The sequence below is a fragment of the Aythya fuligula genome, chromosome 2 (assembly GCF_009819795.1).
Source record: "Aythya fuligula isolate bAytFul2 chromosome 2, bAytFul2.pri, whole genome shotgun sequence".
Taxonomy (NCBI): Eukaryota; Metazoa; Chordata; class Aves; order Anseriformes; family Anatidae; genus Aythya; species Aythya fuligula.
The window spans coordinates 112871236-112943324 of record NC_045560.1 but is presented as its reverse complement, the minus strand read 5'-3'; positions in this window follow the sequence as shown (position 1 = coordinate 112943324).

The window sequence follows — 72089 nt, the reverse complement described above, 5'->3', positions numbered from 1 at the left end:
AATGCATGACACAAGTAACAAACAAGAAAGTTTTAAAGTGCTGATTTCACCACCTCTTCAAGGACCTTGACAGCGATTTCAGAAGAGGTTGTATCATTTTATTTAATCCCCAGCCATACCTACTTCAGGAATTATTTCGACACAATAGGAGTGGATCAATAGATGGAAGCAGCTGGAGATATGCTTTTTGCTTTTGTGGGTGAAAGCTAAAAGCCAAGCTTTTAGAGTATGTTTCCCACTCCGTAGTTTACTTGTTTCAGATAACGTGAGCACATACAAACCATTGCTAAGAAAACTAAATGAGAAGGAAAAAGGTTATATTGTGGTATTGCAATAGCATAAAAATGTTGGACAGTTTGAAATCTTGGACCCTAACCACATGCTTCATCACAGTTCTTTTGAAAATGAAACTTAATGAAAAGACTTAAATATCTGAAATCTTGATATATTTAAAGGCCTTACTCATTACAACAAACTATTTGTATGAAATAGTACTTGCACTCATTTTTATTTTTTTTTAATTTCATTTTAAAATGATTTTCAATCACCTTTTGATTACAAATGTTCTGTATTTGTCTCTCTGTGTGTAAATCACATTATAAATATTATTATCTGCATTTCAAAATTAGTGCTAATTTTTAAGGAAGATTTTGCAATCTATAACAGGTTCTTAAATGAAACTATTTTAGATGTAATCTGTCTCTCCAAGAACCTCTAAACTGCAACTTTTACTGCCTCATAATAGTGCAGAAATAAAAAGGATGTTACTAGGGATAAAATACATAATGTGATAAGTTGTTTTGAATGGGTATTTTCCCGTTATGTTTTAACCAGGTTAATTTAATTCTGCTGTGACTCCGGTTAAGCCCCACTGTATGTTTAAATTCAGGTGAAGTCTAGAATTACTATTGAATCACACCAACAGAATGTTTTGGGAGCTAGAGTATCTCCTCATGAGAGTAGCAGATCAAGTGAAGTCTTGAGTGTAAAAGGCAACGCAAACATACATGGTATGTGGTAATTCCTTCTTATTGTCACAATAAAATATCACCTGCAAAAAATGCAATCAGTTTTAAAACAAACAAACAAACAAACAATTGTTCTCTTTTTGTGCTTTCCAGAAACAATTTTTTCATAAGTGAAGCATTAGTTGTTTTGTATTTCTGTCTTCATTGAAAAAGAATGACAGGCTGAAATGCATTAAGAAAACAGATTGTTACTTTCCGTCCTTATTTTTCCTGGCTGTCATAATTATTGTCCTTCATTAATCTTCTGTCAGTATTGGTTAATGTATTTAGAGAGGGAGGTATTTGTTCTCTCTGTATCTGCTAACTTGCTGTGAATGCAACAGGATTGTTATCTGGAGGGGGCAGCTCCATGATGTGAGTGCTTTCTAAACACCCACGCTGTATTACTGCAGTGCTCCACCGACCAAGCAGCTCTGCTTGAGAGTTCCAAGTTAAATTTGTGCAGACCTCAACTTTCCCATCTAAGGGCTGAGTTTTATTCTGCATTTTGCAACATAGCATTTGACATTAATCTCGAAAGACGTCAGCTGCTAGGTATTATATTACATAAGCCTTTATAGCTAATTCTGAATATGGTTGTCTTTTCACTTCTTCTTGGACATTAAAGCATCCACAGCTTTTATTATATATTTTAAAGGAATGCATGCCATGAGTACAATTTATTGTCCCAAACATTTTTCAGCTAGAACAGGACTATTTCAATATCAATCAAATACTACATCCTCTATATATTTAGCTTCCTCACTCTCACAGCATTTATTTTAGCTCCCAAACAGGAAAGTCATTTGAGATTTATTCAAACCAAAGGTAATTCTTCTTCAATGTCACCTAATGCTGAAGTTCACTGGGATGAAAGTGCTTTTTGTAATAAATACATGGAAATTCTTTGGTGGTGGATATGAAGTTAAAAATAAAAAGGTTACAAAATGGACTGTTGTGGTAGTCATTCCCACCTACTTAAAATCCTAATTATAAACATAAATAAGGATCACTAGGCTCAGAGATATTTATGTTTATGCCAATGCTCACTCACTCTCTTTAGTTACTCTCTGAAATAATTAAAAATAATAAAAATAATAAAAAAAATACCTTTCTGTACCTAAGCAGCAACAACACAGAAACTATGTAGAAAGGTCATTCAGGGCATTCAGAAATTCCTATATTATCCTAGATTGGGTCGACCCATCTCCAGGACATCCATCTTTTAATCTCTGGAAGAAAAAAATAAAGGAAAAGTTAAAGTTAAAGTTAGGAAAAGGAAAAGGAGGGAAAAAATGAAAAGGAATTAAATATTTCAGGAAATAATCAAGGACATACTAGAAGTTCAGACAGATCAGGCACTGCCCGGTATCTTTTATGTTGTATCAACTCTCAGATAAGGAAACTGGATTGAGAGTCCACAGCCTTGCTATAAAACAGCAGATGGAACTGCAGCAAAGTCTTTTACCTCAAATAAACCTTGTCTTTTTGGCAGAAAAATAATATCACTGAAACAAGTTGATGGTTGTGTGATGGCTAGTGGGAGTTTTGTTTAACAGCTTTTTTATGGGCTACTCTCTGAAGGAAATACTTGTTTGATTCCCCTCAGATTTTATACACATGTTGCATTAATGTGGATTAAGTCCTTACAGGGAACACAGTGATGTGCTATAGCCAGGCAAAAACTCCTTGAGAAGTACCTCAGGTGTGTACTCAACTTAAAATTTTAAGAATTTAAGAATTTCGCTGGAAACATCTCTTCCTTCCTTCCTTCCTTCCTCCCTCCCTCCCTCCCTCCCTCCCTCCGTCCCTTCCTTCCTTCCTCCCTCCCTCCGTCCCTTCCTTCCTTCCTTCCTTCCTTCCTTCCTTCCTTCCTTCCTTCCTTCCTTCCTTCCTTCCTTCCTTCCTTCCTTCCTTCCTTCCTTCCTTTCTTTCTCTCTTTCTCTTTCTCTTTCTCTCTTTCTCTCTTTCTCTCTTTCTCTCTTTCTCTCTCTCTCTCTCTCTCTTTCTCTCTCTCTCTCTTTCTCTCTCTCTCTTTCTCTGTTTCTCTCTTTCTTTCTCTCTTTCTCTTTCTCTCTCTCCTTTTTTTTTTTTTTTTTTTTTTTTTTTTTTTTTTTTAATCTGCATTATTTCAGTAAAAGGACAGATAAAAAACATGTCAAAATATTCTGACTGACAATTGTTACAAAGAATGAGTTGCATTTAACATTAACTTTCAATGTCAGAGAGAGAAACCATTTTCCTAATCTCTAAGAAAGCAACAATAACCTCTATAGTTATGTACACATGGGGACCTGATTCTTCCTTCCTTTCAGCAGTGGCAGTGAACTAGAGCCACAAAATAAGCAGACTGAGAGGAGGTAAGCAGGATAAATAAACTGAGCTCTCACTGACTGCCACATGTTTTCAGGAAGAAAATCTGGAGGATCACTTGGGTTCCAGACAACATGAGAAGCATTTCTTGTCACGGGTGTAGTGAAGGAGGTTGCTGACCATTTTACAGTAAAGATTCAGGTACTTTTTTTTTTTTTTTTTAAACCCTACAAATGCTCCAGCTATAGGAACTGAAAATTCTAGAGTTGAAACTCTTGATTAAATGGATAAAAAGAGAATGATGCTCTTATTTTTTAACTCCTGAAAATTGCTCCCTGAAACCTAGCAACATATACTATTGCAATTTTGATATGCATTTAATTTAAAATAATGCAGTTCATCATCTGCAGTTACTTCCAATCTACATCACTTACAATATGAAACATGACTATGCAGCTTAAGGCAGAATATATGTAAGGACATATTTTTAGCAGGATTTCAGCTACTTTGGCATCCATTTAGTTGATAACAGGGATGTACTTTCAGAACGAACAAATAAAGGATACGTCATGGTATCTTTTCAGGGTTAAAAAGAGTATTCAGGCAAATGTAAAGTTCAGTTAATAAACCTTACTTTCATTTCCCACGTGCAAAGGAGTGACCTAGAAAGAGCACCACTTGCATTTGGCTGCTGAAATACTGTACTACAAATACAGCATGAGTATTTCATCTCATGTAGCTCCTTATTTCCAAGAAATTTGAGTGCCTCTGGTATTACCTAAGTCACCCAGGACACTGGAGCTGAAGTTATTGTGCTGAGGCTTGCTTAGCACTGTTCTATAATTAGTGGGCAAGTCAATTCAACATTTATTTCAAGTGCATGAAGCAGAAGCAGATTCATGAATTGATAATAGAGAATACATACGTTGTCTGAATGCATTAGTTTAAAAATGGTCTTAAAATACTGTTTTATTTAAAACATGCATTTGGAGATCTTAGAGTATTCCATCTGCAAGTCCACACATTATGTGCATTACATTTGTATCAGATTACTATGTGTCTCAGCTAAATAAAGACCCTCATCTCTGATGCTTCACATTTATGAGCCTCCTATGGTAATGCATGTAAAGGCACATGTGAGAGAAGCAGAGAAAGAATTCTTTGTACTTTCAGCATTTATTGAACAGTGCAGTTTTTGGGTCACCACAAAGTGTAGGCACAATTTAAGCAGTAAAAGCAAAAACAAAATCTCGCTTTTAAGACTGTCCTTTTCAGAATTACCAGGATTTCCTTTAGCATTGTCTAATGTCTTTCTGACATAGCATGAAATAGGAACACAGAATTCTAAAGTTGTGGGGCTGTGTGGGGCTGTTTCATGAGTTGTAAATGAAAAATTAAGAAATATCAACATGCACACTCAGTATTTAAAGAAATAGAAAGCCAGAAAGGTTTGAGAAAGGACATATAGAAACACAGAATGTGGAATATAAACCCCCTGACTTCAGCTTGCTTCTTCCTCCTTCAGTTTTCTGAAAAAAATGAAATGACCATTTGTTATCAGATTGATTTCTACCATGTCATAACTATTCTGCTTCTGCGAACCATGCCCCTGGCTGAACAGGAATGGGAATACTTAACATCAGTGATTTGTAACACACAGCATATAGTAGTGAGAATCTAAAACCTAACACCTATAAGCACAAGACTTTTCTTTCAAGAAAAAGTAGAATGTTATTGCAAAGCCTGTATTAATATAAGGGCAAAGTAACAACATTCTGCCTTATCAAATGGAAAGATTACTATTTCTGAAACCATGTTTGCAATTCTATAAACACGTATATTATAATGCCCATTAAATATTAAACTACATATTTATTGAACTACAACCCCTCCCACAAAATTAGTATTACTATTTTATTTTATGCAACATAGTGTTTAGCATTTCCACATAAACTTTTATTTGCATATACTAACATCTCTGTCTGTAATCTTAAAACTGTATTAGCATGGTTTCTTTTATTTTATATAAAAAGGGTAATGCTGCATATATTTCATAAAGCAATCTATTTCATTTCCTAGTTCCTTGTCTTTACTCTCATATCAAACCACCAAAGCACTACTAATGATGTCTTTACCTAATTAGTGGGGCCTGTACTAGAATAAGTTTATAATCAAGGATGCTGTGTAATGGTGCTTGCATTTCTGCAGGGAAAATAGCTTCTGAACATACAAAATTCTTATAAAGCAGTTTTCTTTTTCCTAGCAGCTTGACTCGTTTTTGTAAAAAGAAGAATTTTCATGTATATTATTTGCATGTACATAAAAACTTGAATTTAGGAATGGTCATACTTTGTGCATTTAAAAATGTTTTTATTATTAAAACCTAACAGTAATAATATTAAAAGTATTAATCATGATAGTCGTAATAATTCTTATGCAAGTATTAAAATGTTGTTTACTTTAAGCTGAGCTTCAGACTGCAATAAAATTTTACCTTGTCCAACTTCCAGTGTGGTTTATCTATCAGGCACTATAGTTTTGGTAGTGGATGCTACTAAGCTGGCTGAAAATATACAAAACATATGTTCTGTTTTCCAGATCATGCAATATATTAACATGTCCTCATTTACTGGGTGAAGTTGCCTAGCCTGTATTGTGGAAAATGTTCTCATAAACCCACTAGATTTAGTATCATGAATCTGAGTTCATACTTTTTTTTTTTTTTTTTTTTTTTTTTTTTTTTCGCACTAAAGGCATGTTGCTTTAGTTTTTAACGATTAATCAAGTGAAATGATGCATAGATTATGTCTTCCTTCTTTTCTGTCTGAATTTCTCTCTCATTCTCTTTTGGCTTGGGATCCTTCAATGAGTTATTTGATCCCTCAGTAAATTGAGAAAAATGGCCAAGTCCAGAAGTATTCCCAATACTTCTCATGACTATTTGCTAAAACATTCACTGAACACTGCATTAAAATCTGCAATGCCACCTGCAAAAGTAGTAACAGTCTTAATTTGTTATTACTAGAAAAACTGCTATCTATTCCAAAATCACTAATATCAACCATGCTGACCCAAAATGTTCTTCAGTTCTTTTGTCTATTGATAATAGTTTGTGTCTAAAAAAAACCATGATAAACCTCAATTAACAAAGCTTTGTCTTGTGGACATCTTGTTCTTTACTCAAGATTGGATCTTATTTCTACTAAAATAATGATGATGATGTTGATCATAATAACAATAGTAAACCCTTACCTCTGTACTATAAGAGAAGCATATTTCAGAAAAGGCAAGTTGTTTTGGTGTGGTCATAGATTAAAGCAGAATTTTAAAATTTCCATGGCTTAAAGATACATTGATTCTTGAACATACATGTATGATTGGCCTTTACATATACCATAGAAAAATATGCTTTCTTCTCATATAGTCAACATATTTAGGACAATTCACCAAAAATGAAAATCGGTGAGGTTGCAGAGGCACTGAACGCTGCTAGAAGTCTCGTATAACAGGATTTTATTTTCTTAGTGTATCTAGGAATGACGAGTTTCATCTGCTGGGTCTATTGCTGTTCCAAAGTAGGAAGAGGATCAACAGGTAAAATGACTGAGTAGAACAGCAGTCCCTGGGATACACGCTTCAGTATAGTGTGTGAGTGAGTATTTATTTTTAGTGCCATAATGTGTCATTATGTTTATCTTTTTTATGTATAAGCTTTATCCTTTTACTATTAGAATGAAAGTGATGTGGAAATGGGTATTTTGTTTTCAGAGTCCTTGGCATTCCTTACATAGCTTTCTGAGTGTGTGTGCTTACAAATGCTACAGAAATGACTAATCTGTATGAAAATACATTTTTTTTTTTAGCAGCCAACGTGCCAGTTTCAAACACTGCAGGTTTTATAAATGGAAGTGAGAACAGTAGAAAATTTAAATAACTTTCCAATGATAAGCCATCTCCATCCTAAAAGGATTCAAAAACACATTTTACCCTAGAATAAATGATTCTGTTTGTTGATTTTCTATGAAGTGAAATTAAATATGACTTCTTCAACAGAGACCAGAGGGGATAAATACAGAGTTGCAGAATATTGCCATCCAAGCAAAATTTTGGTAAATAAACAGAAAAACAAACAGAATGGCTTGTAAGTTATTAGTTATGGTGACTGATTTACATTGTTTAACATATGATAGGTATCAACAATGTGCTCAGAGCTGTGCAAAATGTGACTGCTGTCTACTGCTTAATTTTAGGAGTCAGACAGAATAGATGGTTCCAGTAACCAATATATACATATATATATACACCAATATGAAACGCTTGGAATTATTTTTAATAACTGATTTTGGTATTGATTCAGTGAAAAAATGCAACATGACCTTTTAATAAATAAAGGTGTTTAATAACCTTTTCGAAAGATGACATTTCCAATAACTTCATATCCTTACTTGCCTTGATGAGCTAAATAATGTGGTTTTCAGATAGCCATCTAAACTTGTGCAGCTCTCCATTTTACATTTCTACTCAGTATGCGATTTATAAATCACAGTTTCTAATTGCTTTTTCATGGTTCAGAATATAAATACCTAATTTATTCCTTCATGTTTGTACATGAGTACAAAACTCCAAATTTTTGAAATCCAACCCAAAAGGTCATTGAGCCCATGGTCCACAACATCAAGGTCCATGGTCCTTGATGCTGCTGGAAAAGAAAAACATAAAAAAGAGAAAGGTATCTTTTCTTAATGCCCTGTTGTTAGAATTCATACTAGTGTATGCTAGATTAGGCTTCAGTTTGGATCAACTAAAGGGATCTGTGAAGATTAAAGTAAGACTATGTCATTCAGAAAATCTGCAATAGTTGACTCCTCCCTCTCTCTTCCTCTCTCCCCCCCCCCCAAAAAAAAAAAAAAAAAGAAAAAAAAGTGCCACCTTAATTTAGAGTCTCTGAGAAAAAAGGCATGAGACTAGTGAATCTAAATGATCAACATACCCAATGTCCATATTTTTACCTTTCTATGTTTTCAGGAGCTGCTGCAGTTTGTTTTCTAGGATCTTCGTATAGGTAAGGTAATTTTTGCATCTACCATTCTCTTACTCTAGGTGAAAACATTTGTGAAGTCTGGTCTCACTGAAGTGTCATCCAAAAGTGCATGAGCAATTTTTTGCTCAGAGTTTAGGTAAGCACTCTTAATTTCAGGAATGCAAATCAAATTACTTTTGAGTCAGCCAAGTCTTCTAACTCATGCCTTATGATAGCAGATTATTTTTTCCCAGATTTTTTCAATGTAGCAACCACAAATATTTCCACAAAATTAACTTCTATCATCTTTAAGAATTTAATAGTCAATTTTGCAAAAGTCACTCACCAAGGGATAAACTGAAAGTCAAAGAACAACAACAAAATTACCTAAATCATAATTCACATAGGTGAGGGAAAAAGAAAAAGGAAAAAAGAAAAGACTGAAAGGCTTCATCTTTTCTATGTGATTTTCAAATACTCGTGTATACAGTCACACAAATTGAAGCACATATTTTAGCTGGTGGCTTTGGACAGCTCTTACTATTGCATACCAAAAACAAAAAAAAAATGTTTTTGCCAAACATTGGCTCAAAGCATGGTTAAATGAATGCACCCTGCCTTTCTCTGTTGATTTTATAGGGAACCTAAGGAGATCAATTTTATAACTGGAGACACTGGAGACACTGAAAACAGTGCCCAAGGTCTGAGTAGGAGCAAACTACCTGTGCACAGCATAGAAACATGGAATCATAGAATCGTTAAGGTTGGAAAAGACCTCCAAGAACATCTGGTCCAACCATCCCCCTACCATCAACATCATCCACTAATCCATGTCCCTAAGCACCACGTCCAACCTCTCCTTGAACACCCCGAGGGACAGTGACTCTACCACCTCTCCCTGGGCAGTCCATTCCAATTCCCGACTGCTCTTTGTGAAAAGAAATTCCTCCTAATTTCCAACCTAAACCTCCCCTGGCCAAAAATATAACTTTTTTTTTTTTTCTCTAACATGGATTTTATAGATTTTGAGATATATAACAAAATCTCTTTGAGATCCATGGGCTCAACGTTAAAAAACAAATGCACCTAGGGTGAAGGAAATCAGCTTCATCCTGTCTGTATGTGCTCAGCCCAGATCCACCTCCAGGCTCCTTCTATTTCAAATCTGTACCACATAAGATCTGTAGAATTGTATTTTCTCATGTGCGGAAGGTGGGATATGGGAATGTGTGTGAAGCAGTTATGACAGGGATATAGGCAAGGCCATATCCACAGAGCTGGTGACAGCCATGTTCTTGTGTTGGTGCACAGTATCGCACAGCAGAGACTGCTATCTTCCAGCCCTTCCAACCTCTCTCCTCTCTCCCAGACTCCTGACCAGGAGACTGACTCCCATCAGAGTTGTTGTGGCAGGCCACAGGTTCATGTTAAACAAGATGTCATGTTTTAAGGGATACTGAACAAAACAGACTTTGCTGGAGCTCAGTGGTTGTGAGTGAATTCCATATAACATAGCAAAGGAGACCAAGCTGATAGCAGAAGAATAGCTTCAAGTAAGCTGAAATACATTGGCAATGTAACAAAATGGAGAAGGAATAAGCAGCCTCTCTTTGTATGTGCAAGAAATAGTTGTCATAAAAAAATAGAAAATCATAGGCAGCCTTTTCAGATCACACTTTGAAGCTTTTGTGGTCTTAACAGATACTCAGAGTGGAAGAGAGTGACCTTGAAAATCTATTACATTTATGGGATCAGTGATTAAATACATAACATAAAAGATACTGTGTTTAATAATACTAAGAAAATATCCACCTCTTGTTCCCTTGGTTAAAAACTGGGCTTGTCATCGAGAGCACTCAGAGCAACCAAATCATCCAAGAAAGCATTTGAGGCTATTTTCTAAGGATAAGGAAGCCCTTCATACAGAAGCACAGGTATGTGAAGGCTCTTTCAGTCATTTCCCTGAAATCATTTTCCATTTCCAAAATCAGCATTTTCAAGAGGAGTAAGATTTCTTGCCCAGTATATTGTTTAACTGAGAAAAATATGAGTGTCAGTAGTCACTGAACAAAGAAAAAACAGTGAAGCACCAGACCTAGGACGACCTGAAACAGGCATTAGCCCTGGCAGATTATGACAACAAGCTGCAGCACATGAATTTAAGAAGTACGCAGTGCTGCTGATGTGCCTTGGGGAATAGGTAAAGAACCTCTGAGTAGTTCAGGACACCTAAGAGATTATCTGAACGCAGTTAGGAAATACAATATTCATATGAACTTTCTAAAGTTGTGATGGTCCAGTCTGAGCTCAAGGGAGAAAGTGGAATTGTGCAGCTGTGACATTAAAATATGACCATGGAAACAGGTACTTCACAGGCCTATGCCAAGGAGAAAGCCAACTACTGTGACAAATCCATGCCTGTTGCTAAGTTCCCTCTCAATTAAATTAGTAAGATTTTGCTCTTCTACAAGGCAATGCCATGTGTCAAGCAACTGCATTTGCAGCAGTTCTGTACTGCCATGACACACTGGAACCAAGAATTCATTTGGTGTTGCTGTACAGCTTCATGAGAATTAACTGCATACAGAAGATTGTCATCAGTTTGCAGGAGCAGCTTCTGTTGACTTGGGTAAATGTTTTTATCCATGCACAATCTGACACTGCTGCAGTAATGACACTTTGGAACACTCCACCCAGAATGTTAATCGCATGCAAACTGTGCTAGACACAACAGGCATTGCCTCAGGGGAATTTCTACAACCATTTGAAATTAACACCTGGAAGGCTCCTGTAACCATCAGTCAAATACTTAGATGTGAAGGTTCGCTAACTTTTCAAGCTGGTTCATTGCCTCTAGCTGATCCATTATCTCACCTGTGCAGATGACTACCTGGGAAGTTCCTGAAGCACTCCAGGAATTAATGTGCTGAATGGACTGAGCATGTATACAGGCACAGCACCTATACCCTGATACACCACAGTAATAACATGAGAACAAACTTCATTTCCTTTCATATAACCTACTTCCAACCTAAGTGCCACAGCCACAGTTTGAGAATTCAGAGACAATATTACTAAAATATATGATAAATATTCTGTATATAGGTGTAGTAAAATTTCTCTTTGATTTTTATTGTATACCTTTCTATAAGCTAGACAAAGAAAAGGAAGCTAAAAGAATAGTTTCTCCTGAAAAGCATGGTAGGTGGAAAGACTGTTAATTGGAAAAGACAAAGATTTATGTGCTGATAGTTCTTGTTTCAATTAATGGTAAATTAGTGGGAGAAATTAACAACAACAACAAAATATAAATGATAAAAAGTGAGAATATTCCTGTGGAAGGAATATTCCTTGTGGAAGATAACAAGATCAGGAAAAGAAAAAAAGAAGTCAGCAAAAATAAAAAAAATAAGTGGGAGGTGAACAACAGAAAATAATGGCTTTATTTCAAGAGTATCTTATGACATAAGAAATATGAGCCTTTATGGTAATCCACAGATGGCTGCTGGAAATTAACAGCTTGCTTATACATATAAGACGATTACAAAGGGTGATACTCATAAAGTGTGGGAAACAGCCCTGGCAAGGAGGCAACCAAGGAGGCAAACAACTTCCACTTTTTTACTTTATGCAAACCAGCGACCTCCAGTAAAAAGGAATTTACTGTGGACAGTAACAGCATTTCATTAATATTTGCATAGATTTATTTTTGGATGAAAAGGTTTAAGTTGTTCAAACCCAGTGAACATGAAAGCATATCAACTGTTCCTTAACTGCAAAGCAGCTCCTCAGGGAAACTTACTCAAGAATTAGAGAGATACAAATGTTACAGATGTAGAACAGCTGGCTTCTAGGATATGGCTTGATGATAGCGTAGATCTGGACAATGTCTGAACCGAAGTACAAATCACATCAACTTATTTATGCAGACTAATCTACTGTTGGCTCCTGCATCCCTTCTTTCGGACAGCAGAAAGCAGTATTGTTTTATCAGAAACATTTATAGTAACATTTGTATATATTATTGATTTTATATATATATACACATGTATATTACATACATATATATACACATACATATATATGTACGTATGTATATATATACTATACATATATATATATGTATATATATATATGTATAGTATATATACATATAGTATATATATATATATATGTATAGTATATATATGTATAGTATATATATTATTATAGTAACAATTTTTGAACACTGTAGAGTTTTACTAAAAATATAAATACTAAATTTTTCAGAAATTGTAGTTTTCTTATGCCTCCTGAAATCAAATTCTTGACAGATTTTAAAAGTATAGTTTGTCTTAGTAATTCATATTTTACTTGACTGAAATTCCAGTAATGATGAATCTGACTAATACTAGTCCCTGGTTAACTTGTTTTAGATTTGAAGCTACTTTCTCTCCTGAATGTAAACCTTAACACTAAGAGCTTGAAAGATGTGTAGAGATGTGTAGACCTGTGCTGTGCCTGTTAAAAGCAACATTCTTGTCCTTTGCTCTCATGCATGATGGAAGAGCCTGATAAGAATGAGGCATCCTTTAGGTCTGATAGCAAAAACTTAGGTTCAGTATTTTTAAACTGGCTATACTTGCAAAGAACAACTTTTTTGGTCAAATCCATGGTATGATATTTGTCTTAAAAATGATCTTTTCTATCATTATTAAGATAGTACCTTTTTGTAAATGGGAATGTTTGAGACTCTTTGGAAATGGTACAAGAGCTATTTAAAAACTGCATTAAGTAAAAGGTAATACAAGCCATTTTCATATGTACAAAAGGTGGTAAAAGCCTTTTGTTTTGTTTTGTTTTATATTTTTGGAAAATGTTTTTAAATATTTTATTTTGTTCCTAATGAAAAACAGATCCATTTAAAAAGTATCTCTTCCTCTCACTTCCTGGACAAAAATCTAGTTTAAGAAGAAAGCAAACAGGCCTGTCTTTGATTGGTGACTTCCTTGTGTTCATGATGTGAAGCCAGAAAGAGCTTATTTTTTTCTGGGAATTTGAAAATCTGAAGATCAGTAGAACTAAAATATTCCTTCTGAAAAAACAAATAATGTTCTGATTCCACTTCTGAATGTGAAACAAATGTTTCTCCCCCCGATATGTAAGGAACCCCAGGCCCACAATTTGTTAACACTTCCCCAGCTAATGCTGACAATTTACCAAAATGGGACAACGGGACATGCAGGATCGGAACATACACTTTGTTTAGAGTCACAAATAATTTCCTGTTTTTTGTTTGTTTGTTTGTTTGTTTGTTTTCCCTAATGTTAGTTGAAATTACCCAGAGTTCTTACAAAAGATGAAGAAAAGAGCTAGCATTGAACTATTCTTCTACTGAAATGACTTCGCTTTTTCACGCTTCAACTTACTATCTCAGAAAAACTGTGGGTACTCGGTTTAGAACTAGCCAAATAGATTTTTAAAACAGTTCTGACCATCATTCAAATTTCTCTTCAGACTCCTAGCCCGGAGTCCAAGCTTCAGTATAGAATGCAACCCTGAGTGAAATCTCTAAACCAGAAAGTCTCCACCATCCATTCTTTTGTCATAGACAATGAGCATCCACTCAAGCTAAAAGTAATCATTATAAATGAATGAACTGAAACAAGTTGATTTTCCACAGGTTTTAAGATTACAAAATTTATTAGAAGTATCAAAAACATTGCTTCTGCAGCCTTCTAGAAGAGTTTAAAAAATGAACAGAAATTACATCCTCAGTTCTATCCATAGCTTAGTTATTCATACAGAACCTAAAATTACCCCTACATGTATTAGAAATACATAATTGAAAGTAAGTGACTCTTTGAAAGTCCTGAAGAACATCTCCTTTGAAACCTTCAAATCCAACAGGCTGTAATATTTTTGGCCTGTTCCATAATATTGGTTTTAAAGTTCCTCCTCATAAAGTAAAGCATCAAGCAAAGGTTTAAACTTTTTCATACAAGCACAGAATCATCTAGGTTGGAAAATGACCTTCAAGATCATGAAGTCCAATCGTCTTGTCTCCAGCTGATGGTCTGTGTATGCTTGATACTATGTATTGCCTTCAGATACTTTTGAAACAATAACTATCACTTATTTAAAACAGATTTTTGCTTTTTCGTACCTTGTACTTGCACAATCACAGTGCAACATTCTGTTAGCTTTCTGAAAGGAAACATCCACATTAAAAAAAAAAAAAAAGGGCAAGAGCCAAATAAAACAAAACTGTTCACCTAATTTAACTTTGGTAGTTCATTACAGAGCTAGAAAATTTATTGTATTAAAGGAAAAATATGTTTTATTAATACCTTTATCTAGATAGCCAAGTAAATGAAAAATGATTGGGAAAATGAGTAATGACCCACAGATTAATGTGTGGGTGATGACCTGCTGTATCATAACAGGTAACTTCACAAGTATCAAGAAATATTTCTGGACAAATGAATAATCATAATTAAAACTTTTAACTTTAGAAGCTCTCCAGAAGAAGCAACCACTATTATTGAGTTTATATCTACCACATCTCCTCCACATGTGGATGAATTGACTATGGGAAAGACACCTTAGTGTATGGGATAGAGTGTGTGCATATGTGCTGCTGAAAGCTGCTGGGCTAAGATCAAGCTTGAAGTAACTGGCAAGGGCCCCTCTGACTATGAAGGATATATATGTTCCCAAACAAATTTATTTTGATCTGACAATAGATCAGAAACTCAATGTGCTTAAAAAGCTTTTCTATCTTGTGTTCCTTTTGACATGTTCTCTTTAAGAAAAATACCAGAAAGATTCCTCTCAAGGCTTTAGATGAAATTAGTTCCTGTCATAATGTATTTCACTTTTTTTCCAGGATATAATTTAACCAAATTTTGGATATAATCATGGTGAGATAGCCATAAATCGTAGGTCGGCATTTTCAGTCTTGAATACTTAAACCCTGATATCTTAAAATACATGGCATTTATTGATTTGCCAAAATAGAAGTTTGCCAAGACAAAACAAAACAAAACAAAACAAAACAAAACATTTTTTTCCTTCAGAGAGATCTCTCTTGTAGTCTCTTTTTGTAGCTGAAAAGCACAATTTAGGTGCTACTGAAGGTTAAATAAAAGGAATGTCAATAACAGCTCCTCTTATAAAGCAGTGAGAAATTGTTTCCATGGAGTGCTCAGACACCATAATGAACTGTGGTGAAGAAATGCTTAGCTCTTTAAATGACCTTTGGGAACACTGGAGTATTAGCTATTAGGAACTGAATTTGCCTTAAACTGCTCTTCACCTATCCATTGTGTGCACCTGCAGCCAACTGCATCCTGGGCTGCACCAACAGAGGAGTGGCCAGCAGGGTGAGGGAGGTGATTGTGCCTCTCTACCCTGCCCTCATGAAGACCCTACTTGGAGTGCTGCGTCTGCGTCTGGGGCCCCCAGCACAAGAAGGATGTGGGACTGTTAGAGCAGGTCCAGAGGAGGGCCAGGGCTGGAACACTTCTATGAAGAAAGACTGAGAGAGCTAGGGCTGTTCAGCCTGTAGAAGATAAGGCTCTGGGGTGAATTTCTTGCAGATTTTCAGTACTTAAAGAGGCCTTAAAAAAGATGGAGGATAACTTTTTACTCAGTCAGATAATGACAGGACAATGGGGAATGGTTTTAAACTAAAGGAGAGGAAATTTAGATTAGAGTTTAGGAAAAAATTCTTCTCTCACAGGGTGATGAGGAACTGGAACAGGTTGTCCACAGAAGCTGTGGATGCCTTGTCCCTGGAGGTGGCCAAGACCAGATGGATGAAGCCCTGGACAACCTGATTTGGTGGGTGGCATCCCTGCCTATGGAAGGAGGGTTGGAACTAGATGATCTTTAACGTCCCTTCCAACCTGGACCATTCTATGTTTCTATGATTCTATGTGGGTTTATATAATGAAAACTAAAAGCTTAAGGTGGAAAGTGGCCCCATCCAAGCTGCAAGTAGCTCCTCTTTCCCATGGTCTGCATGTGTCTCACTGCACAAGCAGACAGAACTGGTGTAGGAGTCATGAAGGCCAGGGCATAAAAAGAGTAGAAACCTCACCTTTCATCTACCTGCTAGATGATGTGTACTGCCACCAAACTCAAGAGTGAAGACTCTCAGATGGAAGAATGCTACATCTCCTCTCAACAACTGCCATAGTAATAGGAATCAGTAACGTGTTAAATCTAGACTACTGGAGAGAGAACTGTGATTATTCCTTACCCTTTGGAGGACTGTATTTGGAGGAGGAGGTATGGGCATTTACACATGATTAGACATTTGAAATTATTTAGGCTTTCTTTTATAGAGAGAACATATAAATGTGAAAATGTTCTGGAAAAATGCTGTATGGAAATTAAAAAAAAAAAAAAAAGAAAGAAAGAAAGAAAGAAAAAAGCCACCACAATCTTAACCATAAAGTTATTGCTTTGCATTGTACAGCAATCTGTGGCAAAAGCAATCTTCTTAAATCTGTCACCCAAAGTAGGCAAGTTACTTCCTTTTCTTCCACTGATGAGGACTAGAAAGATGAATACTGTCATAAAAGTAACAGTGCTCAAATTGAAATTTTTGATAAAGGAAAGAAAAAAGATGCAGTAAGAATTTGGTAACAAGTTAACAACAAAACATTTGCATTTGCAAAAAAATTTAAAATATCAAAATCATTTCATGATCAAACTCCAGGGGTCTAAAATCAGCTACTTTTGAATTGACCTGGATGGGTGAAAGTTGACCTGGATGGGTGAAAGGTTATTCTGTGCTCTGTGAGGCATCAGGGTGTTAAAAGAAATAAACATTTCCTACTGAGATTTGTGTATTATAAAGTTTTATATTCTAATTTTAATTAATACTGTTTTCTTCTGTTTAAACATGAGCAATTAATGATGCAGGCATTATGAGAGTAAGTCTAACTAAATTAAAAAAAACCAATAAATTCCTGTTTTTGTATATGAGCATTTTATATGACACCTCTTTTGAGGCAGTTATTGGAATAATGATTTTTAAAGTTATTTATTATTGTTTATTATAATAATAATAAAATTATTATTATTATTATTATTATTATTATTATTATTATTATTATTATTATTATTATTATTATTACTATTGCATTACTATTAGGTACTGATAACAATAAAGGTATGTAAAATGATTGTGAAATAAACTATAATTAAATTGAGCTTTATACATTTTTCCAAAGGTGCTCAAACTGTTCAGTATATTCCTGTGAATTAGCTTGTTTGTGTATTCACTGCTTGAACAGCAGTGGAGAATATTTGTTCCTGCTCTTGTTGATAGCATCTGCTGCTGCTGCTACAGGCATGAATTTAATTTATTGTTGCTATGACCAAATATATTTTACTATGTTAATTTTAATGTTGTATATGGGCACTCTAAAAATGTCCCTATTCCCGTGTCTTTAAACTTTAACAAGAATTTGATTTATACTGACAATATTACTTTTATAAGGAAATGTTATGTTCCAGTATTGTGGAGAATGTTTTTATATCTAGTTTAGGGGAAAACACTTGTCAGCCATTAGAGAACCAAAACCTTTTATCTGACACTATAGGCTGCAATGAAGAAAATATGATTATTTGCTTCCATAATATTTCTGAATGAACCAAAGAAAGATTTCTTCTTTACTACAGATAATCATAATATGTAGGCATCATAACAGGGGAGCAGTTTTAATCCATTAGAATCTGAAGGTAGTACTTTTAATGTTATGCTTTTTGTTTTATCACAGCAAAAGAAAATTAAAAGTATGTTACAGACTTTCATTTCAGAATACATGGTAGCCAAAAAGAGAAATGTTTTCAAAATACCAGTAGCTTAACCAGCTTGCAATATAGAGTTGCTAAAAATCAAGGCTAATGTGATAGTGCAGATTCTTCTGCTGTGCATCTCCCTTGTTCTTTTTTACCTTCCATTGCATACAGTCAGGTCCAGTTGAAAACTGTTCACAGCAGACATTTGCTTTTAATTTGCCTGTGACCTTGAGCTTTAATAAAGCATCAAGTTCTCTCTAGGATTAGCCAGAAGGTAAATTCCACCCCATAAATTACAGATTAAACTTCAGTAATATTTGTGTAGCTTTGTTCCTTTTTGGTTTGATTATAAGGCAGTCCAGGTAGAAATAAAAGCTGCAGCCTTAAGGAAAATGGAAATGGAACAGCATGTGTAAGTAACTCTGCTAAGAAACATGGCTGCAGACTTGTTCTCTGTTCTCTAGCTGATACTACAATGCCTCACAAAGCTTCCAAAGGACTAATGGATTCCCAAAGGTAATAAGGAGATATTCAGCCCCTTCTTTCCTTGTTACAAGACCAAAGTACTATTCTTTACTGAAGCTTTAAAAAGTATAGTATATAATGAGACATCAAGAAAATAAATCCTCCTAGACAAAGTGAGAAACCACAAGGAACTCCTCTGTAAGTTTCGGCTTCTTAAAGTTATGGTTACAAATTTTATTAGCAGTAGTCAAATATTCCACAGCTGAAAATCAAGCAAAGATGCAATAACATAACCTGTACCTGGATAATTTTTCTATTTGCTAGAGACTATAACAAAATAAATTACTTGTGGTTTCCGTTTTGATACTGGTTGTACTTCATTCATTAGGTAATTACATATTCAGAAAAAAGATGCCAATGAAAGCATTTTACGTATGAACTCTTGCAGGAAATGCTTTGCATAGAGAAAAAATGCTGAACTAGCATATCTGCAAAACATAGGGAAAAGTGACAGATTGCTTTCATAAAGCAGTCACACAGCTTACACTGGCAACTGTTTGATATGCTACTGCAGTATTGATCCAAGAACCACGTCACAATCAATCAGCCTCTCAGAGGACCACAGAATTGCAAATGCTTAACTTAACTTAGCACAGTAAAATGTTTTATTAAAATAAGAAGTGACTATTTTCAGCTGCAGATACCTCCTACATATTTTTGTCCTTTGCTTGAAAGAATAATTATGTGACCTTAATAACACTCTTTACAACTACCAAGATCATAAAACAACTCATTTTGGGAGCTATCCTCTAATAGTAATGTCAAGTCACATCAGAATGGCAAAATGTGCCAAACAAATCTCATCAACTCTAATTTAATTCTAGGTTTCCTTCAGTATAATAAACCTCTTCTACACCATTCTACACTGAAAATCAAGATGCAAGATCAGCAGATCAGCAATATGTGTCTACTCTGTCTCTGTACTAATATTTGTTTTATGAGCACCACCTTCAAAACCTTTAATTAGTACTAGGACTTCCTTATATATATGACATAAAGAACCTTATGCTGAGGTTGCTGTGACTCAGTAGAAATGCCTGCTACTAAATGCCTGTGCCTTTATCTAGTAGCAATCAGCGTAGACTTACTGTCCCTTTCTGTTCTCTCACATCCCATTGAACTGTGTTTAAATGGCAGTGGTCTGGTAGAAACGAGGCTGCAGGGATGGTCTCTGTGAGCAGAGCCCAGCAGCTGCCCCATGGCAGATCAGAGCCAGCTCCAGATGGCTCCAAAGGGGACCCACTGCTGGCCAGAGCCAAGCCAGAGAGTGATGCTGGTTGGGCTTCTGGGAAAGCAGATTTAAGAAAAGGAAACAAACAAACAAACAAACACAAACAAACAAACAAACCTGCTGTGCAGCTGCAGTTGGGAGAAAGAGGGGTGAGAACCAGCCCTGCAGACCCCAAGATCACTGCAGGAGGAAGGCAGGAGGTGCTCCAGGCAGGGAGCAGCAGTTCCCCTGCGGTCTGCGGAGAGGCCCCTGGTGGAGCAGGTGGATGTGTCCTGTAGGAGGCTGCGGCCCATGGAGAGCCCCTGCAGGAGCAAGCCCCGGGCCAGAGCTGCAGCCCATGGAGAGGAGCCCACACAGGATCAGGGGCTCTGGGGGGAGCTGCCACTCGTGAGGGACAAGTGCTGGAGCAGTTTGCTTCTGAGGGATGGACCCCGTGGTACAGTGCCATGTGGGAGCAATTCTTGAAGTGCTGCTGCCTGTGTGCAGCCCCTGCAAGCTCAGTTTGGGAAGGACAGCATCCCGTGGGAGGGACCCCATGTGGAGCAGGGGCAGAGAGTTATTGTGAAGGAGCAGCAGAGACAAAGTGTTAGGGACTGACCACAGCCCCAAGTCCCCGTTCCCCTGCACTGCTTGGGAGATCCTCCCTATGCTGATCCTGCTTTGTCAATGATGACTGTTGAGTGCTCTCCCTGTCCTTATCTCAACCCTCAAGCCCTTTCCATAGTATTTTCTTCCCTTTTTCTTTGAGAGGGAGTGAGAGAGCAGTGGTGTTCAGCTTCCTAGCAGAGTAAATCCACCACACCCTTCCCCTCCCATCTTGTTTTATTTCACAAAGAGCAGGCTTGGGCATGTGCCCCAAAACACCATTCAACAGCCTAACTTCAACATAATGTACTGGCTGGACAAGTCATTCTTTCATGAGTGCACTTGTGTCTTTATCTCATGGTTTCCCCATCCTGGGTCTGGTTTTTGTCAAGATAGGATAAGATGCAGGTCCTCGGAAGATATTTTGCTGTTAATTCTTCCATGCTTGTATGCTTGTGTATTTACATGTTCCTTCTCTGTTATACCATGTGATGTCTTTTTTTTTTTTTTTTTTTTTTTTTTTTTTAGTCAAACAGCAATAAGTTCATCAATAACTAATCAAAATCTTACCCTGAAAATATAGAAAGAGAAGTTCTTCTGTAGATGGCATATATTCCAGCTTGTAACTAAAATCCCAACTGTTGTTTGTAGAAGAAAGATCTATATCTCATCTATAGACTTCAGGAAAAAAAAAAAAAAAGTTATGAAAAAGCCTCTCTCAGGCATTTTTAAAACTAAATGTTGCACGACATATGGTCTTAAATTAATTTTCAAAGTCCTCTACAAATAATTTTTCTGAGATTTGATTCACCCTGGCAGGTTGGTGCTGTCATTTAAGGTTTCTTGCTGCTTCCTTTCAAGAACAGATCCACAGATCAAGATGTCATGTGACAGTATAAACTCATTTGAGGACTTACCAGAAATAATGTAAACTGAATTTCAAAGCCTCACACACTGCTGTGTTATTTTTAATTGAATAGTCAGTAGTGAACTTTCATTAAATGTATATTAATAGAAGAGCTTCTGCTGAAAATGATTGCATGTTTCTCATAAGTAGGTATAAACAGAATAAAAGCAAAATGCTATTAATGTGTATTTAAGCGTTTAACCTAATTCATTGTTCAGAATCAGCATGGTAGATTTACATTTGCATTTGAATATATATTTGGATAAAACATAACATGTGAGTGTTCTTTTAAAATAATTGGTTACTTTTGTAAGTGCCAGCTGTGGAGATACATAAACAACGATGGCGTTAACAAGAACTGGACTCCTACAGGCAACCTATCATTTGTGGTCTTAACCACACTGTAGTTTAAATAGCCAAAACACTGGAAACTAACGCAAAGACATGCAGAACATATTGTAAGAAACTGGACATCACCAAAGGCTTGATGGTGACTCAGATGATGAGAAGAATTGAAAGCTCCCTTCATGCCTTTAGAGAGTTTTATTCAAATTTGGGTTTAGGCATGCAGCTTCCAGGAGAAACAGGGAGAACTGCAGTCATATTCACAGTGTTCACTGATCAGAGTATCTGTGCAAGCATGCCAATCCAGTGCCCCCTTACTATAAAAAAAATATGAAAATACTGATGTTTAAAACTTTGAAAACCAAGAAGGTCTTCTGTGTATCTCAGTGTCTGAAGCAAATGTCAGCCTTGTCTACTAAGATGACAGATCTGTCATGAAACTGAAAGACGGTACATTAACCGCATAGCCCAGGAGGTAAGAAATCTCTGCTGCTTTGGACCTATAAAGAGGCAAAAGAGTGTCACCTCAAAGTTCAATCTGAACAACCTCTTTACGGCTTCTGGAAATGCTATAGGAGCCTCAGAATAGCTGGTCAATAACTGGATAGAAGTAAACAGATATTTGATCAAGAGAAATCAGTCCAGTAACAGGTAAATAGGATTTAGTGAGTCAGTGTCACCTTGCTGTCTATCTCTAAAGAATTTCAGAAAAAAAACATGAGACATTAAGGTGTTCCTTGAACCCAGAAAAAAAGGAACACTATTTGCTAAAACTATTAGTGCTGAAGCACTGTGATCTTCAAGTGAGGTCAGTTATTTTTCCTGGGTAACCATAACTAGGTTACATTAAAAAGAGTATCAAGCTATCCCTGGAAAAATTGACACAACCACCTGTCAATGTCAGGACTTTGGAACAGTATTATCCATCCACTGATAAAAAAAATCTGGATGGAAATGTGCATACTGGACTGGAGCTGGACTGTGATGGATCACAGAACATCAACTTGTTAGATAGTACAAGGATACGACATAGGATATCATAACATCTATTTCTCATTTAGTTAGAAATATTTGCTATATTGCAAGTGCAGTTTCTCATGTTTGAATTGCAGATCTGGTGTGCAAAAGCACAGATATATTGTTTGCCTCACTGTGTAAACAAAACAGATTACCTAAGAAACATGCAGTGAACCTAGAGATGAAGGAAAGTTAAAGTCGTGATCAGGCTGTAATGCTTTTATCTTGTGTTGTCTGTCCTATTTATTAAAGTTATTATGTACCCATTGAAAGTCAGCCTTCTCTGATCCTGCTAATACCTAAGCATAAAGCTTTTCCTGAAGATGTTCAAAACTTGTCTGAGAAAGCAAAAATACTCAACCCTTACTCATTTTTTTACCCTCTCAGCCGACAGTCCCATTTCCTTACTTTAATAACTTTTCTCCCTTGGTCATATTCCCATTTCTAAAATTTTGTATTTTTTATTTTAAAAAATACAGTTTTCTCTGTTTGTGGCTGTAGCTAATATCTTTATTATGGGACTGAACAAAAAACAAATCTGAAAGGAGAGAATGAAACTCTGCAGATCAAAAATGTTTGTACTAAGACTTACCAACCTTGCCCTCGGGGCCACTTCACACATTTACTGTGCCTTTGCAACAGACGAAACAGCTCTTGGCAATGACCTTTCTTAATCTGTGGCATATCTGAAATGTGCAGCCGACCATAACTTTTCTCACCAGTAACATTTTTTTCTATTCTCAAATGACTCCTTTCACTGTTGTACTACTTCTGGGCATACCTGGCACTTTCTCTTTCACACACATGTAAATACATGCACACAGTCTGTAAGACCTATGAACAAGCTTCAGCAGCCTCAGAGGGTATTTTCTAACTTGGAATTCACAGTTAAATATTGGAAATCATTATTTCCTAGCAAGCTCTCAGTCCCTTTTTGTCCTCTCCCTTACCCGTTCTAGAGCAATGTCCCTCTTGACAGTAAAAATGACACTGAGCATTTGTTTGCTCAGTGAACTGCAGTTCTGTAGCACTACCTCAAACACTGAACAAATATGCATGTTCAAGAAACAAATGGAAGCTAATAGCCAGGGTAATTGCAGCATTACTACGACTGCAAATACTTTCAAACGACTCTATGACCTTGAGTCTGCAATCAAGCTCAGTTACCATTTAAGATATAGATGTAGGCCATGCATGGAGTACGAGGAAAGAGACAACTTTGCCGATGAGTATTTTCTCCTTTCTCTGTGAATGCGTAAGCCAGTTGGTTTGTGCCCATCACTAATATATCATTGATAAGCAGCTGTTATTTTTTCCAGCACAAGAATATCAAACAAGTGCCAGGAGTGTCAATGCTTGCCAGCGTAGATTTGCCAACAGATTAGAATTTAATTTTACCTCTGTGTGTTGCTTTACATCAATGCACATTAAAATATCAGATCTATTGGGGAAGAAGTCAGATCATGCACACACCAGCAGCAGCACTAAGTGTGATTGCATCTACATCCTAATAATACAGAGAACTGATAAAAAAGGAGCAGACCATTGTAATAAATGATTGACATTTTGATGACTGTGGAATGTAACACAGGTTTCAGATACATAAATATGCTAGCCAAAAGAGTTCTGCAGCATAAAACAGAATTTTAAAGCTGAAATTTAGCAACTGATAAAGAGTGCTTTAAATAAATCATGCAAACACCTACTCACATACACTGATTTTTTTTATCTTGCTAGGCAAAAATAATTAATTAGTTCAACTTATCTTTAGATATTATATATTGATCTTATGAAAAAACCTCTAGATAACTTGGAGACAGATCTTAATGATACCACATGCTCAACAGAGCTCAAGACAATGATGGTAACAATTTTCCATTAAACATATTGGAAGAAAAGCTACAGATTATTATTTTTTTTTTCTACTGTTCTTTATGGGTGGAGAAAATGTTTTTAAATAAAAGACTGAAACATTTCAAGATACAAAAATAATTCAACCTACATTAAAGATAGACTATAAATGGATAAAACTGTGCGTGTTGTACTGTCAAGGAAGAACAATCACTTCAAATAATATCATTGATTTCTTAAAATTGTCTAAAAATTAGACCTCTATTCAAGAGTGTTCTGAGGCTTTAGTGCCTGCAGAACTCAGCCCACAGAGGATTAGAGGAATGATGGCTTGACAGAGCAGTATTCAGTCTCTTACCGTAAGCTTGTTGAAAACTCAGGGAGGCTGGAGACAGAATACCAACAATAAAATGCAAATTCCGGTTCCTCAAATCTTTATAACATAAAGGGTCTGAGAGACAAGAATGCACAGTCTCACTTGGGCCAAGACCTGAGTACAACACAAAGCAGCTGACTCTAGTGAGCCATGCCATGGAACAGCAACAGGACAACCAGCGATTGGACAGGAGGCCAAGAGCAGAAACAGATATATTGCAGTGCTGGTGTCTCGTTGGTGTTTGATGCTGATGTCTGTCTGCGAAGAGCCCCAGCAGTAGAGCCTGAGGAAATCATGGTCATGCAGATGCCTGCACCTCATGGAAGATGGGTGACTATGGTGGCACCACTACAGCTGTGCCATGCTAATGAGACTGGTCAGAGGACACATTTCCCTGGGGCTTAGACTGGAGAATAGTCAGACTTGTTAGTGTCACTCATAAGCACCAACCTTGGTCAAAGGGGAGTTGAGCAGCTTGCTCCTGCTTCTCTGTTATACAGACTTTGTGGATGGAGGTCTGCTAGATTGATATGAGAGTCTACTGAAGGAAGGAGTCTTGCAGTGAGTCTTTCAGTGAGTCTTGGAGATAGTCTTGCAGGGTTGGCCCTATTTTGGTGGCAGAACAGAATTTCACAGGCCATGGTACCCTGTGTGACACCTGCTGCTTGATTATTTGTAAAATGAATATTAAAGTTAACACCCCGAATGTGATAATAAGTTTACTGAAGTACATGCTAAACATATATGACTATATTTGACTCTCCACCTGAATCATGCTAAATGTCACATGATGTTAGGAAAGAGTTAGGAAAAAAAGAAAAGAGTGGGGAGAAAGACAAAACTGGAGACCTAGAAGAGGTAGTCAATGGGCTGTGCTTCTCCGCCAAGACAAGGATGCCTTCTTGTTAAGTTCTGCACCTTCACCTTTTGGTGAGGAATACCTGGGATATCATATTGCTAGCAATATTATCATATATTAGTGCTATTGCAGTAAGTGTATTTATCAACGGCATTTTCAAAACTGTTAATCTTATTAAATACTTACAGCTTTGCAAAACTGACTCAGCAAAAGTCCTTGGAAGGACTCTGAAACAGGCAAACATTGGACTCTGATAGCAAGTCCCATTTAACGCAACACTTGACTCTGATGACTCACTGGAGCAGTGACTGGGGTGGGCCCTGGCTGCTGATACTTGTGTCTGTGCATGTATGTGTGTGTGTGCATTTCCTAACACAGCTTGTCCCTTGCTTAGACCATTTTAGACATTGAGCTTAGACGTGTCAACTTGTTTGATGTTCCTTTCCTCCCACCCTCAGGACACAGACTAATCTCCTAACATTAAGTACTCTGATCACTCTCTTGAGAAATAAAACATTTTGTCAGTATCTTTGTTAGGTCAGGATTTTAGCTTTTGTATCTAAGTAGGCAGGACATCACAGTTTGGCCAATTCCAGTGACATAATTAGGGGAAAAAAGAAGTAGTTCTGATGTCTACACATTTTGGATTGACAGTTAAAAATTAATAATGTGTAAAGTGATTAAAAAATAAATAAATAAATAAAAATTACCTACTGCTTTTGATATTTGGTATTTTAATTAAGAGTTGAGAGTATTTTTGCAGAGGTAAATATATATTAAAAGGGAACACTGTTTTTTCAGAGTTTCAGGAGTTTACATCATGCCACTAAGAACTATAATTTGCAGTTGATCTGTTCCGTTGAACAGCTACAAACACATACAAGTGTGTAAAACATTAAGCAACTTTAAATTCCACTTATCATTTTCACAATTAAAAATATATGAAAATTTATTTATGATTGAGGATCAAACATCTAGCATATAGGAAATGAGTCCAGGAGCAATCTCCTTTCAAATAGAGGTATATAACTACACAGTATGATTCTCAGCAATGCTCAACATTGATCCTAACAAGGCTGAATATTGCACTGCCACTCCCTGCCTCTCTCAGCTGTAGTCTAACAGTGAGATTGGCTTAGGTATTTGCTTTGCCAGGGAAAAGGAAGGAATCTGTGCATGACCGCTCTGCCTCAGTACTGCTGTGACATTGATACTGAATCTGGCCAGACCTAGGAAACAGAATTTGCACTTATAGTTTCCTTGCAATCCTTCCGTCTTCTGGATAATGTTAACTTCTTTCATATATGGTTGCCATCAAGGTTTCTAGTCCTGGGAGGTGGAAACCTGCCTTCCAAAAGCATTTCCCATATCCATTCCGGGCCATGTTGTCAACTTATAGGTTAGTACAGATTCTCTTCACGGGTAAGCTTGTGCTTTTTCTTCCATTTTTTTGATGTAATTTGAATATGAAGTGGAACAGGCCCACATACAGATATTTGCCATAATAAAATGTCAGTTTCACATTTGCCATAATGTACCATCTGTAACAGAAATACTGCAGTGAGAATGTGGTAGTTAAAAGAAAAAAAAAAAAAAAAAAAAAGAAAGAGGAAGAACATTTCACCTATCTCATTCCAGGACTCTGTTTTTCTTTCCATCACTGCCAATCACTACTTTACACCCACACCCACACATATACATGTACATACACATACAAAAATGGAAAAGGTAACAAAATGAACAAAGTTTATTTCAATATACTGATGAAGCTAATATGTTGGTATGTTCTTCACCAAAAAAAAAAAAAAAAAAAGACATTATTTTGCTGAAATGTAGAAATTTCCATGTTTATGAAAGTAAATGCTCTTCTCTTGCCTTCATCAGAAGAGAGGAGGAATGATGAGGAATGAAGCAATTGAACAAAAGATTTACTCATTTAAAAGGAAAATATAAAAGCAAGCCAGAAAGAGAGCAATGTTTTTGTCACATTACAGAAAATTAAGAATTGTGCAAAAATTTAAGCAGGTTTTTCACTTTTACATCTGGATAGTAGCAACAAGTTAAGAATAAAAACAAGTAAGTGAGAGAAAGGAGAGAAAGAGAGAGAAAGGGAGAAGAGAGAAGGAAGGGAGGAAGGGAGAAAGGGAGGAAGGGAGGAAGGGAGGGAGAAAGGGAGGGAGGGAGGGAGGGAAGGAGGAAGGAAGGAAGGAAGGGAGGAAGGGTGGAAGGAAGGAAGGAAGGAAGGAAGGAAGGAAGGAAGGAAGGAAGGAAGGAAGGAAGGAAGGAAGGAAGAAGGAAGGAAAGGAGGGAGAAAGGAAGGAAGGAAGGAAGGAAGGAAGGAAGGAAGGAAGGAAGGAAGGAAGGAAGGAAGGAAGGAAGGAAGGAAGGAAGGAAGGAAGGAAGGAAGGAAGGAAGGAAAGGATCTTTCGATTTTCCTACTTTGGGAAGGTGAGAGTGAGTGAGAAGCTGTGCAAATGCTTAATTTGTGGCTGGGGTCTACCCACCACATCAATCACAGATGCACCTTGCACTTGCTCTTGTTAAACTTAATGAGGTTATGGTCAGCCCATTTCTGGCCAAATCTCTCCGTATTGCAGCACTGCCCAGCAGCTGTATGGCTGTGAACTTCAGTGAACTGTGAGCTTCTAGAACTCTAGAACTAGGTCAAGAGAGATTTTTACAGTCACGCTTGTTTTCAACAGTCTTTTTGCAAATAAGTTGTTGAAAGAGACCAATAAATTCACTGAGAGTCACATACAATGTGTCCAGTAAAAGAAAAACATGGAAGTATTTGAAATCATTGTTGAAGAGGTGAAATATATAGTTCAAAAATAGTGAAAATAACACCTTCCAGATAATGAAAGTTTTCTTAAGACTATAAATTCTTGGCATTAACCACCCTATAGCAAAACCTACAGATGCTACCTGAAGTCAGATGATATAGAAAATAGATCTATAAATTTAATTATTTTAGAGTTGTGTTTCATCTCTGTTACACTGGTACATATTAATTGATTCTCATGAGCCACCTCTTATTTATAAACTTATGTGAGAGTTCCTTGTTTAAGCAATGGTATATTATTTGCTGTCCGTGGTAGGAGTGACTTGGATGAATGGCTCCCTTCCTATATTCCTGGAAGAGAAAATTGGCACTCTAAAGCTTGACTTTTTTTTTTTTTTTTTTCTGCCTTGAACAGCTAACTGCATCTGGTAGAGGGAAATACATAAGAATGCCAGTCTTCAAAATTCTAATTTCTAGTAGGTGTCATAGTGTACGAAGAACATTAGCAACTAGCCTGAACTGCTGTAGCATGTGACTGGTGTTTTGACTGAAAATGCTCTCTCCACGTTTACCCTTAATACAATCACTTCTTTGGACCATGCTCTAACAAAAGAAACTCCTGCTAATTTCACAAAAACTAAATACAGCATGCATTGCAAAATATCCCACACAATAACAGGGAATCTATTGTGGTTTAATTTAAAACAATGAAGAATTTTTGCTTTGTTGAGTAACCTGGAACAAATTCTGTATGAATTATACACACCTTCAGGCTCAGGAATGCTGTCCCTTTGGAGCTCTGCTTTACCAGATTGCAACAGAAATGGCTAGAAGGAGAAAGGGATTGCAGCATATGAAAAATTAAAGTGATATTTATGCCAGGACAGTGCTGGAGGCAGTTTTGCCTGGTTTAGCAGACCCAGAAATCAAAAATCCTAGTGGGGTCCTCACTATTAAACTGGATCTGACATCAGAGCTGTCAAGCTGTATTCCCTGCTGCCACTTCATTAGAGGAAGCCTTGCTGCCCATTCTCATGATCCTCCTTCTCCACGCAGAGTTTGTCTTGCAACTGGAAGTAAAGATTGCTGCACAAACCAGTCCTGGATGCCACAGATAGAATCAATAGCTGAAGTTTCTAATTCTGCAGGTTTGTTGTAACCATCATCCAAGCAGGGTACAATAAAGCTGTCTGGGATACAGCCAAACCTGCTTTGGTGTTGCCTTCTACTGCACTGCAGATATAACATCTAAATGTAAATTTTTATGAAGCAGTGCTATGTCATGCAAGAAAAGGTTAATTGCAAATTACAAATTATTTTGCATTTTCTTGTAAATAGCAGTGTCTGTCAATACAAACTGTGAAGGTCTAGGATTGGGTTAAATACTTTCAGAAAGATGTTTCACCATAATTACTGTGCACAACTTCCACATGCAAAAAGGTAACACAAAAAGAGATGCCTCTCCCTGCAGATGAGTGTGATCTCTTCTCTAGACTGATCTACTGAAAATATAAACACTCTTAATCACCTCACTCATCACAGAGAGCGTTACTTTTAGAAGTCTCAGTCCTCAGTGTATTGGTGAAGTGTGCCTGAGTAAGTGGGTGCACAGCTGTGATATCAGACCTTCAACACACTGCACACACTACAGCCCCTGAGAAAGCATGCATTCCATCTTTATTTTATTTTTTTATTTTTTTATTTTTTTTTTTTATTTTTTAAATCTATTTAGGACCTAAGTTGATGAAGTCTCTTCCTTTCTAAATAGTGCTGGTGCTTTAATTGAAGATCTGGTAACTCCAGCTCTGAGCAGCTAAGAGGAATGTCAAACACACACAGTTACATACACAGTTACATATACACACAGTCACACGCATTTCAAACTTGGAACAAATTACATTTAATTCAGAGGTAAATGCAGCATTGACTGGATTCCTTTACATTATCTATGCTCTCCTTACAGATTTGAGACATTGCTGTCGTTTTGTAAAAGCTTATCTGTTAAAACCTTAGTGTCCAGACAAGAAGAAGATAAAGTGAAGCTCTGGCTATTTTAACCTTTGAACTTCGTTTATTGAAAGGTGATTATTTATTTATTTACTAATTTATTCATTTTTCTGTCTGTTAAGGTCTTTGGAGATCCTGTTATACTTTTAGCTTCACTGTAAAAGTCTTAAAGGCATATTTCAAGGACTTTTCTATGACTGTAGAGTACTGTGATCCTACAAGAACCAAGAAATATTTTCAGTTAGAAGGTGATCTCATATCACATTTCAATCTTTTAGTTAAGTTAAAGAAGATCTCAATTTAATGACTCCTAAAACAAATTTGGCTATTTTTCCTGAGAAACTATAAAATTAGTTCAGATACTAACTCAGGTAAAGATGAACACACAACAGAAATCTAAATTTAGGGCTATGTGGTGCTTTTACCCTGCTACACAACCGAATTCCAACACAACCTCTCACTTCTCACTCTCACTCTCTCACTTCTCAAAAAAAAGGGGGAAGAAAATACAATAGAAAGAGCTTGAGGGTTGAGTTAAGGACAGGGAGAGCACTTAACAATTACCATCACTGGCAAAGCAGGATCAGCATAGGAAGAGTAACATAATTTATTGTCTATGGCTAGCAAATTAGAACAGTGAGAAAGTAAAAGCAAAGTAAAAGCAACTTACTCTCATCCACCCTCTCCTACCTCCTCCCCCAAAGTGGCACAAGGGAATGGGGAATGGGGGCTGTGGTCAGTCCCTAACACTTTGTCTCTGCTGCTCTTTCACGGCCACTCTCTGCCCCTGCTCCATGTGGGGTCACTTGCCGAACTGAGCCTGTGGGGGCTTCCACAGAAGAAGAACTCATGCTGGAGCAGCAGACTGCTCTGGCATGGGTCCCAGATGGGTGGCAGCTCCCTCCAGACCCCCTGCTCTTGTGTGGGCTCCTCTCCATGGGCTGCAGCTCCAGCCCAGGGCCTGCTCCTGTGGGGGCTCTCCATGGGCCGCAGCCTCCTCCAGGCCACATCCACCTGCTCCACTGGGGACTCCTCCCTGGGCTGCAGTGTGGAGATCTGCTCCATGTGGGACCCATGGGCTGCAGGGGGACAGCCTGCTCCACCAGGGGCCTCTCCGCAGACCGCAGGGGAACTGCTGCTGCATGCCTGGAGCACCTCCTGCCTTCCTTCTGCAGTGACCTTGGGGTCTGCAGGGCTGGTTCTCACCCCTCTCTCTCCCAGCTGCTGTTGCAGAGCAGTTTTCTTCTTTCCTAAATCTGCTTTCCCAGAGGCCCAACCAGCATTGCTCCCTGGCTTGGCTCTGGTCAGCAGTGTGTGTCACTTTTATAGCTGTCTGGAGCTGGCTCTGATCTGTCATGGGGTAGCTGCTCAGTTCAGCTCAAAGAGGCTGCCACTGCAGAATGCTACTACCAGACCCTTGCCATGTAAACACAGCACAGTAAGACAAATGCCACTTGAATAAAAAATGATGAATAAAAAATGGGTTACTATGGAACTCTATGGACTCTTCATGGCTCCAACAGCAGTTCTTAGTTTCTATAGACGGTAGTGGAGTGCACATGTAAGAAAACAAATTGAGTTTCTTTGTGGCGATTGCTCTGTGTAGATCACATGCTAAGATAATACTGAAGACACCTGTTAAAAGTTTTTCATGAAAATCTGTTATCTTTTAGGTCATAGAGAAATAAAACACCTAATGAGAATTCAGAATATATGTTGGCACTTGAACCGTTTTGGAAAAATAATTAAGTAAAATTAATTTTAATACATACTGCATTTTTCATATTTCTGAGTAGTACAGAAGATGGCTCAGGAGACGAATATTCCTCTATGAGAGTGAACAGTAGTTAGACAAAATAGAAACAAGAACATGGAACTGTAGCATTTTGCTTTTTACTGAAACAAAACCTGCACAAGTCAAAATGTGTCTACAAATAGTGACAACTGGAAAAGGAAATGAACAGTTGGAGGCAGAATACTCTAAGCTGGCAAAATGTACCATTGCTCATTAGTTTGCACAAAAACTTGAAATACCAAAATAAGTCAAAACTGGTGTTAGAGAAATAAAAGGCAGTATAACTTAAGAGGTACTAAACGTAAAGCTAAGAAACCTGCCTCTCATATACCTCACTAACTCTCAGTAACTCTCCTGGATACTCTGCATATGCTTAGAATTCTGCGTAAGACAGAGTGAAGCACCATCTACAGTAAAACCTCTTAGTATTCTGTTAATATCACATGCTTTTGTGATTCCAGGCCAAGAAAACAATTACATTTGACCATTACTAGAATTGATTAACGTAGTATATCAGCATAGCATTCTAATAGAGAAGGGGGAAGACATGGGAGAAGAAAGAAATGAAGCTAATTTTGTTTATTAATGTAGATAGAAAATAGCTGAGAAGGGGACATTATTGGTAAAGATTTAGAGTCATGCTATGTGGTTGGATAAGGTATATTCAGTAGAAGCAATGAGGTCAGTAGCCTGGATTTATACTGATTAGATTGAGATCATGGTTTAGGCTAAAGAGTTCAACAATGTCCAGATTTAGACAAATAGCATAAAATCAGAATGAACTACTTTATAGAAAATACTGGAGTTCATGCATTTAAAATTGTACAAGTCTTAGGCTATGCTCACCAACTATAAGAATCCCATCATTTCCTCTGATAGGAAAAAATAAAGCTGTTTTTCATAGCTGGGGAAAAAATGTAGACATTTTAAAGTATCTCTTAAAATTATCACTATCAAAAATAGCTTCCAGAATTTAAATCCGTTCTACTGTTATGCTGACTTTAGGCATATGAAAGTCAATTCAACCAATTGTCTCTGAGAACAAATCAGATCCTTATTTCCAAAACATTATAACATGCATTTGAGTCAGTTTTATTGTATTCCCAGACAAAACTGTAAATAACTGGTTTGTTGAAATTACATTATTTTAGAAACTCTGCTTGTAGAACATTTGGGATCATTTATATGTACATATTTATATATTTTTATATTATTATTGGTATATATTATTATTAGTATATATTTATATAAATATATTTAAGTTTATTTTATATCTAATATTATATTTATATATAATATTTATATATAATATTTACATTTATTATTATATATTATTTATATATAATAATAATAAAGTAAGAACTGTTTCCTGGAGAGTCGGATCTAACTGCTGTGATGTCTTTTAAAATGAGTAATGTGCCAAACACACCAGTGGATCGCCTTTGCTTGTGCAATGGTGAATGGTGGTAAACACTTCTATCAGCAAAAAGCTATTAGGTCGTCCAGGTTGTAAAATGTAACCCTTCATCAATAACTGTAAATAAATTGATTAATAGTAATGAAAAAGAGGCTAGCCAGGTCAGATAAGAAATCTAGCTGTCTTCCAGTTAAAGTTTTACAAGGACATAATGAGAACTAAATCCACTCCCTGCCATATATGAAGCCTCATTGAGAAGGAGCAGCTGAATGCTAACTGCCAAACAGGAGGTGAATACATGTACATCCATGAGATGAGTAATGTGTCTAGCAGGGAAGTATGTATTTGCTGAATAAGATTGAATAAAAAGACATGTAGGTAAAACCATGTTAATTTCAGCATGATGTTTGTCATTTCCCCCTTTTGTTTTATCCATCTGACAAAACAAAAACAAAAAGTGCTTAAGTTGCTATTCAGCCTGGGAATCAGAGTACCATTAAATGTGTTTAATGTTTCACTTTAGGCATAGGTCTTTGGTGGAACTGCAGTCTTGCTCTGAACAGTCAAGGCCACATAATTCCATATTTTAAATTGAAATTGCTCAAAATGTACGGCTTGCCAACATAAGAAAAATTAAACTATACATTTCTAGTGTCTGCAGAAATCTGTAATTCACTAGCTTTCTTCTGAAGGTCTCTATGGGTACTGCTGTTGTCAGTTGCAAGCATTTCTGAAGTGTAAAATAAACATAGGAACAAGTTGTTCCTCAGTACTGTCTGTTTAACCATCTGAGTAATCCCCAGCTCACTTTACTGCACTCTATGGGGACACATTGGATTAGTTTCAGAACTGGAGAACAGCCATATGACTAGTTTGAAGCTTAAAAAGTTTTATTTTCATGCCTGTAGTCCTGCCTGCCTATCTCTAATGTCGTGCTAAAAGCATTTTGGAGATGCTTTTCAATTTATCTTAAAGTAGGTTCTGCGGTTCTTCTGAACATTGTCTCCCTTTATTAGAAAATTCTTGCTAAAACATAACTGTGTTGGTAGGTAGATCTATCTGCAGGAACAACAAAAAAAGTTGCAAGGAGGCAACAGAGATTAATTTCATATATTTCTTATATAACTTTGGTAGTACAGAAGGAATCAGCAATTAAAAAAAAAAAAAAAACACAAACAAACAAACAACACACACACACAAAAACAAACAACAAAATAAAATAAACACAGCCTCTCCAAATGGAATCCTTCTTGTCCTCCTGCACTTTCTCACATTTACAAAGCATGAATCAAATTTTCAGTGGCATCCAGGAACTGATTGGTGATAAACAGATTCCAGAAATCTTTCCACATAATTTTTTTTCCTAATTCAAATCAGAGCTATTTAATCATCATCTATTCATTACCTCAAGTATAGTGTTGTAGAAGAGTTATGGATATACTTTACCCTTATCCTGGACCTATGCTGGTAGCTAACAAGAGTACTACATCCAAATTGTAGGGCAGGAAGGTATTTTGTGGAGTCCCCTGGTCCTGCACTTTCGTACATACTGGGGACCTGTCAGGAGGCACTTGCTGCCATACACTTAGGTTTTCATCCAAAAGAAACCAAGGCATTGGAGAAGAGCAGGAGAAGGGTGAGAAAATCTTGAAACCTGGATCATGCACTCCTAGGTCTCATCTCAACATTTAATCAAGATATATCTGGTGTTTATTTCTGGGATTGGAAATTTGGGAGTGTTTTCAAGTTTAATGGTTGCCTAATGCATTAGAGTTTTATCTGCAATTTCTAGGCTGCCAGAAGAGTTTCTGAAAGTATTTAAAGCCAGGTTGGATGGGGCTTTGACCAACCTGGTCTAGCAGACAGTGTCCCTGCTCATGGCAGGGAGTTGGAATTAAGTGGTCTCTAAAGTTCCTTCCAACCCAACCCTATGGTTCTGTGATAATTCCTCTTCTCTTCTTTACATAGGCACTGGTATATCAACATATGGCTGAGATGCAAAGCAACTACCCAGCAGCAACATCTGTCTTTGGTTGTCCAAGGCAGACACTAATCATAAATCCAAGACAAAAATCAAAGGCAACTACTAGTTATGTTCTGAACAGTCTCATCTCTATAGAGACTTTTCACTGAATACTGAGGAACCAAGCATTCCTCAGCAATGAGACTCTTCCTTTCTAGTCTGGCTTCTGCTTTGAACTTGAAATCCTCCTTTCCAATTCAATAATACATGAAAATTTCAAATGTTCGGAAATACATTCCTCTTTAATGGTGAAACCCCTCATATAATTAATCTACTGAAATGACAGAGTAAATCCATGTTTCAGTAAATTACTTATATATGTTTTTGTTATGCTTTTGCAATCAAAATCTTACATGAACAATCCCAAATACATCGGTGGATATTCCCATGAATTTAGCAGAATTGTGTTAGCCCAATTAACATGCTAAACCTTCTTCTATATCTAGTGTAAACTGCAAAGTGAAGGATGTTTCTATACAATCTGTTTCTCAGTATGTCCTGGGACGGGGAAACCCTGGCTGCATGTACAGACTGGGTGATGAGACGCTGGAGAGCAGCCTAGAAGAGAGGGATCTGGGGGTCGTGGTAGACAGCAAGTTGAATATGAGCCAGCAGTGTGCCCTGGCAGCCAGGAGGGCCAACCGTGTCCTGGGGTGCATCAAGCACGGCATCGCTAGTAGGTCAAGGGAGGTGATTGTCCCGCTCTACTCTGCGCTGGTGCGGCCTCACCTCGAGTACTGTGTGCAGTTCTGGGCACCACAGTATAAAAAGGACATGAAACTGTTGGAGAGTGTCCAGAGGAGGGCTACGAAGATGGTGAAAGGCCTTGAGGGGAAGACGTACGAAGAACGGCTGAGGTCACTGGGCCTGTTCAGCCTGGAGAAGAGGAGGCTGAGGGGAGACCTCATCACAGTCTACAACTTCCTCGTAAGGGGGTGTCGAGAGGCAGGAGACCTTTTCTCCATTAACACTAGTGACAGGACCCGCGGGAACGGGGTTAAGCTGAGGCAGGGGAAATTTAGGCTGGACGTCAGGAGGGGGTTCTTCACAGAGAGGGTGGTTGCACACTGGAACAGGCTCCCCAGGGAAGTGGTCACTGCACCGAGCCTGTCTGAATTTAAGAAGAGATTGGACTGTGCACTTAGTCACATGGTCTGAACTTTTGGGTAGACCTGTGCGGTGTCAAGAGTTGGACTTGGTGATCCTTAAGGGTCCCTTCCAACTCAGGATATTCTATGATTCTATGATGTCAATAAAAATGGAGCTTTCATGGATAGCAAAGAAAAGAGACCAGACTGAAATCACCATTTAAGATCCAAGTGCCTCACCTATTAAAGAAAACATCTTTCAGTGTTTACAATAATTGAAACTTTTCTTTTTTTAAAAAGTAAAACAACAAATAACTCAGCATGACATTAGTGCTGATTCTGGTAAATAACAAAAAAATTAACTATTTACATGCAAAATGAAGGTATCACAATTGCAAATAAAAATTCCATCTGTTCTAGATGACTATCTTGTTTTTCCAAGGTCATCTGTTTGGATGCGTAGCCCATTGTTGTTCTCAATATAAATATTTATGTATATCATAAGACTATTAATGCAGTTTTGCCAATGTTTTTCCATGAAAATACTAGTAAATACTAATACTAATATTAATACTAATAAATGATACTGAGATCACTCCACACAAGTGATATATACATTCATATTTCCTTTTCTGACTACAGTTTTGAATTATCCATCAATATAAACATCACCATCTGCCACGAAATACAAAGATTCTGCAAACATGAAGACAATTATTACATATACCTTAACAAAAGTATACTACTAAGTATATTATTATATTTTTATACCTCAGAATGTTCCATTAACACAAAATACTAGTGCAAACTTTTAAATCATTTTAGTATTTAAGTAGTAGAAATTTTTCAAAGTGGTGGTGGTTTGGGAAGTATCAAGCCTTATGCACTTTTAATTTCCCCAGTGCAATATCTTTAGCTTTCTATTTTTCAGATAGCATATCCAAGAAAGCTGCAAAGGCAGCAGGTAAAAATTGCTAGAGGCAACTGTAGGAATGAACGAACTGGCAAAGGTATTTCAAATAATTCCATGTCCTACTTAATTCTCAGAATTACAATGGTGGATTGCAATTGTAGCCATTTTAAAGTGACAATAGTTAAATGTTAACATCAACAAAGTGAATATATATTTGTAATCCTTGACCATTACCTAGGAGTTTTTTTCTTTGCCTTTTCTATATATTGGTGTGACTTCTTTAAATGGTTCCCTAGTGCTTGAAGAATTAATTCTCCTTTGTCTCTTGGAGTAGGTGTTTCATTCATTACAATTAGTCATAAACCACCCTGTACCTTCAGTGATACAAGACCTGTGGTCCAATGCTCTAGTATTAATCTTCTGTTTTATGAAGAATGAATTCATAGATATTTTAAGTATAGTCAATTCGAGGATGGTTGTTAAGGTATAAAGTTTTCTTGAAAAAAAATAATGCAAATTAAAAGGCAAATGGAAACTATTTGCTCATGTCTCAACTACAAATGGCTGTTGTCAAATAAGAGAAGGTACCTAGTCAAATTTATTTTTAAATGTCTCCTTATGAAAAGAAGAGAAAAAGAAGGGGAAAAAGAAGAAGAAGAAAAAAGAAGACTAGGTGACAGTGATGATAGAGGAGTCACTTATTTGGCAAATAAAACACTTACATTGTTATGGAGCAGACTGTAGAACAGGAAATTATGAAATCAAGATGATCAGGGAACCATCATATGTATCAAATAGTTGCATCAAACAGCATGACATTAGAAAAAATCAGATCCACTGAATCCCAAAGGCAAATGTCACTAACAGACGCAAATGATACTTCCCATTAGATGAAAATAGAAGAAAAATACAGTTGAGAAGATGTTGGAATAATGGCACTGAGTTTATTAAAGCTGCTCAGGTTATGATTTTGGGCCCTGGAGAACTACTTAGGTCATATCTGAAAAACAGTTAAGTATCTCTAAAAATAACTTAGGTACTTAGAAAGGCGGCTAAGGAGATAACAGTAGCTGAACATTAAAACAACAGAAACAGAAGAAAAAAATCAGTAAAGCCTTATATATGAAAGGTGATTAATTTTTTTTAAAACAACATTCCCCAGCTAGGCTAGCAATCAGCAAACTGACAAATTGCTTTTTAAAAAATCCTTTTTTTTTTTTTTTTTTTTTTTTTTTTCTTATGTAGTTTTTCTAAGCAGCCTGCAGCTGGAATACTGCTTCTTTTCTTTGATCTACAAAAAGCCCATGGTGTTGCCAGTCCCATCAACAGAGGTGTTTCCAACAGAGTTGGGCACCTCTGAGGCTGTCCTGCTTGCTTCTTCAGGATATTCATGTCCTATTCATAGGAGAGGCATTTGGTGACAGGAGAAGCACCTTATTCTCCACTCCTGGATGCCCATGGCCAGCACCCACCCTTGCCTTTCCAGAAGGCACCCATGGGTGGGGATGCCTTGCAGCAGAAAGCCCAGCCCCAGGAGAAGCAGAAGCTTTCTGTGAAGCATCTACCCACTGTGAGGTCAGTGGTGGGAAAGTGTACATCATGGTGGCAATAGCATTTATGAGTGTACTGACATGGGGTGGGGGCATCTGGGCTCCCTGGAGAAGGCCTCTGGTGATGGAGGTAGCCTCGCCTGGAAGTGGCAGACTTGTGGGCTTGGTGGGAATGTGGCGGGTCACAGCATGACCTAGGAGAAGAAGTAATCTAGGAGTATCTGAATAGCCTCAAACCACAAGAAGGAACAGTCAAGATGTAGAGGAAGCATAACCCAAGGGTGCCAGGTACCTCTATGTGGATTTATGTGCTCTAAGGGAAGCACAGGCTGAAGGATTGTGTGGTGGCAACAGCAGTCACCACCTGATTGATATATGTTTGGGAAGCATTGAGGTTTGGTCAATGTCTTGCAGAAAGAACCACCGGGTCTAGGCTGGAGGAGGTCTCATCAGGGAGTTGCAGAGGCCTGTGCACAGCTTTATGTGCAGTATTAAGGACTTTTGTGACCTAAGTGAAAGGTGTTTTGGGGGATGTTCTGGTGAAACCTTGTCTGGTGAGGGTGGATCCAGTGGTGGGTGGGGAAAACCTTGCCCATAGGAAGCAGACACCTGTGCACAGCTTCCGTTTGCTGTGTTTACAGTAGAAGCTGGCAATAGTACTTGCAAGCCAAGTGAAAAGCTCTTGGGAGGGAGATATTAAGGCAGACTGCTGGTCTCATGGAAGAAGTCTTCTGAGCAGGGAAGTGTTGTCCAGGAGGGGCAAAAATGCTTCTGTGTCTCTTTACTACTTGACTAAATTCTCAGTAGTACTAGAGCACTATATCCAGTTTGTGGCCTTCCAGGATAGGGAACAGAGTGATAAACTGTGAGTTTGGCAGAGGACAACAAGAATGGCTGGGAATTGAAGCACGTACATGTCCTTTGCAAAGAGGCTGATGATGAGAAACTTGTTTAATATGGAGAAGAGAAGGCTTTGTTGTTGTTGTTTGTTTGTTTGTTTGTTTGTTATTAAAGCAATGAATTGGAAACTATATTTGGTTTAGTCTTTTCTTTCTTTTTTTTTTTTTTTTTTTTTAAAGACAAGAATCTTAATTCTTATTTGCTGTACATAAAATGTTTCCTCTGGTGAGCCTAGAAAAACATTTTTATGCTCATTGAAAACTTTCTTATGTGAATGCAAGTGGACAAACTTCATGAATTTAAAAAAAAAAGGAAAAAAAAAAAAAGGAGGGGGAGGAAATTGGAAATTGTGAAAAATCATAGAGCATTTGAGCCTGTTCATGGAAAAAAATCTGTGCGGAAGAGGTTAAAAATACCAATTTTGATTAAGGAAAGCTGATCTTCCTAGACTTCTAGTCTCAGTGGAAAAGCTGCTCTTTGATGTCTGAGTCAGAGAAGCTGGAGTTCAGGTCCTTCTTAGAGCTATCTAGGCAGAAGTCGAAGTCAGTGTAGACTGCAGCCTACAGATACCTCTGCAAGCTGAAGATACTCTTTAGGAGTATGCTTTTAATTGTTTGGCTTACTGTTGTTCCTCTGGAAGGATGGTAAACATCAACAAACAAGCTTCAGACTGCACCAGAGACTTTATAATAATTCTGAAGCTGTGATGGTTAAAATTTTTGCCATTCCTGATGAACTTTGTGCTACATATGCCAGGTAACGACGCTGTTACCTGTGTGGTCCTCAGTTACTGCCGCTACTCATGCTGAAATGTGTATGAATGGATTGTACATTTACTTGGCTGTAGTGCTGAGTTTACCCTGAGGAAGAAGATGTAAGAGGAGAATTATCTTCCACTGGAAGTGTGTGGCTGGATGGGAAAGCTCTTGCTTATCAAGATGTTTCTGAATAAAGCTTCTGAATAAAGTTAAAAGCAAAAGAAAAACCTCATTCAAAGTTCTGTGTCTCTTGCATTTTTGTTTTGTTTTGTTTTGTTTTGTTTTTGTTAGTTTGCTTTTGTTTTTGTTTTCTTCCAGGCAGGAAGCAATTCAGCTTCTAAAGTATATTTCAAATGAAAGATTATGTAGCAAAATGCATTACGCTAATCCAGGAGATGATAGTATTTTTCAAGCACAATGAAGTACTGGAAAAAAATCTTAAGTTTGTTTTTGAGTTAATAGTTTTAGGAAGTGCATATATAATTGAACCATAAAAGTAATTTCTGTTATCTGACTTGATTCCTGTTAGAAGAAGCACGGCCGAAAACATGACAGACACCAGTAGAGTCAGATCATGCTCCATTTTATTGCCCGAATAGCCTAAGTTTTATAGTGAATTTAACAGGGGCGGACAGTGTTTCACACAAGATTATTGGTCAAAAGCACTCAGACAAACAACTACAAGAAAACAACCCCACCTGCAAGAAAACAACCCCCTTGTGATTAGCAGTTACGTAGACCTTGTCCTTGAGGCCAGCTGCTGGTAACAATATTTTTCTGAATTCCTCAATTGGGCGATGTGGGAACACTGTCATGGGAACTTCTCATAGTTGCCCTGGCAGCTTGGTTTGCTCAGCTACAGCAAGCCATGGGATTTGCTGAGGCCTACTCCTGGTTCCTTAAAACAAGCTCAGATCGAACAACTGTTCCACGGACTCATGTCCACGCCCTTTGTGCCAATTCCCAACAGATTCCTGCAATTAAAAACTTTCCCAATTTCTGTGAAATTTCAATTGTTCTAATAGAGGTAACAGCCATTGCATCACAATTAAGGCAATAAAATGACATGCACAGATAAGATCTATCCTGCAGGTTTTAGGTCTTCATTCACAGCATATATGACCACTTGCATTCACAGCATATATGACCACTTGCATTGTATGAGGTCTGAAGAAGAATAAATTTTCTGGTCTCAATTCTATTGCAGATGAGTACTTATGACATTAAAGTCATTATATAGTTTAACTGTGTACACTATTTTTAGTGTATTTTAGTGTACACTAAATTACCTTCCTCTGTTTTGAATCTGCATCTTAACAATTTTCTGTTGGATTTTAGTGACTATTATGGACGATGAGAACTATTCATCATTAAATTTCTCTATGCCACATGAAGTTATTCAAGGGTATTCCTCCTCATCTATCTTTTCTAGGCTGTAAAGTCCTGCTTTGTTTCAATGCTACTATTGTGGGAAGCCTTTCATTCATTTAATAATCTCTGTTGCTCATTCTCATAACTCTTCCAATACATGCTGAGAGTGAGGGGAATCAGGAAAGCAGGCCATGTTCATATATATCTATGTATGGATTCATTCAGGTTGTTCTCAGAAGGAAACAATCCGAATAAACTAATCCCAAAATTATATTTAAAAGGGGAGAAAAAAAAAAGTTCCTCTAAACATGCTCAGACATGACACAATATACAGAATTTGCAAACATGGTAGTTTTATGAAGCACTCCTTTAAGTCAGACTTCGAAGTGTCTCTTCAGGCTCCATAAGTATCAGTTAGCATGAAGGTGCATTCAATTCACTTGTTCAATTCACAGGTTCTTCTACAGCAGACTGCTACTGTGTCATCTGCTGGAACTTTAACTTACTAGAAAATAAGTGCTATTCTTGCCCAGTTCCCAAAACATTTTAAAAAATAATTGTCTCTGCCTGCTAATTCTGTTATTGCTGGTCTATCTGGAAATTTGAATTTGTTCCACTTTTTACAGAAATGGATTTTGCTGCTGTTCATTTCTGACTATTCTAAAATACATTCTTAATTTCCTAGTATTTATATTCTATCCTTTCTCTTTCCTTTTCCATTTTAAAAGCAGCTCAGCTTCTCGCTACCTGCATAAACCTTCTACTAGAATAGGTTTGTTTATTCTTCTTTGGCTTGATCAGCAGAGATGACCCAATTAGACCCTAACAACAAATAAGGGTTGAATATTTCAAAACTGAAATGCAAAGAAGTTTTTTTCTCTACAAGCAGAAAGTTCATCTGATAAAAGCCTTGCAAAGGAGTAGCAATGAAGCCACTTTTTGTCCTTTCTAAATAAAGCAGAATTTTCCAGTAATATAAAACCACGCATGTGTATGCACAGCAAAATTGTGATCACCTTTAGGTGTACCAGTTATTCTTTCCCAGGCTGCTAGTGTGTCATATCAGCATTAAGCCTGTCATATCTGATTTACTGCTTTGCCTCTGAATGCATCTTGACTTGAGGTGGAAAAGTGGATTCTCTTCTCAGCCTAAGATGACTTTATCTAGCTGTTAACTCTTCCTAGGCCCGTATCCTTTTTAAATCCACTTTAATCCATGCTTCAAATTTCTTGTGGTTTCTTTTGTGATATTAGTGTGTTGAAAGTAATACCTTCTAAAAGACCAGTATGTCTGCCTCCAAGGAGAGCATACAAGTTCACTCCAACACTAGAAAAGGATGAATTGCATTTTGTGTTTAAGCTTTAAAATTTTGCATCAACGGTATTGACAAAGGCCACTAATTTGGCAAGTACTAGGCAGGTCTCTGGTTTTAGAGAAGCCTGAGACTATGTTTTTTATTTTTTTTTTAATTTTTTCTTCCATATAGCAAACCGTGGTTTAACTATAATATATAACATTCCTTTTTCACAAGCTAGAGGGGTAAACAAATAGGTCAATACAAAAATATGGTGATGGCAAATTCATCACTTGGGAAAAAAAAAAAAAAGTGGGATACCAGTGGAGGGGTGAAGTTTCTTATGCAACACCCTGAAGGACTTTGGCCTTCAAGCAGTTAAGGGAGGGGGACTCAGCTAACCTTTTTTTTTTACAGGTATCTTCAGGTACAACTGTGGTATACGTGAATATACATGTAAACCTTTTTCTACCACAGTTGTGTACTTAGTTTTTAAACTTTTAAATGATTTCAATTTCCCAAAATGTTTATTCTTACTTACAACAAGTGATAAAATTCCTTGTTGGCGGAATTGTCTTGTCTCAGACAATGTGAAGAGACTGTTCTTCATAAAAGAAATAAACACATCTTGCTAATGAATCCTGCATGCTAGACTACCTAACACTTAGTAGGGAGAGAATTTGAGTAAAGACAGCTGCCTAATGCAGCTCTTTGAAGATGAGAGGTATATATCATTCTAGTAAATGCTCTGATGTAAGTAGTTGTTCAATCCACTTTCAATTTGCTGCTTGCCTCACTGACTTCCCATTAATGTTTCTTAAAAGCCAAGGTATGTTGCAATTTTGCTAAAAAAAAAAAAAACACAACACAAAACAACAAACATCTTGTTTCCAGTTGCTGTTAATTTATTCTGTGATTAAAATACCATTTTGGCAGTGCTATTTGGATAAATTTCCCCTATTCCTCCTGATCGTTTTTTTCCTCCCCACTTATTTTGTGGAATTCATAAAATAACAGGCATGTGTTTTAGTTAAATATAGTATCAAGGATTGCTTAGTAAATACTTAGCTTTCATGCCAGTGTGAATACTGTAACTAACTACATGAGCAACTAACTCTGATCAAATCTTCTAAAGTTCTGGATATAAGCTAGGTTTGCCCAGTTTCAAAATAACCTAAAATTCTAAACCTTATTAAATGTACACTAGCTTTTATTACATAGCAATTCCAGTGATATAAGAGAGGTTCTCCAGTACCTCCTTTTACACAGAGAAACAAAGTTGAGGTACCTCAACTATGATGAGTAGACAAGCAAGGCAACATGAAATGAACATAATAAAGATGTCAAGTCAATACAACAGAAGGAAGAGATGCCATCCAAAGAGACCTGTACAAGCTTGAGAATTGGGCCCATGTGAACCTGATGAGGTTCAACAAGTCCAGCGGCAAGGTGCTGCACCTGGGCTGGGGCAATCCCAGACATGAGCACAGACTGGGTGAAGAACTCATTGAGAGCAGCCCTGCAGAGAAGGACTTGGGGGTTCTGATGGACAAAAGGCTCAACATGAGCCAGCAGGATGCACCTGCAGCCCCAAAGGCCAACTGCATCCTGGGCTGCACCAACAGAGGAGCAGCCAGCAGGGTGAGGGAGGTGATTGTGCCCCTCTGCCCTTGTGAGGCCCCACCTGGAGCGCTGCATCGAGGTCTGGGGCCTCCAGCACAAGAAGGATGTGGATCTGTTAGAGTGGGTCCAGAGGAGGGCCATGAAGATGATCAGAGGGCTGGAGTATCTATCCTATGAAGAAAAGCTGGGAGAGCTGGGGATGTTCATCCTGGAGAAGGCTCTGGGGTGACTGTCTTGCAACTTTTCAATACTTAAATGGGGCTTATAAGAAAGATGAAGAGCAACATTTTACTCAGATAATGACAGGACAAGAAGGATTGGCTTTAAACTAAAAGAGGGTAGATTTATTAGATGTTTGGTAAATGTTAGAAATTCTTCACTCAGAGGGTGGTGAGGCACTGGAAAAGGTTGCTGAGAGAAGCTGTGGATGCTCCATCTCTGGAAGTGTTCAAGGCCAGGTTAAAACAACTTGATCTAGTGGGTGGCACTGCTGCACATGGCAGAGGGGTTGGAAGTAGATAATCTTTAAGGTCCCTTCCAACCCCAGACATTCTATAACTCTATGATTCAATTGTACTTTACCTGCTTGTACTTACTGCAACTGCAGGGCTCTCTTTTTAATGCTTGAATTAAGACAGATATTTTGAGCCCTTTGTGCAGGATCATTTTTGTGTTTAAAAGAGATGACTGTCTAAGAGGTGAAGCAGAATTGTAATTCTTGTTGCATTCCCCAACTCCAAGAGAAGTTTTCTCTAATGAAAAATCACTCTTAATTCCCCACAACTTTCAGAAATAAACTGAACCGAATGGACCATAGTGACTGTGTGAGATGCAGGCATTGTTCTAAGGGGTCTGTCCTCTTAGTGTTCTCCATCTGGCTTTAGAAACAGCATTGGATTTTGTCCAAAGTAAAGAACAGTCACAGAGTAAATCTACACAAAAAAGACTGTCTTCTCAGTACTCTGAGTTTGACTTCCAGAGCCAAACATAAAGTCTATTGTTATCTAGCTTCAACTTCACAACCTCCAGGATGTTTTAAGGCAGAAGTCTGACATTTATGAAGTCTTTATACTTTTTGAAAGACTGCTGTACCAAGAAAAGATAAAAGTAGTGCTGCCAAAGTCTTCATATTTTGTTGAATCCCTCGTGCTTCTTTCCTTCTCTTGAGTAGTGCCTAGCTTTGTTTAGCTGGTGTTTTTCATGTAGAAGAAAAGACAATTTTGAAGTATGACTTGTGCAGAGAAGTACAATACAACAAAGTTTCCTTTAGGTGGGAAAGAAAAACCTCACAGTTTTATCTTTAAGTGTGCATATATTTCTTTATCTACTACTGCTTTGAGAATGTTTTAAACTTGGCTACAGAAAATGCTTTGGTTAATGATTAAGGACTTTGCAATGCTTCAGTGAAGGTGGACATAGAATTGTTGTAGAGTCATTGTTAACTAAGAGATTTTAGAGTTTCCTGGACATGAGGGAGGCATTTCACAGTTTGTATTTTCATTGCTGTAGTAAGGATGCCATATTATTACAAGCAAGCTAAGTTATCTAACTCATTTTCCCTCTCTATCTTAAACAGGTGATTGTTAAAAAGGTACTGAATAAAGGTGTTAATTTTAGGTGAATAGTAAGAGTCATACTTGAAGGTTGAAGGATAGAACTGTTCAGAACAGAATACTAGAATAAAATGTCTTTTCTGGGTACTTCAAGTGAGAACATTTCAGAATTTTTATGAAATTCTGTACTTAGGATGTTAGCCTGGTGATGTATAAAGTTTTAGAAGTTCAAGTGAGATAAAGCATGTTGGATATAGAATAAAAAATGATGGGCTACTCAAGTATTTTATTAGAAACCATTATTCAAACCTGAGTAATTTGGAAAACTAGTTCTTTGAACATATAAGGCTTGAACCCAAGCTCTGAGTTTTGGGATGAGCCTTAGAACAATTATTGTCATCAGAGTTGTTACTTTTTTTTTTTTTTTTGTGAAACTCATGTGACCATAAGAATGTGAGCTGGATACTATGGGAGCCATTTCTGGAAAACTAAGTGTGAGGCTGATGAAATTAAATTTCAGTCTGAAGGTTGAGTATACGTTATGAAACCTGAAACCTACTAACCTGTACTTCTTGTCTTTGTGATTTTGATTTGTTTGTTGCTTCCAAAGTTTAAAATAACACATCTCAATTGTAAACATAAATTTGTTCTGCTTATTTATTCTGCTTATTCTGTAAAACAAACAAACAAACAAAAAAACTCTTTATATGATTTAAGGAGTTAATTTCATCAATGAATACAAAGTTATTCCTGATAATGTTGAAATATTACATACCACAAAAGCTATTTCATACATGAAAACTTTCAAATGAATTTAAATTCAAAAGCTATTTCTAGCTGTTTTTATATTCTTACATTTTTTTTTGCTTAAAAAAAAAAAGAATTTAATGGACTTAAATAAAATTGAAACACTTCAATTTTGAAAAACTTGTCAAAACTATCTCAAATTAGATCTAATTTTCTGTATGATGCAGTGGAAGAAAAGGAACAATAAAAAAAAAACTAATTTTCCCATGGAGAGCAGTTTCTGATTTGAAACAAGTGCTTATTTATTCAGGAAAATAAAATGGGATCTTACCACCTAGGTATGTTAGTGTAAGAAATACTATAAATGTCCAGAACAGTCAATCATGTTGCATTATTGTTTGCCTATAAAGTTTAATCAGTCATATTCAAAATCAGTAGATAATTCAGTAATTACTTTATTCATTTCAGTAACTTTGAAAGCCCCATGCAATTTTGTGGATTTAGTATATATACTTGTTCAAAATGGACTTCTGAAAGTCTTTCAGTCAGAAATTAAAATATATATATATATATCTTTTCAGACTTTTAAGTGAATCATCTACAAAATTCACCCAACATCTTATTCTGAATTTTATATTCCATTTGTTATGTCTTGCAAAAGAAGGGTGTCTGAACTGACTTTGTTAGAGTGAATGCACTTATATGCCATTTGCAACCACGCTTAGAGATATGTGGTTGTTAAGGTCTGGTTTTAAGTATATCTGTTTCAAATATTCATGGATGAAGTAATGAAGGTTGTTAAAACCATCAGTAAAGAATCAGACATATATTTACACATGTGCACATATGCTTATGCATGCATATATTTGCATATATGCCCACATGAATATTTGTGTACATTTGTGTATGTATTTATATGTATGCATACCTATACACATCCACTTATCTACACACATATTTACATGTGTGTACACACATCTATACACCTAAGCCTATTTGATCACATATATACACATTCTCACATGTGCTGTTACCTACCCCCTCCGCCCCCGCCCCCAACATGATATTTTGGTAATATCACAACCAAATAGGATCTTAAGGAGGCAAGTAGAATAATGAAATATTTCAGCAAGCTCTGCATAGTCCTATAGTCCTAAAGAGAAGCAAGCAAGGAAGTAAGGGAGAAAAAAAAAGGCTGATGAATGAGGAATTTGGACACCCAGGAATTGATCAAAACAAAAGATTAAAAACTAGTGGTAAATCATAGAATATCCTGAGTTGGAAAGTGTCAGAAAGCACTAAAGAACTCTCTTAGACTATGAAAGGGAATCAGTGCAACACAGTCAAATCAACAAGTGAAGAGGCTAGTTTTTATAAGTATTTTTAAAAACTTTCATAGGGCATGATTGCTTTTGTCAAGAGAAGGTGATGTTACAAGAAAAAGGACACAGCAGGGTGAAGATCTAAGCACCTGTTTTGGCTGAGTAGAGTTATAGAGAAGGTTGTATTTAGCAATCTTATACAAAATAATATATAAAACTCAGCAAGATTTCAACATATCCTGTATCTGAGGATTTATATGGGTCAAAAAAAAAAAAAAAAAGGAAAGAAAAAGATACTTGGATTTATATGCCTGAATGACAGTCAATATAACATTTAATAGGATCTACAGTCTTACAGTGTTCTGTTGGTGGATAGGGGAGTTGGCTCAGAGAGAGGCAGGGAAGGAATGTTTAGTTAAATTCTGCATGAGCTAATAACTAGAAACCTAGGAAATAGTACTGGAAAAAGAGGCCAGAATTTTTGTTATTATTTCTGTGCTGAAGTTGACCTTCAGCTATGGAAACTTTACAGACATTGGAAATTATGAATGAAAATATGTAATCTTGTTATACCAGAGGAATAATGCATGAAAAGATGAATGGGCTAACTCTTGAAGGGAAGGAATAATAGTAAAGATGAACAGAAAAGGAAAAACAAACAGAGAAATGAGATAGAAAAACAATAAATCTATGAGAGCAGAGAGGGCATAAAATAACTGGACTATGAAAATGTCAAATGAGTAATTCAATCAGCATTTTTCAGTGGTGTGTTAGTAAGACTGGTCTCATTCTGTAGAGAAATAATGGAGCTAAAATAAAGCTTAGACTTGATGGACTTCATATAGTTTGTTCATGAGGAACTGGCAGAATGAAGAACTGGCTTCAGATCTTAAGTCTATCTGTCCTGAAGTCTGCCCAAGCAACAGTACCAAGTGAAAACTACAAAATACAGCAAGGAGAAGATGTTCTAAAAAAGGATTTTTATTAATTCAACAGAAGATGAAGAGGTAAAAGATTGATGTGTCAAAGATATATAGTGAAATATAAAAGTAAAAATTATATATATATAATTGCAATAGTGTCAATGCTACTGTTAAGTTTTTCACTGTTTCACTGTAGAAATCTAGTTCTGGTGTTGTGCTCTACTTGTTAATGCAGATATGGCTCAGATATATTCATGAGTGAGGTGTTTTAAGGACTTGGTTATGTGCAGGCAGCATGAAATGATAGCTTTCTGAAGAGAGGTCTCCATTAGAGCAAGTGTAGTGTACACCAGGTACATGAGGGCCTCATGTGTTCTCATAGGCTAGCTGCAAGGATCATTCCCATCAGTATGGCTGCAGAATGATATTGCTGATCAATTGCTGCACCTGGGGAAAAGGCTACTTTCCCATGAGCTTGTCACCTTCTGCAGCTTCAGATTATGATTTCCCTGCTTGGTCAGGCCTTTTCTGGAACTGTGATTTTATTTGTAGAATTGTAGAATGGTTTAAATTGGAAGGGACTTTAAAGATCATCTAGTTCCAACCCCTCTACAGTGGGCAGGGACACCTTTCACTAGACAAGGTTGCTCAAAACACAATCCAACCTGGTTTTGAACACTTCCAGGGATGGAACATCAACAACATCTCTGGGAAACCTGTTCCAGTGCCTCATCACCCTCCAAAAAGAGAATTTCTTCTTAATATCTCATCTAAATTTACCATCTTTTATTTTAAATCCCTTCTCCCTTGTACTACCACAACTATCTCTGACAAAGAGTCTGCCTGCAGCTTTCCTGCATGCCCCCTTTAGGTACTGGAAAGTTGCTGTAAGGTCTCCCTGGAGCTCTCTCTTCTCCAGGCTGAACAGCACCAACTCCCTCAGCCTGTCTTCATAGGAGAGGTGCTCCATCATCTTTGAGGCCCTCCTCTGGACTTGTTCTAATAGATCCATGTTCTTCTTGTGCTGGGGGCCCCAGAACTGAACACAGTTCTCCAGGTGGGGTCTCATGAGAGCACAGGGAGCAAATCACCTCCCTTGCCCTGCTGGCGACACTTCTTTTGGTGCAGCCCAGCGTATGGTTGACTTTCTGGGCTGCAAGTGCACATTGTCGGCTCATGTTAAGCTTCTCATCAAGCAACACCCCCAAGTATTTCTCATCAGGGATCCTTTCAATTCATTCTCCACCCAGCCTGTATTTGTGCTTGGGATTGCTCCAAACCAGGTGCAGGACCTTGCACTTGGCCTTGTTGAGCTTCATGAGGTTCACACAGGCCCAACTCTCAAGCCTGTCCAGGTCCCTCTGGATGGCATCCCTTCCCACCAGCATGTTGACCACACCACACATTGGCAAACTTGCTGAGGGTGCACTCAATCCCACTGTCCATGTCACCAATGAAGATGTCAAACAGTGCTGGTCCCAATGCTGATCTCTGAGGGACACCAACCATTATTGATCTCCATCTTGACATTGAGCCATTGACCACAATACTCTGAGTTTGACCATCCAGTCAATTCCTCACCATCCATCAAATCCATGGTCCCTCCATCAAATGGTCCATTCCTCAAATCTATGTCTCTCCAATTTAGAGACAAGGATATCATAGGAGACAGTGTTAAATACTTTGCACAAGTCCAGGTAGATGATGTCAGTTGCTCTTCCTGAATCCATCAATACTATAACCTGCTTGTTTTCAGACATGATCTGCCTTTAGTGAAGCCATGTTGGCTACCACCAGTTACCTCCTTATTTTCCACGTGCCTTAGCATAGTTTCCAGGAGGATCTGCTCCATGATCTTGCCAGGCACAGAGGTGAGACTGACTGGTCTGTAGTTCCCCAGGTCTTCTTTTTCTCCCTTTATAAAATCGGGGCTATGTTTCCCCTCCTCCAGTCAGTGAGAACTTCACCGGTCTGCCACGACTTGAATAAGATAGGTAGTGGCTTAGCAACTACATTTGCCAGTTCCCCCAGGACCTGTGGATGTATCTCATCACGTTCCATGGACTTGTGTACCTTCTGGTTCCCTAGATGCTCTCACACCTGATCTTCTACAGTAGTTCATCATTCTTCCAGTCCCATTCTTTGCCTTCTGAGACCTGGGCTATGTGGCTGGACCTCTTGCCGGTGAAGACTGAGGCAAAAAAGTCATTGAGTATCTCAGCTTTCTCCATATCCTGGGTGATCAGGTCTCCCCCTTCCTTCCAGAGAAGGCCCACAGTTCCCTTAGTATTTCTTTTATCACTGATGTACCTATAGAAGCCTTTCTTGTTGCTCTTGATGTCTGTGGCCAAATTTAATTCTAATAGGGCTATGGCTTTTCTTGCTTTGGCTTTATGATTTGGACCATCTTGGAGTGGCTTCAAAAGACAAATTTCTATAATCATTTTCATGAACATGCTAATAGGACTGAAAATAAAGTTCAGTCCTGTTGTAACAGAAATATTTTAAATTTCTCTACTAGAAAGGTGTGACTTCTGGCAGACATTTTGTTCATTTAAGTTTTGAATGAACTGTTGGAGCCTTGAACGAAATGTACTAAATTTTGGTTCAGACATGGAAGAAATTGCTAACTGAATTTTTACTTACTTAGTGTTGCATTTCTGCTAATTCCCAAAGGATAGTTTCTGTAAAGTTATAGCCTTGCTTTAAATTGCTATGGATTTTACTATCTTGCTAATGAAGGACGATGAGCAATGCAAAGATTTTTACATTCGTAAACCTCTCAACCCTGAAATACACAGCTCTGCAATGTCCTGAATGTTTTATCAGCCTTTTTCCAAACCTTTAGCCACTGCAAGACAATTATCCTGCTGAATTTCTCATGCTGAAAGCAATTTATCTGTAGCTATTTGTCCTCTAGGGACCTGTATCAATCCAGAGCTGTGTATCTGATGCCAAATAAAATTTATGCAAATGATTCATCTGTATTGAAATTTAATGATTTTATATCTTTTTTTTTTTTTTTTTTTTTTTTTTTTTTTTTTTAACTCACTTCTTGTGCTTGTTAGACTGCTGTGAGCAAAAGTAACTGACTATCCAAGCATCCTTTTCAGAAGACATAATTTGGTCTCGAATAATAATGACAAACAGCATGATTTCATAGTATTACCCACCCCTGAACTATACAGTGAATGTTTCTTCTACATGTATTATGCTGACTGTTAGGCTGTTCTGGACTGTGTACTTGGTGCGTACAAACTTTCTGTACTCCTGCCTGTGATATAATTTTTATCCAAGGACTTAGATTTGTAACGCTCCTTTTTCAGTGCAGTAATACTTTTAAAAGTTTACTTTCACAAAACTTCCTATAACTACATTGGAGCCAGTCTTTGGTTTTTCCTTGTACCTGCAAGACATTGGTTCATAGACATCCCAGAGTGAATACACAGAAGCATGGGGAAGAGGTACAGCTCTTTATAATTTCATTGAAGAAGCTTCTCCACATTTTGTAGTGCATTTTGGAGGTCTAACATAAAAAATTTACATAAAAAATGTAAGGGTGCACAAGCCATCCAAAGTGTTCTTTGTAGCCAGTAGAATGAAATAACTATGTATATCACATAGGACTGATTCATCCTGGTCTAAGGTGAAGAAGAACAATTATGCTTGTTCATAGACTGTAAAGAAACTGTTGAGTGACTAACTCAAACTCTGATGTTTAATTTTTCAATGTATAAGGTAAGGTCATTGTACCTAATTTTAGACACTATATTTTTCTTAAACGTTGTGTGTGATAGTAATTTTATTTTTCTCAGCAAAATCTATTTTCTGTAATATTTCTCTAATATATTCTGTCCCCAAAATTGTAACCTAATAAATGGGTAACTTTTTTTTTTTTTTTTTTTTTTTTTTTAAAATATCATAGGAAGAAACATATCTTTTTTGAAATCTGAGTGATTTAAGCTTAATGGGGTACAGATAATAAACATTTTCAGCTGAGATCTGAATACAGAATAGAGAATTTTATAGAATGACAAAGGAAATTGTTCTGTGTGAAATGGATACTGCAGACATCTTTCGCATCTTGCAAGAAGAATGGAAAAGGCTAGAGATCCATGCCAGCACAGACATAGTGGGTTGGCAGTGCTTCTTTTAACATTGTTTCTTGAAACAGTCTTATGTACACTTTTTGCCTCCAAGCAAACAAGAGCATAATGCATTAATAAGTTCCTAATTTGTATTCATCAAAGGCAATCCCAAGCAGCACCCAACACCTTGTAGCTTCTGAAAAGGTTTCTGAACAACTTTTAGATTTTCCTTTGACACAAAAATTGTTGTCCTAATGGATGTTGTTCTACAAGTGTAAATGTAAACTTGCATGATACCCTAATAGTACTTAAAATATCAGTCTTTTTTCCTACCATTACTTGCAAAGTGGTAGTCCTGCTTATATGACCTTACCTAAAGTGGGAGTGGTGAAGAGGAGCTGGTGCACATGGAATCTAAGGAATTTGTGTAAGAGCTTAATAATTAGGGTTTATATCTACCCTGATCAGGGTAGGGAAATAAAGAGCTACCTTATTTCGTCCTAAGACAGAATACTTCTATATTAGATTATTTTCAGGACATGTTACTAGGTTTGCATAAGGCAGGTGGAGTGGACTTTCCTTCCCTACGCTTTGTTGTATGGAGTGAATAGCAGCAGAGAAGTTTGTGTGTTTAGCTTTCAGAAACATGTAGAGTGAGATGAATTGCAGCAGGAGAGGCCAGTGCACTGAATCAAAACCTGCTGCCCTCTGTGATAACTAGAACCTTGTAGGCATTTCCACAGGGCTTTAGTTTCCTCTTCTCTTTCTACAGTGCTCACTAGTTCTGTGATTTAGATCCATTTCAGGGACAACAAAAGAGACTATTAGCTTTTAGGTTAAATTTGTTTGTAGATGAGCAAACATCCTCAAGGTATTCTGTCAAACACAGGGTGCAATTATGAATCTCTGACCAAGAGCACTCGTCCCTACACTATTTGCAAGGTATACTTTTGGGATACGTTTTAGGAAAGGAAAGATTAGGAAAGGAAAAATTCTGTGATTAAAGCACAGAATTGGGAAATCTGAGTTATCATCTGTTCATTCCTAACTTTCCTGTATGATCTTGAGGAAAGTACTTGAAACACACTTCTACTCTTAAAAATACCTATACTTAAAAACTGCCACTTTGTTATTCAAGAGAATGAAACCCGCTGGGTATTTAGAGTGTTATGTGCTGACTACTGAGATTTTATTATTATTATTATTATTTAATTCCTGTTCACCCTGAAGAGCTATTTGTCTGGGAAAGAAGCTGGTACTCCACTTAGTGAATCAAGTAGATAGTGACCACAGTGCCCCCTCTGCCTTCTATTATACATACAACCTCATTGCCAAAGGCTATCATGCCACGTTTCAATTATCTGTGCACAGAAAAGGTTTCCATTTATTACCAGTATTTTTTGACTTGTATCTGATCATCAGTAGTAGTACTGGGTCTGGGGTTTAGCTGCCCAGCATGGTAAAACCACCACAGTAGTATTGTGTGGTTTTAATGGCCTGTCACCAATGAGTAAGAGGTGGGCCCAATTAAAAATATTCCCAATCTGCAATCCAAAGGAAAACTTCAACAAGAAAACAATGCTGCATACAACTCATCTTTTAACTTGGCTCAGTATCCTCAATCCATAGCTTCTTTAAAAGGCATATTGTGGATATTTGAAAATATAACATTTTTGCTTTCATAAAAATATCAAAACAAGGATATGTTATTTTCTTTATTGTTTGTTTTGTCATGCCTATTAACTTGGAGCAGATGCAAAATCAGAGATCACAAATGACCTACCTGAGGCCATCTTGCTAAGTCATTTAGACTGTTTCACCTTATATTACACTGAACAGTGGGAGCCTGTGGCAGGTGTAAAAAGAAACAATGCTTCAAGGATCAACAGGCTGATAATTGCATGTTGCCTTGAAACATCATGTAGTGTTTTAGCAGTTTTTTGTTTGTTTGTTTTTTGTTTTCAGAAAAACACCGAGAACCTGAAGCTGCTGCTCAAAGTGTTCACAGAGCATGAAATAAAATAGTTCAAAAGATGTTGATTTATTTTAGAACTGTTACCCAAGGAAGAAGGAGAGGATGAAGGCCTATGTCCACCTTTAGATTTGATACAGAATATTTTAAATAGTGTGGATGACTACCTAAAATTATGTCAACAACCTACATGAAAGTAACAGCTTATGATGTCTGAATGGTGATATATTCAAAGCATATAAAAGCATATGAAATTGTGAGCAGAAAAACTACTTGAAAAGTTGAAAAAAAAAACTGTGGCTCGCTTTCTATAGTCTGAAGTTGCAACACTGATTTGACTAAATTTTGTGTACAAAATAAAAAGTTGAACTTAACAGACTTGAGTTTTATTATGAATAGAAATGCTTGTATTTTTCATATCCATATTCTGATTCGTTTCATAATAATTATAAAAAAGATAGTTTTTAACAAAGTAAGTTAGAAACTCTCCTTCCTCTGGCATAAAGAGTTATTTAAAAAGAAAAATATCCTTGGAATTTGAATGCTTTGTTTTTTCTGTGTTCAGAATAAACACTTTTCAGAGATAAAGAAAAATCCTTTATATGAAACTTATTTTATAAATAAGAAAAAGAGCTACTAAAATCAAATTTGATGTATATATTGTTGTAGCAACCTTCATAAGACCTCCTTTTAAATACAATATCACTGAAGTCTGATCAGTAAAGATAATAACGATATCATAAATATTTTGAATTTTGGAGAAGAGTTAGTAATTTATTGATCCCATGGGAAGTTGTGTTTGCATTAAATCTGTGTATTTTTTTTTTTGCACTGCAATGACAGTTACAGATGTGAGTTTCATTGTATCTGTAAATATAATTTTAAACATTTTCTCATACTGAATGTTCATGTGCCTCTGCCACCCTTCATAGGCTATCTGTTTTGTTTTAGTTTATTCTATATGGCATTTTTTCTTAGTGTGCTACTTTTGAAGAGCTCTTACCTCCTCAGCTGCCCTGATAACTTTTTTTTTTTTTCTTTTTTTCCTGTTGGTTTCTTTCTTTATTTCTATAAATATTCCCAGGGTTTACATTCCTTACTTTTATCAGACTTTATTCTGGTATAGTCATTTGTTTTCTATCTTTTTTTTTTTTTTTTTTTCAATTCATCAGGAAGGGCAATATTTATTTTTATTTTTCTTGTTCAGATGTTCTGCCTCATTTTCTCCTGTAAAATTTTATGTTTTACTGCAGAAAGACTGTGCCTGAATGGCTCCAGACTTTTAGCAATTTTGAACAAATTTACCTGATAATTAAATTATGAGATTTGCTCACTGTGTCATTTTATTTAACCACTTTTTTTTTTTTTTAATGGAGAAATCAAGGTTTGAATTGGCAATGAATGCAACCATACAAAGTGCATTTCTAGACTTTTCAATCAGATACCTTTTTATTACTGTAGCACCTACTCATGTTATTCATGGGCAAATCTAAATAGGCTGCAATCAAGCCTATGCAATCTCTTACAGTTTGAATAAATGTGGTATCCATAAATGTACTTGTTGTTGGTGTAGCACAGTGAAATCAGCTTGTGTTGTCCTAATTAATCTTTTTCTGAAGACTGTGTGAAAGAAAAGGGTATAATGTGACATTCATTCTGCAGGAAGAGAGGCTTGGGGGAAGTTTTGGGGAACCAAAACATCCTTCTTAAATCATCAGATTGATTCAACTTGGAAGACAGAATTATCACAACAGGCAAGAATGTGTGGTTAAAATTGTAATTTCTGTGACTAAGTCCTAGTGTGTATTATTTGATAAATAATTTGTTATAGTAGGCTGCTGGGCAGGGAGAAGGAAGAAGAAATAAAAAGTTTGATGTAATAAGCCACAATGAAGAAAAGGCATGTGGAGATGTAGCGCCTCTTTGTTAGCCCATTTCCCACTTCTCTGCGGTGGTGCTGGATATCACTCACTGCAATGCCTGTTAAGTTCACTAATTAAGTTCACACAGCAGTGGGGAAGGCTGTGATGCAACCGTGCCTGTGCTTAACGTCATCTACGTGCTTTGAATAAAATGAGAAAAGCATCCACACAACCTGACATACTGTGGGGGAAAAGGAATTGTACGTTGTACTTAACCACATCACCTGATGCAGGGAACAGTTTCCCATTCACATTTGGGTGTTCTTTCTGGCGGATAGCTTCCCTTCGTTGCTAACATTGATTACAAGAATAGTGTGTAACCATTTTTAGAGTAGTACCTGCAGGACGTGTCTCCTTGCCAAACTGAAAGCACAGTGAACAAGGGCAAAGAAAAAAGGTGGGAATTAGAAGACAGAACCTAGTCCTTGGCTTACTTCTCACTGGCTTGACTGGTTTGATTATGCCAGCATTGTGGCCAGGTTACTAACAGTGACCAAACATGTTAACTCAGGACAAGAAAGGACAATCATATACACTGCCAAAAAAAGAGTATTTAAAAAATATATATTAACTTAGAAAGGCAGCCTGATGAGGTTCCAATGGAGATGACGTATAGAAATGTTTTTCTTCTGTTCAAATGGATCTGTTGCTGTGAGTTTAGAAGAAAGTGACCACCATTCATTAGTTGTCTGAACTTTAAGTGTAAAAAAAAAAAAAAAAAAAAAAAAAAAAAAAAAAAAAGAAAAGAAAAGAAAGTAATTGCAAGTTAAATAACAATTTATTTGAAAAAAAAAAAAAAGTGTTTTACTGAGAGCTAACCATAAGTTACCTTCATATGAACTGATGATTTTAAAAAATTATTGCACTGACAGCTTTGGAGAATGAAGAACTCTATGTAGAATTTATGGTATTTTCTAGCATTGTTGCTGACAACGTAGTATAGCAGATGATACAAAAGACCTTTTTTATGAGAATAGCTTGAGATACAGTATGAGCAGGGATATGGTGCAGATTTGAAATAGCTTATCTGCACTTGTCTTTTTCTAGTCATTACAAACTATTTTAGTATAGCCTTGATTGTCATAGACTGTTCTTAGTGATATGATCAGCACCTGCAAATCAAGAAGCTTATTTTTTCCAGTAAATTTCAGAAGAAGTCAGGTCTCTTTCTTGAATCAAGAGTCTTGATTTCAAGAATCAGGTTAGATTCTTAATTTCTGTGCTACCACTTCCATATCTGAATCATTTCAAAAAGACAAAGGATATCTGAGGGAACATGGGAAAGAAACAATCTTTTGTATCACTGTACTTGAATTTGAGCTTCAGTGATGTTACTCCATACATTCAACTTTATATGTAGTCCACCACTGAATAATCATTATACAAGATGTACAATAAAAAGATAGTTGGAAACAGTAACATTTTCATCTAACATAAATTCCAACTACAGATTACAATGAGAGTGGGACTAAAAAATACCTTGCTTCTTCTCCCTGGAAAACATACAGTCACTCCTGAAAGCACGCACAGCAGAACATATATAAAGGAAAACAACAAAGCAAAACAAAGGAAAAGGTTGTCAAAATACTCAGCCTAAACTTGCACTGAGGTGCTCTTGCATGTCTACTCAGGCATTCAGGAATGGAAATCAATGACTCATGAAGAAGTGAATGAAAGTTTAAAATCAGACTATAAATATGCGTGCACACATAACTAGTGTTCCAGAAAACTAAGATTTTATGATGGTGTCATAAGAAACAAGGTTGTTTTTCCTTTGTTTTCTTACAAAGTTTTGAAGTTGACATTGAATTCATATCCAATAAATGATGCATTAAAAAAAAAAAAAGCACAATGTGTACCACTCATTGCCCCAAAAAAATGCTTTCAGACTTTTTTTTGCCATCTGGTTTTGCAAGTATTATTTCGTCTTCTTAAGCATCTTCCTTCCTCTTGTCCTCCATCCTTGTCTCTCAAACACATTTATATAGGTCTTGCATTGTTTGATGGGTCCAGCAGTAGTTGTTTTTTTTATCTACTGACCCAAATGAAGTCCAGAAAAACCAGTGATTATAAAATATAAGAGTGAAAATAATTTCTTGCTGTGGATGCAGCCAAAAATGACTCAGAAGGGATTTAATGATGTTGGCTCTTCAAGGAATAATATTATCAGGTGTTTTCTTAATGGTATGAAACAATTCAAAAGTAATACACAGGATTATTAGGTAGGATGTTTAAATGGGTTCACAGTTGTTAAGAGGATGATTGCCTCCACACTTCCTCATTAATTCCAGAAATTGCATTCTAAATGACCTTGATTTGATTGCCCAGTACTTTAACTTGATTATACAAAAGCTTATTTTCCCTATGTTACCTGTTGAATATAGTTCTTAATTTCTGACAGTTAATCAAATAAGTAATCTAAGGTGGCCATAATTGTTTGAACTCAGTCAGTCTTATGAGTAATTTCTTCCAAGAGGAACAAAAATACTTTATGGAAAACAGAAGACTTTGGGACATGACAATGTTATCCAAAATAGATAATTTAATTCTAGCTGCTTTGGATACTATCTTGATTTCTGTCTATTTACTTCTGCACCAAATTGTGCATGTAGATGGATGATTAAACAAATGTTGCTTTAAGCATTGGAACCTCAATGAACCTGCAAAACTGAATGTAGAGCCGCAAGTGCTCTAGTCCTTTCCATTACCTACCATAGTCAACTGGAAGGTATAGACAAACACAGAACAGCCAAGATTTGTGTAATGAAATGTGGCTATGTTAAAGAAGTATTCTATAAGAATGCACAGAACATAGATCATGATGAAAAGAAACAGGAAACTTTTGCCAACTATTTCTAAATAAATAATACAGATCTTAATCTTACCATATAGTTGTTTTTCCTATATTAGTGAAAACCAAAAGAAATAATACATGCATGTGCATACCCTTATTAACAAGAAGTGTTTGAGTGTTTCAAGATGGTGTAGTTTACTTTTTTTTTTTTTTAATAATAATTCTATTTTTATTTTTAGTTCTATTTCCTTCACAGAACACTTAAAGCTCTTGCTTCTTCTGCTTCTCATCCTACAGGATATGCTACACAGAAATAAGTCTTTCATTTTCAGAAAAAAAAAAAAAAAAAAAACAGAACACCTAGCACAACAGAGAAAAAAAAAAAAAAAGGTAAGCATTTAGCAGTTTTAGAAGCATCTGTTTGAATTCACTTATACAAACATCTGAAGCTTGCAGTAAGGGGGTAGATTGTGGGGGTGGAGAGGGAGGGAACAGAGAGTGATGTATCTTGATTCATGTAAGAACTGGTTTCTGAATAATTACCTATTCGTAATGCTACCTAATTGCCAGTATCTAAACCTGTTGCTGTTGAAAAAGAAAACACCAGATTTCTAGCTCCTGTGGAGTAATGCTAACTATGATGAGCATGACAGTGTAATTTTAATATTGGAATTATCTTTCACTACTTTTCACAGAACTCTGTTTAATATATATTTTTTCCTTTATTTTTCACATCCGTCTTGTAACATTTCATATGGCACTCTGTATGGACTGCCCTAAATTTCTATTGTATCCCAGGAAATTAAACTTCTTAGGGTTTCATTATGAACAAATCTTAAAAGTTTTTATCTACTAGGATCTGTAACTGCCATCTTTAAAACAGCAACCTGTATCATCACCCTAGACAACAGGTAAACTCAACCCATTCACCATTTTGTTAAGCTTTTCCCAACAAGTATTACCTACAGACAATTATTACTATTTTTTCTCATTATTATGGTACAGCAAAAGTAATGAAACCAATGCAAATGCTTGTGAAATAGCTACTCAGCCTTTTATTGCTTAGTTTAGATAGCAGCTAAATTTCTACATAGACTTGAATGTAAAAACATGTTGAATATTTTGTATATTTTGTCCTAATATTAGGAACATATTGTTATGACACGTGTGGATTGGCTAATGTTGAGGGACTCACTCTTGAGTACCTGTTTCACAGATTCAACCAGGAGCTCTTATGTGAGTTTATAAATTACTATAATCCAATAACAGTAAGAAAAGAAAGTGAAAGGGAAGCCTGGACAACTATCTGATTTGTCAGAGAGCACCAAATTATAGTTGTGTATATCTGAACTAATAAGAGTTCCTTCCCTTTCCCATTCCCCTTTGCCTTTCAAGCTAATTTTATTGGGTGCTCCAGTGCCAGAGCAGAAATTCCTTCTGCGGCCTGTGGAGAGGCCCCTGGTGGACCAGGCCACCCCCCTGCAGCCCATGGGGTCCCATGGTGGAGCAGAAGCTGTTTTTAGTTTGCTTTTAGTTTCTCACTGTTCTTGTTTGCTAGTCATAAGAAATGAATTAAATTAGTTGTTCCCAAGACGAATCTGTTTTCCCCATGATGGTAAATGGTGAGTGACCTCTTTGTCCTTATTTCAGCTTATGGGTTTTTCCATCAAATTTCTTCCCCCTATTCTGTTGAGGACGGGAAGTGAGAGGGCAGCTGTGTGGTACTTCGCTGCCTACTGGTTGTTTCCATATACTACCTATACAAATGGAAGTACTAGGCATACAGCTATGGTGGTAAATGATACAAGGTTTCTAATTGAAGTAACCTCATCTTCTACTATTGTTTTGTTTTAGTATGATGTTTGTCAAATGTACTATGGATGCACTGTAGAGAAATGCTAAGGAAAAAAAAAAAAAAAAAAAAAAAAAACAACAGTCATCCTTCTGCACAGTAGTGGTACTGTCATCTCTCTCTCTCTCTCCAAAATACTTTTTACTATTCCTTATAAACAATATGTTTTGAAACAATGACATATGTAGAGTTAATGCTCAGGTGTTTTGGTAGCTCTTCATAACTACTGAAACAGTTATAGCAATGCTCATGGGCAGAACATTTAGTTTAAAAAAATGTTGGTGTCTTGGCCTAGTGTAAGACGGCTGTGGGGAATCCAGTCTCTTGAACAAGGCAATTGGTCACTTTCTGGGCAGGGGCAGAGACTACATTGCATGAGGCCTTGCAGCAGTGTGTTCTTCTGGATTAGGTTAGACTGCCTGAACTGTTATTCCAACCATTTCTTATACTCCATTGGGCCTGTTGTCCTGCAAAACACTCCAACATCTGTATGATCTTTTTCTATTTATTGCATTAAACAATATACCAAACATCTCCAGTCTTAACTCTGTATAAGAGACTATCCTGTATTTCTATATCTGTGCAAAATGTTTCTGCTGACTGTTTAAAACTATCTATACACAGTTTGGACAGTGCTGCATTTGGAAGTGACTGGAGGAGTCAGTGGAACTGCCAGATTCTTCATCCAGTATGTCTATCGATCCACTTAAGCATACAGGTGGTGCTTATCAATAGGTCTGGGCATAGCAGGGACTACTTGTGGAAACTCCAAACTCCTGTCTGATGCTTTTCTGGAGAGCTTCTCTGTCAATTATGACCTTTGTTTTGAAGCTGGCTATAGTCTCATTCACCTTGTCTCAAATTGCCCACTTTCCTTATATTGGCCATTGTCTCATCTGTGCAGAGAGTAGCTGGGAAGTTCTTGCCAGGAAATCACAGAGTGAAGGTGCTGGGTATGCATGCAACCACGGCACCGATACCCACCTACAATACAGTTGGATAGACTTGAATTTCATACTTAAGTCCCAATTGCAATCTCAATTTTACAGCTTTTACCATGAAACTAACAGAGTCCTGTTGGAAGTCTTGAAGATTGCTGTATATATTTAAATCTGAACATAATTTTGCTCAAGGTATTTTTTCATGAAGATGTAAAAAAAAAAAAAAAAAAAAGGTTGGTGGATTGGCTTGATTTTTTCTTTTTAATTTATTTTTCCTTTTTATTTGTCTTTTCCTGTTGCTTTCTTGTAACAGAGAGGTTACAAAAAGAAAAAAAAAAGGAAAGAAAAAAAGAAAGGAAAAAGGTGCTACTGTAGAAATAAAGCTGGATCAAGTGCGTAAGATCATTATGTTTGCTCAGTGAGATCAATCAGTGAGATCAATAGTGTTTACCCCTTTGTGTTAGGGAAATAAGCACTTACAAGTTTGATGGAAAAGGTAAATTAAAAGGCAACACACCATGAGCTTTTTTTTTATCATACTTGCTCCCTCTGTTCTTTTGAAGAGGTTGAGTGAGAGAGTGGCATTAGAGTTTAGCTGCCCATCAAAAAAGAAACACCACACCTCTTTTCTTCTCTTCCATATGATAATTATGCATTTATAGTCAACTTAACACTGAAATTTTAATTTAATTAGAGAAGTCTACTTTCTGATTCAGAACTGTGATTTCAAACCAATTTTCAGATTGTATAATTGTTTTGTTTGTAATGTTTAACAAAAAGATTTTGTATTCTGAGTAACTCAAAGTATTCCATAGCACACAGCAATCCTTGTAACCCAAATGTCATATGTCTTTCAGTCACAAATGCAGTACATTGAGGTAGATCAAAGCGTCTGTGTGGAACAGTCAGAGTGCAAGCTCAGTTGTGTTGCTAGTGACATTTGCTGGCATGCTATTAGAAAAGCTTCTGAATAAGAAATATTGTATTAGCACAGGAATGTGATTTGATTAGATTTTATCATTGTTACGATTACAAAAAAAAAGAAAAAAAAAAAAGACATATTTAAAATGTCTTGTTCTGGTTTTCAGCATAAATAAATGATCAGGAAAATAAGGAATCTACAAGAATGACCCAAGCAAGTATTTTATTCTGAGTTAATGATTATGATTACAATTTCCAGTCTGTTGTCATATGCCAATTTATGGCAAACTCTTCTGATGCTCAAAGAGTAAAATGAAACCTGTCAGCCATTTTAATTGACCAGATCAATATTCCTGTAAAACCAGCTACCTCTATGCCACATGTATTGTTGCAGGGACATGAAGGAGCTGTTGTGCCAGAAGCATCTCATTTTGCTAAAGTGACAGATAGGCTTAGGAAGAAGCCATCATTTAGAAGATAACCTCATGTCATCACTATCTGTGACACAGACAGAAAGAGAGAAAGTTCCGGGGGTAACTAGGGAAGAAATTGTGAGTTATGTGCATTTTGAAAAATTTAAAATCTATACTGAATATAATGTATATATACATAAAATATAAATGTATACATGTATATGTAGCAGTAGTTGTAATTTTTGCATATTTACTGTGTTGCAATGTGTTTCAGTCTGTGTCCTGTATCTCACACCAAGAGAAATGTTAAGTGCTAATATATAAGTGTATATGTGGTTGTTAATTAAAAATAAACTTGCAGTTACTGTTACTTAAAAAAGAATGATGTGTAAATAAACAATAGAACAGAATCAAAGAGGAATATCCTAGCAAAATATCTGAAGAATGGTAATCCTCATTTAATTCTGTCTAACTGTATCCCCACGTACCTTTACTGGATTGGTGTACATGTATCTTACTCATTTATCTTGTACAATTTAAAGGTCATTTTATAGAACATTCATGAAGAAGTCACAGGAATTTATAGATTCCCTACGAGGAGTCTATAATTAGAAAGCCTTTTTTTTTTTTCTTTTTCTTTTTTTTTTAAACAACAACAAGAAAACATTTTTAGAATACTTTCAATTTAAATTTCTATGCAGTATTATATGGTAATAGGTGTTTAGGTTATCCAGTACCAAAAGGTCATTAAACTGTGATGTCTCAGTTTTTGCTCTCAAACAGAGCAATTCGCATGATATTTATCATGGAGGTTATTAAAGCACAAACTAGTTTAGTGCTTAAGAGTTCAAATGGTTAGAATTCTTTTTCCTTTTCAATACAAACCTATTCTGTAAAATTCTCTTTTTTGGTGCTTGAAAGAAAACACTTTCTTAGGTGATTGTGAAGACATTCATGTTAATAGAACTCTTCTAAAGAATTCTCAGTATGTAACTAAAAATCCTGACTTTAATCCAATATTACCATTTGTTTCTATTATTATTCTGTTTTATCTAACTGGATTTTTTTTTCAATTTACAGATTGTATTATCTTTTAAAGTTCTATTGATCTAAAGAGGCTCTTTGTTATAAATAAAACCATTTGCTGCAGTGAAGCACAGGTACATGTGCTATGATTTACATAGCATAGCATGAATTAGAAACCAGTTTCAGTAGCATACAATGGGAAAATTTAGAATGTATAACACTATTAAAGTACTATTACCTAGCTTAGTGGAGAGTGACTACAAAAATAAAAAATGAATTATTCATGTCCTATGGGGATAGTGAAAAGTTAATTGAAGTACATATTCACAACTTTAGAGAAAGAGCCTGAGATGACTGCCCATAATTTACCTAAATGTAAATTTGGCTATTTACTTTGGAAAGTTAGGGTGATCTGGATGCAAACTCAAGCCCTGTCACTCTGCAGTTTGTTACTTGTATCAGAAGGAGAATTTGTGTTGTAATAGAAGAAGAGTTTGTGTATAATAGCACTTTGACCAGTTTATTAAGACAAAATCTGAAGATGATCTCCAGGAATGCACCTAAAATATATTACCTTATTATCTAAGGAATTATACAAGAGGCAGATAGAGTAAAACCCCGCTCATGCCTGCAAGTTCTTGGTACCAAGTGTTTTGTGCTATACAGGTACTCTAGTGTAATTCATGGGATTGAGTGTACCCTCAGCAAGTCTGCAGATGACACCAAGCTCAGTGGTGCAGTTGATACAAGAGAAGGTGCCATTCAAAGAGATCTGGACAAGCTGGAGAAGTGAGCCCATATGAAGATAACGAGTTTCAACAAGCCACATGCAAGGTGCTGCATCTGGGTTGGGGCAATCCCAGACATGCACAGACTGGGAGAAGAACTCATTGAGAGCAGCTCTGTGGAGAGAGACTTGGGGGTTCTGGTGGATGAAAGGCTTGACATGAGCAAGCAGTGTGCACTTGCAGCCCAGAAGGCCAGCTGCATCCTGGGCTAAATCAAGAGGCGGGACCAGCAGGTCAAGGGAGGGGATTATTCCCCCCTACTCTGCCCTTATGAGGCCCCACCTGGAGTACTGCATACAGGTCTGGGGATCCCAGCACAAGAAAGATGTGGACCAGTTAGAGCAAGTCCACAGGAGGGCTACAAAGATGATTAGAGCACCTCTTCTCTGAAGAAAGGCTGAGAGAGCTGGGGAGGTTCATTCTAGAAGAGAGAAGGCTCTGGGGAGAACTCAATGCAGCCTTTCAGTACTTAAAGGAGTCTGAAAAATGATGGAAAAAGACTTTATTTACTTGGGTAGATAATTATAGGAGAAGGGGGAATGGTCTTAAACTAAAAGAGGATAGATTTAGACTAGACATTACGAGGAAATTCTTCACTGTAAGAGTAGAGAGGCACTGGAACAGGTTGCTGAGAGAAGCTGTCGATGCTCCATCTCTGGAGGTGTTCAAGGCCAGGCTGGATGGGACGTTGGCCAAACTGATCTAGTGTGTGGCATCCCTGCCCTTGGCAAAGGGGTTGGAACTAGATTATCTATGAGGTCCCTTCCAACTCAAACCATTCTATGATTCTGTGATTCTGTGATCTTTAATGAACAGGATAAACTCATATGACTTATTCAGGTATATTGTAACATATCATAATTATTACCTTTTTAGCACTTATCTTTTTTTTTTCTTCTTCTTTTTTTTTTTTTTTATTTTTATTTATTCCAACTGAATAACTGAATAGTTATCAAAAAAATTGGCTACAATTAATGGTATTATTAATGTATGTCTTAATTTGTATATTGGCTGATTTCAAGGGACAGAGAAAAATAAACTATTAAAACTTTTCTCAGTTATTTTGAAATAAACTGAAACAAACTTGAAGAATTGTGACTGGTATATACAACTTTATATCAAGTGAAAAAGGAAACTCTTTAGACAAAGTAAATGTTGTGTGAAATGTGGATTGATATTTACTAAATGGAATTAAAAAATTGTCAGTTTAATCAAACTGGTCATCATCACCTGAAGAAAAAAAAAAGAGTAAAAAATATGCAGTACTCAGATACACAAACTCAAGTCCACATGCTGTGGTTCCTCATTTTCAAAATGAAAAATCCTAAAATTGTATCCTCTGCTCATGTTGCAATGACCCTTAGGTATTCATGGTGGCTCGTTAGTTGTTGGTCAGAGGGTTTTTTTGCCTTGTTTGTTTGTTTGTTTGTTACAAATTTAGTTGTAACTTTGATAGATGGGGCAGCTGCCAATTGTTTGTAACCACTCTTGACAGTTTCATTCAAACTATTGGCAGCTAGCCCTTGTCCTCTTGCCAGTGTCAAAGCAGGATAAGGAATAATTGAATTGAATTGAACTGCAGAGTAAATTTTACCTCAATTTCTTCAGGAATGGAAGAAAGTGATATAGGGAATTACCACAGCCTCGCTGTAGGTACTTTGCCAGCTTTGTGACTATGTACTGGACTTCAACACCTAAGGTTGACAAAGTGAAACTTCTTGGCATGAAATTCACAGACAACTAAAATACACTGCAGTATGGCTGTACACCGTCAGCACCAAAAACTAAACTCTTGGCTGTAACGCTGCATACTCTTGGACCCTTGTGAGTATCAGTGGTACCAGATTGTAATTGCCCTGTGTGACAAAACTATAAATTACTGTGTTCTGTGGAACACAGAAATACTCATAAATTCTTGATTTCCCACCCCCCCCCCCCCCAAAAAAAAAAATTGTTTCTGTTCTCAGAAACAATTTTAATTCTTCTAAGAGGAAAACAGGATAGTGTATGGAAGACACATTGCAAATAAAAGCCTCCAGTTACTGCCAGTAACTGCTCTTGCTGTTGTATCAGAGCTACACTGGCATTCTTTCAAAGAGATTAGTCATCTCAGTTGTAGCCATATGGCAAAATGAATATGAGTCAACATTGTGCCCTGCCACCCAAAAGGGCCAAATGTGTCCTGGGGTATATCAAGGACAGCTGGTCAAGGGAAGTGACTGTCCTGCTCTGCTCTGCACTGCTGTGGCCTCACCTTGAGCACTGTGTGCAGTTTTGGGTGCCACAATATAAGAAAAACTTAAAACTATCAGAGAGTGTCCAAAGGAGGGCTACAAAGATGGTGAAATGTCTAGAGGGGAAGATGTATGAGAAGTGGCTGTGTTCCCTTGGGTTTGCTCAGCCCAGAGCAGAGCAGGCTGAGGGGAAGCCTCATGAAGGCCTGCAGCTCCGTCATGAGGGAAGTGGAAGGGCAGGTGCTGAGCTCTGCTCTCTGGGGACAGAGACAGTATCTGAGGGAACGGCATGGAGCTGGGACAGGGCAGGGTCAGGCTGGGGGTTAGGGAAAGGTTCTGCATGGAGAGGGTGGTCGGGCACTGGGGCAGGCTCCCCAGTGAAGTGATCACGGGTCTGAGCCTGCTGGAGTTCAAGAAGTATTTGGCCTTCTCTCAGACACGTGGTCTGATTTTTGGGTAGCCCTGTGTGGAGCCAGGAGTTGGACTTGATTGTCTTTGCAGGTCCCTTCCAAGTCGGCATATTCTATGGTTCTACGATTCAGAGAGAACACATTTGATTTGTAAAGAACCTCTGATTTTTGCCTGTTATAAATATCGGAGTAAGGTATAATATTACACTTTATATCACAATTAACACAATGACTTATTTAATTAGGTCTATGTAATTTTCAAGAGTGTATTTTTGAAATGTTTATGGGAAGAAAGATGGTATGCAGTGGCCCAGTATCTATAACAAATAACATTGACCTGAATACATTCTAGAGATTACTCCAGAATGAAAGATTTTAAATTAAATTTTAAATGAAATTAAATGAAAGAGTAAAGAATCCTCCCAATATATGCTATACAGCTCCTAAGAAAAAAATAATATAAAAATCCGCATTATTTATGTATAGGAACCAAAATACCAATCATATTTCCGAAATACATACTTGAGAAGCATATAGCACTCTCTATTCCACATGAATAACAACTATATTTTTTGTATCATGTGGGGAGCCATCCAGAGAACTAACTCTCCTGTTAGCAACTTAGTTGAAACCTGTTCTTAAATATTGTTACTAATTTGAGTATTTTCTTGGTAAAAGAGCTTTCACTGCTTGATCCAGGAAAAAAAAAAAAAAAAAATAGTTAGAGACTCAACAAAGAACAAATGTAGATAAAAAATGGAGAGAAAAAATACTTGGAAAGAAAAGTATAGAAGATAAGAGGAAATGTAATGCCTTGGAATACTGGAAACTATAACATACTTTTTCTCGATGCTAAAGGAAACCTTGAAAGAAACAAAAAAACGTTGCTTAGGAGATAAATTCTTCAGCACTGAGATGAGATTGAATGGCAGGTGTAAGAAGAAAATGATTAATTATTTTAAGACTTTCAGAACAGTGTAAAGCAGTAATCAATTAAAAAACAAACAAACAAAAAACAAACAAACAAACAAAAAAAAACACTAACATAGAATCACAGAATCATTAAGGTTGGAAAAGACCTCCAAGATGGTCCAACCATCACCCTACCAGTGCCCCTACTTTTGGGGCACTGATTGAAGGAACTGCTCAGGCATAACTTAAAGTTTAAAAGAGGTTGAATAAGAGCTTTGAAAATTACAACAAGGAGGGGGGAACAAGATTATTGTGTGTTTCATGGCAAAGACCTAACTTCAGGGACAGTTGAGGAGGATTGTTTCCTTCCCCTGCAGAAGACAAAAATAGTTCATTTCTACATCTTTTGGTTGGTAAAAAGTTTTGTTCGAAGCTTAGTTTTGGTGGTAGATTTTCTTATCCAAATAATCTCTTATCCTGAGAAATTATTTAACCAGGTCTTTGCAGCAGGTAACAACCCATCTAAAGATCTCTACTAGCTTTAAGGTCACTAGTTAGGAACAAAACTGCCAAAGAATGTATATGTCATTACTTTTCATCAGTTTAAAAAATAAAAAAATAAATTAGATGAGCTTATTGTTGTGTCTTCTATTTGGAAGAAATGGCATCCTGTTTTTTGTTTGTTTCTTTTTCTTTTTCTTTCTTTCTTTCTTCTTTCTTTCTTTCTTTCTTTTTCTTTCTTTTTTCTTTCTTTTTTTCTTTCTCTTTTTTCTTTTTCTTTCTTTCTTTCTTCTTCTTTCTCTTTCTTTTCTTTTCTTTCTTTTCTTTCTTTCTTTCTTTCTTTCTTTCTTTCTTTCGTGTTGCTTTTCTTATATTTGAGGTGGTTGCTGCTCTGATACTGTGCATGCATTTGTCTTGCTGATAACATCATTAGAAGTATAGTATGTTGTAATGGGTAGATACTTTTTTCCCTACGGATCTTCAGAACATCTCTTTCATGAAAGAGTTTGATTGTGGAATTCACCTTATTTCCTTTTCTCATTCCATTAGGGAAGTTACTCTGTAGGGTATTCTTCACCTGCATTTTGTATTTGTAGGAGCACAGTAATCATCATACAGAGATGCTTGTGCCAGCTTGTGGCAGCATGTATTACTGTGTAGAATTGTGCGAATTTTGCACAATAGCACTCTGTTAAGTCCTTCTCATGGTAATTTGCTGTACAAATTCACCACAATTTAATATGTGACATTCACCTCTAAATTTCTGCTACTAAAAACACAATAAAAATTTATAATGAAAACTCTTTCTCATAGGAGAAATGTTGGCTTCAGTCTGATAAGAATTATTCTAAAATTGTTGCTGTTTCATCAATTATTTTCAATCTTATATTGTACTCGTATAGCTATTTACTATCTCACTAAGTATACTAAGCTGTTACTGAAATAAAAAGAGGACTTTTCTTTCTTTCTCTCTCTCTCTCTCTTTTTTTTTTTTTTTTTTTTTTTTTTGTTAGGTGCAAATTTGTGATTTGATAATGGCAATTGTAGTCTGGTTTCCATTGGCCCTGAAATCTGACCAAACTTGTATCTTGTTAAATTTATAGGATTGTGGTCGGATATGAATTCCCTGCAGCACTGCAGATGAAATAGAAACTATTTTTTGGTCTGTAAAGACCAGGAACTAAATATATACAGAGCAATGTATAGCACATTCTTTTGACTGTGAGTGAAATTTTATTCCCTGGATAGCAAACAAAGCATAACCAAGATGGTAAGAAACTTTCATATGAATGGTTTGGTAACTATAAATCTAATCATGTATACAGGATGGAGGAATATTTTTTATCTTAAATCTAGGTATCAGAAATTAATTAGAATTGTCAGGAGAAGGAAAAGAGTATATAAATTGGTAAGATAA